This window comes from Trachinotus anak, unplaced genomic scaffold (assembly GCF_046630095.1).
Source record: "Trachinotus anak isolate AG129_WGS33_773 ecotype Australia unplaced genomic scaffold, CSIRO_AGI_Tana_v1 ptg000023l, whole genome shotgun sequence".
In the NCBI taxonomy this organism is placed as follows: Eukaryota; Metazoa; Chordata; class Actinopteri; order Carangiformes; family Carangidae; genus Trachinotus; species Trachinotus anak.
The window spans coordinates 1,902,130-1,974,218 of record NW_027273874.1 but is presented as its reverse complement, the minus strand read 5'-3'; the positions used below and the strand labels follow the sequence as shown (position 1 = coordinate 1,974,218).

At 40.5% G+C, this 72,089-nt stretch overlaps 1 pseudogene; it reads left to right on the top strand.

Annotated features, from left to right (window-relative positions):
* The first annotated feature begins 63,052 nt into the window (after positions 1 to 63,052).
* Positions 63,053 to 66,536, top strand: LOC139607262 (elongin-B pseudogene; annotated as a pseudogene).
* Positions 66,537 to 72,089: the final 5,553 nt, after the last annotated feature.

The following is a 72,089-nucleotide window of genomic DNA, read 5'->3' as shown; positions in this document are numbered from 1 at the left end:
GTAAGCTCAGAGATAAAACGGACGAAGTGCTGACGGAAGGCCTAATTTGCAGAGTGACAAGAAATCCTGGCTCACTCGCACTCTTCCTATTTCCATCGATCAGTGTCGGTTGAAGCCTAGCGAAAACTCCGCCGCTGCATACAAATACATGGATACAGCCTGTTGCGACTGAAAGATCTACTTGAGCTGGGAGCAGGAGAAGAACCACAAAGGAAATCTAGCAGCATCTGAAGTTTGAAACTTGCTTTTGAACTTTATCTTGCTTGTGTAATCTATGGGAGAATTCATAAAGTCAATGCCATGCTTTTATTTTGTAGGGATTGGGGGGTGGGGGGGTGAGGGGGGGGGTGGGGGTGCATTGATTGGCTGAACGTGAGAGTTCAGTCGGTGTGTTTCTGCCACATGAAGAGGATGCAGTTAAGAGGATTATGTTTGAAGATTCCACCATATTCTTGGTGCAAATGGGATAACTGAAACTACAGTTCACACACATTTGTGGAAGCCGACGTTATGTGGCAGCGTAATAGGATCATGTTAAAGGTATTAGATGTCATTTAAGTTCACCTCCTCAGCCGATGTGCAAAAAAAAAAAAAAAAAATAGTACAAGCCAGTTTTCGTGTGGCAGGTGGCGGGAGAGCTTTTTCCCTTAACCAAAAGGTCACACGATCGATCGGCACAAAGTGAGAGTCCATCCGTGACTGAGTGTCCTTGAGTAAGACACCTAGCTGCTGCAGGAAGGATGCAGAAAATGAGCCACTGGCATGCATCAAAAAGTCCAAATGCATTTATTTATCACAAAACATTTTTAGAGATTTACATCCTTTCATCAGTATGCTGTTCACTCAGGAATTTTAATTAACATTTCTTTTTTTCTTTTTTTTTTTTTTTGACTAAATAACAAATCAGAGGAGAAAACAATATGCAGAAAATGCCACCTAAGGGCCTCAGGGAAGGCAGAGCATTAGGTTCTGGTGAGACGGCTCGCCTTCTAACGCTATTTTCAAATGACAGAATAATATGTTATGGATCATTTGACTCCTCTCTCATCTTTTCCCTCTCCCTCCATCCCTCGCTCCCACACCACTCGCATCTCCCCGAGACGAAGGCGCGCGTTGTTAGCAGGAGCGAACAACGGTGCCTCTTCTAATGTGGCATCTGGCAATGTTGAAATATCAGAGCTTGGAAGGCGGCCTGGAGAGTTTCGGAGGGGTGGGGGGTGTCTGGGAGATGGGATCCCACTGCCATTAAAAGTGGCTGTCCACGGGGTTTATGCCATTCAGACCTTCCTCTCCCTGCAGCTGGACGGTCTTTAAAGAGTCATCTCCCCCTCCTTTTGCCGTGGCTGGGAGCTAAAGAAGTGGTATTACAGAAGCTCAAGAGGCCCTGTCACATGATTCAGTGGGCCATTGTAGGGAAAGGTGCTCAGGGAGTGGAACACACTATCACATGAGAAAATTGCAGCTGGGTAGAGTGAGCCCAGAAATGTGTGTGTGTGTTGTATATGTGAGTGAAAGAGTGGGCGGGAGGTCATCTATGAGAGCGGGAACAGGTTAGCAGGCAGAAATCATTGTATGAATGTGTGCTGTAAGTAAGCAGTAGGGGAAAAAGGGAGCATGTGAGACTGTGGCTTGCCGCTGTTTACCCTGACATTTGCCTGAGGTACTGCTTCACTGACCTTTCCATCTCGATTTTTAATTAGTGTTTCAGCTTAGATGAAAATAGTAGCAGATTTACAGTTGAATAAAAGAGAAAAACGAAAGCGCGCGTTTGATGTTCTTTCACTTCATTTATCCTCCCTGTGTTGTAACATTTGGTTTTGACAGGATTGTGACTGTCTGTCTACACATTTGAGGTGCCACAGGAAGGGAGTGAAGCGTAAAAACTTCAGACAGACTGCGAGGGGAAAAAAAAAAAAAAAAGGAGAGAAAGTGAGAGACAGAACTGATAGCGGTGGAAATGAAAGAAATGGGGGGAAAAAAGAGGGTTATTTGCATTTGTAATGCAAGCAATGATTAATATCAAAAGCGAGGAGAAAATTCACTGTGGCATGAATGACACCCTGGCACTTGTCTGGGATCTACTGTACTGTAGATGCCCAGGGCCGTGATTACTCATCTCTTCTCTGCATTTGAACTACGTCTGTTAGTTTCGATAAATAATATACAAGCTTGGCATCTTTCAAACGAGATACCATGCTCGCACATAATTGACAGATCTCCCCCCACCCCATTTTTTATCCCCACTTATTTGCTGGCTGGCATTTCATCAAAATCGTGGTAAATACATAAAACACTCAAACTAATTAATGATTATGGAACACTGTGGGGTAATGAAAAGTATATAGATGGTGTAGGAGTGCTAAAACCCATTTAATTTCATTTAGAGACAGGAATTAATTAGGGGATGGAATCGCAGCCAAAAAGGAGCAGATTTATAAAAGCAGGGAGTTCAGCCATTCATCCTTCACTCATTAGGGTGTGACAGTGGCTGGTCTGTACAGGAAGTCCTCCAAAGGTACATATATTTTTCAGGTGTGCTGCTTTCAAGTGACTTCTGTGACATCCAATTACAGTCTGTTAGAGGCTGTGAGTCAAACTGAAATTAAAATTAATTTTTGCTAAGAAATCAATATATACTTTATACCCCTAGTGTTTGTTTTGACTTGTGTACTTATTTGGACAAATTGTGTTTCCAAAAAAGAACAAATTTTACTTTTATTCTGCTTGGGTCCAATCTGAAAAAAAATCACTACTGTTCATTTCTGCTTGTGCACAATAAAGAGAGTTTGAATATCAGTTCCTTTTCCAGTGGATACAGTAAACCAGCTGGGCGCTGAAACTGCCAGTTGTTTTTTCCCATTTCTGATTTAAGCACTCCCATGTTAGTCCGTGGCTGCGTCCACACTGATGCGTCATCAGTTTTAAAATGCACTTTTGGTACATTTAAGTTTTTAAGCCGCAAAAATGTTTGGTTTAAAAACTCCAGGGTTGCATTTTCTGCATGGGGAGAAAGAGATTTTTGGAGACACCCATGTTTCCTCCATGATTTCATCCTGCTCCCGATCCACCAGCATGACAGCCTTATCTCCGTGTGTTACTTTCAGTGGTAGTTCCACCCTGCCACCCTGGTCTGGGATCTACTGTACTGTAGGTCTTACTTTTCGCCATTGCTGTCACTTGTTTGTCATATTTTCTTTGACTAGGCAACCAACTGCAGAGTCGACAATCTACTTCCTGTTCACACAGACATGCCCAATGTATGTAAATGGTCATGTGACCATGACCAGATATGGAGCTAAAACAGTTGCCTGGATTGAGACGGTTTTGGTTTTAAAGCTTAAGCGCTATTTTACTTTACTGGTCAGATTTAGTCAAAATAAATATGCAAAAACAAAAAAAAAGTGCATCACAAGATGTAACAGAAAAATTTTGGCTATTGCTGCCATAGAGATGCACAGTCTCATTTTACAGTTTGACTTTTTGGACCTTGGACAGTGAAAATTCTGCAGAAGCCCCATTAGTGGTAGTTTTTAGACTTTCTGAGGCTGCTATGTACCGGATATGTACCACTTAGAGCTGACAAGTGTAGGGTTACTTCCAGAGACTTTCTGAAATTTCTCAGCACTTTGAGACAAGCGCTGACAGCACTTTTCCATGAGAGTAGTGAAAGTGACACCGTTCTTGAGATGGGAGGGCGGCGAGAGAAAATAGTGGAGGCGATAGATATAGAGAGTGAGGGAGGACAGATTTTTATTTGGGGGGGGGGTTTAGCTTTTGCATTTCATCTCTTGAGAGTGCTGACTTCAGCACGGATTAGGCAACGTGTTTGTTGTCACTGCTCTGTTCTCCTGTTCGGTGGAGGAGACCAGAGAAGCTGTACTTCATGTACTGTCAAGGTCAGCAAATGCCTTCAGATAATGATATTCCACAATAATTTTACCTGTGTGCTGAAGCCCGCCGTCAGCGTGAATAGATGCGGACCCAAAGTACACTGTAGATGCTTGGAACAAACAGTCTGGGTGTGTTTTTCAGTGTAGGTGTTTGTAGTTATCTGTGCTAATACCCACCTTGGTGTATTTCTGTGTATACATTCGCCTGCAGTGCATTCTACTGGAGGCTACATACCAATTTAAAACAGGGTGTCTATTGTGCTTACTTCCAGTGGTAACTTACCCTCTAAGATAATGACAAAGTGCCTTGAGAATCTCCCCTGCCATTTATTAAATGAGCCTAAGGAAGGCAAGCCAAGGCAAGGAAATCCCTTTTGAGTGAAAGATACAGGCAGTTGAATCATTGCCATGATAACTTTCCTCTGGTTCACAATGTGCTGGCTACTGGAGCTCGCGTCTCTATAATGAACCTCATGGGCTTTGCAGAAGACACTGTGAGCAGCCTGAACTGTGTGTGGTAGCCCTTTCCCATAGCCTCTGGCAACCTAGCACGCTAATGATGCTGTACTGGTTCAAAGTGTTCCACTGAGCACACTCCTGTGTGAGCAGGATACCCAGTCTACTGTTATATGTATGTGTGTGTGTGTGTGTGTATGTGTGAGTGCCAATGCATGTATTGGTGCGCTCGAGTGTTTTCACTCTCCTGTATATGTGGCGGAGGGAATGTTTTCCAACCAGCAGCATCACAGAAGTAGATTGTATTTTTAAAGCACACAGTGGATTAGGTTCTCATTAATGAAATTTTGCTTTGAAGGCTACTGAAATAGCTGACCGGCATTCAGAGGAGGAGCTGACCAAGGTACAAATGAGGAAGTCCAGATGCTGTGCGTTCCCATGGCACTAAGTTATGAATGCAGTATCAACTATTGCTGGAGTCATTACAGCTTGGAATAATTGCATGTAAATACCAAGAGGGGCCGATCCTAGCAAGTATACCCACTGTGTGTCAGTGAAATGCTGGAACATATGGTGGTAACCTGTTTGCTAAAATGTTTTGTTGGCATTTCTAGAGTTCTGTATCTGTTACCCAGAATTGCTTTACCAGCTAATTTTAGCTGGAACAAAAAAAAAAAAAAAAAATTTGTTAGCATTTATTGTGCACTTCTATAACTGCTCTCAGAGAGTGGATCAGAAAGGAACAAATTATTCAGTGGAAACAAAATAACTCATCTTGTAGTTTCTAGTAGTCATGAGAATGAAAATACTTGTGATGAGGCCCCTTGCGGGACGTTCTACTGATGGATAGCTTAATTTACAACAATAATACACATTTTCTTTGCAGATCATCAGCTGTCAGAAATATGTAAGAGAGCAGAAAGGGCCACATTTCCCTCTGAAATATAGTGGAGGAAACAAATAACAATTAGCATGTAAATTTGAGTTAGTGATGCTTTACTGATTTTAACAGCTATAATTATCAGGCACTGACTGGTAATGACGATCACAATCAATAAAAACATTTTGAAACTGAATCCCCTAGTTTTTTAATTTTTTTTTTTATGAGGAGCTATTTGTAAGTTTTGATATTGCTACATAGCCAACGTTAGCATTAACAGCTGTTTATTTACCATTTTTTACCATTTATTTTCGTTTTGTTTCTATTTCTGTCACTTCTTTTCTTCTTCTGACATTAGCATGCTAACAAGCTAGCCCCGGCCCAGTCAGACTGTCTCATCCTGTTCCAACACTGAGACACTGTAGCATCCAGGCCTTCCTGAAGAAGAAACATCATCTTAACAATCACCTTAATTGTCATGAGAGCTACAGTGACTGAGGCTCTTACCGTGGCTGGTAAGTAAACAGCTCTTAATGCTAACGATAGCTGTGTAGCAATAGCAAAACTTACAAATAGCTCCTTTAACTTAAATTCTGTTTATAAATTAATGGATTTTGATATACAGGTGTTAAGGTATTTTTAATGGATTACATGCATGTTAAACCCACTCCTTAATTTATACCTTAAAAGGCCCTTATTTTTGAAATATGGTGACTATTTATAGGTTGTAATGTTTGTTATGCTGACTTTGGCTTGTTTACTCTCTCCTCTGCAGTGGAAATTTCTTCAACCATATGCATCTAGGTTTCTAATCACTTTGGTCTATCTCTTAGCAACAAGTGCAAACTTTTGAGGAAAACAAAAAAACTGCTTCACAAGCAGCACTCTGAAGGGCGGGAGTTGCCATGGAGACACGATCTGGCCACGTTATAGCTGAGCTGAGAATGAATGACCAATGAGAGAAGGAAACTAAAGCCCCGGAGTGTGATTGGTGTCTTTAATTATTGGATTTACCAGTTACTAAATGAGCTGGCGTTGCTATGCAGATCCGGTGTGTGATAAAGAGTCAGAATAGAGAATAGATATAGCATTAGTCTAATTAGGCTGTAAATTCAGGGGAAAATCGTGCACTCCTGAAAATCTATTTAAATTGTTCATGAAGGGCTTTTCAACATCAGGTGTTTTTGTCTTTTCAAACTAATGGACAAATTAAGGGCTCTCTGATGACCATATTAATCTAATATTCAGGGGTTTGTTATGTTTTCATGACTAAATTGATGAGTAATTCCTGGTACTTTAAAGAGCAGGTCACACAGTTCACCACTTTCAGCAGTGAGGGCGCTTGATGTTTGTGTCAACAAAAAAGTATTAAGGTTTTGTGAAGTTCATTATTACTTTTGATGTTGACAATAATGCTTCTCTTCTCTGATATTACAGCAAGGACAGTCGACTGAGGCTAGCAAGGCTTTGCTGAAATTAGATTTCCTACCCAATTACAAAGCCATTGCATACTGGACAAAAACAAAATTTGGCACACTGAATAAAATGTTTCCTTTGGATTAGTCACTGGCATTGAGAAACTGTTGGGGCCTCCTACCTAAAGTACATAGACTGTCCATCATCCGTCACTTCCACTGTCCAAGAAAATTCAGAGTTGATAAATAAGATCCAGATTTTAATGTTCTTTTTGTGTCCATTTCATTCAGTTTTTTAAGGGCTAAACTCAGTCCCTATGATTAAAACTTCAACCTACGACTTTTAAGTGCTTTGCAAAAAAAAAAGAAAAGAAAATTGTGAAACATTGTTCAGCTTTGGCTGAACATAAGCCCTGGTTTAAAAATGTAAAGCACAGCATGAGGAAAGACTTGTTTGCCCTTTTCTTTCAATGCAGGTAAAGTCTGAGTCTGAGTTTAATTGAGGAAGCAAATGATTCATGTTGTAAAGGATTGTTTACAGTATCAATATGATTTCCCTACATGATGCCTCTCATCCAAGATACTCTGAAGTCATGCTCATCTGTATCATGACCAAATCCATTCTTATTTACAGTATGTTCTATTGAACAGCAACCATGTATTCTGATAAATAGAGCTGGGTTCTGCTCTCAGCCACCTGCACTCTCACAGTTGGTATCTAACCTTTTTATCTGGTGTGAAAAAAAGACAGTGTTGGAGCAGTGGAATTATCCCGACCTCTAAGGTCCGGGCTATACACTTAAGAACTTCTGCTGACGCTCTCCCCGGCTAAAGGTCTCCATACCACGTCACCTAGCCCCCCTCTGATGCCAGCAGTTTCAGTTTCCTTAATGTCAAGCCACTTTTGTGCATTCAGCAGCAGCCTGTTCCTCAGAGGAAAAGGTTAAGATGCTGCGTTTGAGGGTTTTTGGGCAGGATGCCTCCCATGCTTCCACCACAATAAAGTCCCAGGGGAGAGGCCACAGCTGAAAGTAGCTGACAAGGCCACTCTGCCAGTAGGTCATTGTGTAAATGTGAACCAATTAATTTTAGATGTAAGCAAACAAACTCTACTGATCTAGATTTTAGACAGCACAAACTGCCACATTGTGTTTGTGTGTCAGGGCAAAAATGAGCTGTGCCAAATGTTGCTGAGTGTCCTGCCCTCAGGGCTGTGGATTCCCAAAGGCAGATCCCCAGGGTGACAGTTTGTGACTAACAAGTGAAGCTGCTTCTTTGTGCTGTTTGATCAATGTGAAATCTAAGGACTGTTAACCAATGATAGCACCTGATAATGATGTGAATTTGTCTCATATGACCGGCTAGAGACAAACTTAGTGCCCATTTATCAAAGTAACGGCTGGTCTGTTGTGAGTTTTAAAAAGTTTTATTTCCAGAGGGTGGTGAGAAATTTCCTGCCCGGCCACTTGGCTACATTCATAACAGCCTTGCTGCTTCTTTTCTGATCTTTCCAGCAAAAATCACAAAGACAAAAACATAAAGAGAGGAGGAGAATGTCTTCTAATCAGGGAGCATGACTGAAGATTTACAGGAACAGAGTCACAAAAGATCTACGCACCACAAACAAACAAAACCATAAACAGTAAATTTGTTTCAATTTACCAAAGGGAAAGATGCATGAATAATTCATAGCTTCTTTAGTTATATTTTAACAGTAGATAATCCCCCATTTTCCTCCTGTGTGGTGAATTGTGGCTAGAGACATGAAAACACAAACTATCATCTGTCCAAATCAGAACTCTTTTTATCCCTGTATTGGTCTGACTCTTAACATCCTGGAAATAACATGATTTGGGATTTTATGTTTTTTGCTTGTGTGAAATTGAAAAAAGCAAAAATATAATATAAGAGCAGGTTTGCCATATGGGCATCCTACTATACACAGAAACTGTGAACCCGGTGTTGGTAAAGCTGTTTTGTTTTCTTAACAGGTTCTTCTGCCAACATTTTATTATTTAACAAACATGTTTCTTCTGTGTAGCCTTGATAGATATATATAGATATATATATTTATATATATATGCATATTAGCTGCTAAGAAGCATGCAGATAATGCAGCCAATTAAAAATACATCATTACAATGTAAAAATAAAATCCACAGTGTCTCTGTTTCCCAATTATGAGGTGGTTCTGACTTGGTTGACTCAAGATCAATGGTATAGCCAGAAGAGGGCACAGCTTTCCCTTTGTATGCTCTACATTTCCAGTCATTTAATTGCCTCAGGAATCCTTTTGAAAACTGAAACCAAGTACAGCCTATGTAGGTAAAGGAGAATGAGGCTAGGATTTGGGTAGACCAAGGTGGTCCACCAAAGAAAAGTCTGCATATGCTGTATCTCTTTTATCTCTTTGCCCCTGAGAGCAATTTACAGTTTTGTTCAAACTAAAGCTTCAAGGTGGGAAGCAGAGATCAGAAGTCTCCCACGAGCCCCTGAAGGACAGGCGCCGCTGACTGCTTCTGGACCAGCGATGCTAGCGGCAGGCCCTTGGCACCCGTTTTCCATACTCCTCCGGCTGCTAGGATCTATACCGCACACCTTGCTGAGGTAAATTCCCTGGACTCCTGCTGGCAAGCCGTACAGTACATTCTGACCTGAAACTATCTCTTTCATAACTAATTAATGCTGCATTTATAGTCCTAATCTCCCAGTACAGTCTCTTTTATGTTTTTTTCATCCCTGTACTTTATCATCACCATGACAGCAGGGATGCGCTTCATCGAATGCAGCGAGACACTGGCAACACAGCGGGGAGGAATTTACGAGGTTACGACAATTAATGGATATATGAACTGCAAATGCAAAAACAAAAACAAAAAAAACAAAAACCAAAAAAAAAAAACCAAACAAACAAAAAAAAAAGCAACATGCGCCATCGCAGTTTCAACAACTGATTGGCATGTGAGGTCTACGTGGTCAAGGGTCGGCTGCTATTACAAGCCCAGCGTGGAGTGCAGTAACACACTGAGCAGATCAAGACAGGAAATCAGAGGCTGAGCTGACACGTTGCCAAGGCAGGGTTGCATCACTGTTCAGGTTAAAAGATGAATAATCACATTATTCCCACAACCATCAATAACATTTTCCTTGACTTTTGCCACAGTATAGCCCTTCTTAATAATAAGCAACATTATTTGCTTCTTCTGTGTGAGTGGTGGCTAATATAAGTCGGATTCAGCCCTCCCCCATGTTCACTCTGCTACAAGTATTTGTAGACATCATTTTATGTTGTGTTTTTTGAACTGCTCGTCTACAGATTTGACAGCGAATCAGAGAGGGGAGCTGTGCATGTCTGAAGTCTTATGAAGTCATCTTTAAGCTGCATTTATGCAGAATGGGACGGCTAGATATAGCAGGTCTCCACATGTTGAAGTTGATGTGAAAGAACTTAGAAAACAGGGTGTTTCTCATGTGTTTCAGCAAAGTTCACGCGATGATTTCATAGGTCACATTTGCAACATTTTGTCTGCGTAAATGGGTGTTTTGTTGCTACTTAACAGCAGTTTGAGTGCATGTTGAATCAAAAAGAGCAGATTGTGACATCTGTGGAAGAGCATGCCGGATCCTGACTAAGCTAGATGACATCCACTTGTCTTTGTGAACCTCTGCTATTCAACCCTGCCCTGCACCAAGTACTGTATAATATGTGCAGTGTGTGAGGAGTAGCGAGGAGGAAACCGGGATGGTTTTGTACATTAGTTTGGGCCCGGCCAAAGGTATCAGAGCCAAAGAAGTGGAACAGAGCCAGCGGAGATAGGATCAGTGTAGCTTGTCTTCCTGGTGGCTCTACTTTATGTCTCAGAGTCAGAGTGAGTCACAGCATTCATGACTCATCCTCATGATCATGATTGCTGATCAGCTGCAAATCTGCGTCAGAGGCTGTAGTGCAAAGATGATAATGATGCTGTCTTTGGTTGTATCCAAAATATTTCTCATTCGTTCACTTTAATAGACTCTCAGCGGTGTCTGAAATCATAGCTCAGTCAATGGCAAATACACAGACATGACAGGCATATTTTTATATTCAGTGACTCATACTTTCCAAGGATGTGATTATCTCTGATGTCCATCACAAATGAAATCTGATAGAAATCAGACAAAATGAGCTGTTAATAACTCCAGAATTTGCCTGAAAATGATCACATCTTTATGTTTGATTCAGGGTCAAAGTAATGCAGTGATAGTTATCTGTACATCCATGAATACACTGCAAAAAGGAAATGCTAATAGCCAATTCAGCATAGTTTTAATGGTGACAAATTGCCAAAATGTAAACAAATATAGGCTAAAAAGCATATAGCCTACAGCATGGTTCCCAGTGCAACATTAAACACTCTGTTTACGCTGCACAATGGCCACAAATTATGAGAACTGAGGCTCCAAAACTAAGAACATGACTATCTCCTAGATATAAGTGAGACAAAAAAATACTAATTAATATGAACTTGCTTTAATTTTGCACTATTTATATTTTTATTGACATTAATAGGGATAAGAATGCCCCATCAAGATGGTTCTGATATTCCTGCAGCATATTGCATTTTGGAGGTCTAGCTGACCAGCAGCTGTCACTGTCCATGGTGCTGATTCAGCATCAGAAGAGCTCTCAGATTCAGTGGATTGGGGGCTTTCTATTTAGGGAATAAAAGTCACATATATTTAAGCCAATACTTAATAATGTAAATGCCGCACCTGCACTGGCGAAGAATTCACAGCATGACCAGAATGTGTTTGTGCAAAGTTGTTCAGGGGGGAAATGCCATTTGTTTTTCAAAACTGTGACAAGATCAACTTTTATGAGGGGAGTGTAGGTTGGCTAGGTGGGAGGTCCATCTGGCGCTATGGGATGCCCTTGTCATTGAGGGGGGACACAGCATGGACAGGCTTAAGGAGCAAGGCGACAGATGCCAAAGAAAAAAAAAAAAAAAGAGAGAATAACAATAAAAACAAAAGAAAAGTACGCACATCGACAGGAGCTACAGCTGGCACCCGAGGGTGGCATATCCTTGACATGCACACCCGTCTTTCCTTGATGAGGAAGTGAAAGACAAGAGTATGAAAGCAAAGGGGGGGCGGGAGGATGTGTGAATGTGTGTTTTTCCTGTTTGTGTGTGGTAGACTTTTCCGCTGCCTCAGCTCCTTGGCGGTGTCTGTCTGTCGCCAAGGGGCCCCAGCCCTGGCCCCGAATCAGCCGACGAGCTGTGTCCACTCAGCACTTCCCCTAGCCGCTGGTAAATTAGTCCCAGCAATATGCCACACCGCTTCTCACACCACTCTCTCCTGTGTGCTATTGTTCATGCCCTTGAGGAAAGTAAACGCTTGTGTGCGTGTGTGCACCCTGTGCAAACCAAAGCTACAAAACTATGGCTGCCAAACAGATGAGGGTTGGCCCATTGCATTCATTGTGGACATTTAATTAATTCACCACTTGAATCCATTTCCAAATTTGTGAAATGGCAGAAAATCACAAGCTTCACTGCCACAGTGTTGGTAGTGGAGCTTTTCAAAACACTACAGTACAGAAATACGAATGTTCACATTTACCACTCCATAATAATGCATTCATTTTTAAACACAAGATAAGCTGTTCAGCTGTGTAAAGTGTGGATCATAAGTCGGAATGTACAAATAAAGATATGAGATTTAAAAGGGGCTGACATTCCTGGTTTAATGGTACAAGCTCACCCAGTGGGTGGTGGAATTAATGAGGCTCCTGGCTCCCAAAGCACATAGGGGGAGGCAACCCCTCATGCCTACTGTGCCACTGCCAGAGCTGGGCCGGCCATACCATCTTAACTGCCAGCGGGCCAGAAAGTAAACACGGATTCTGTGATCTGCGACCCCCCATTGGTGCATCAGATCACTGAAGTGGACCCCTAGCCTGGAGCTACAGTAGGTACACAGGTGACTGTTCTTTACCCCAGTTCAAGGCGAAATCAGCTGGGGTTCATTTGCCACAGCTGGGGCCCTTCTGCTTTGTAATGCTCATGGATAACAACACTGCATTTACAGATACAGTAGGTGTGCAGGAGAGGACATTCACCACAGCATGGCAACCAAATGGAAAACATCTCATCTATTTTTTCGTGAACTCCACATTGACCACTTCTAAATAAGCTTGTGTTATAAAGTCCTTGGTTTTCCATATTCTCATTACACATGACAGAAAGGCTAGCAGATGTCTCGGTGCAACTTCCTCCATTGTTCTGATCAATGCTGCCTGGCCACTGACTGCATGCATGTGGTACTAACACTTGGCCCTACATGGATTGCATTGCAAAGGACAGTATATCAATGTGTGGCCTTGAATCTCCCTTTCACCAACCACCTTGATCAGCAGGAGGGCCGAGACAAATCAAAATGTCCAGCTATTGCACAGGCAGCAAAGTGCATTGTGTCTTAAGACATGGATATAAAACTGATACATGTTTCCATGCATGATTAAACAGTGGTGGGGGAATCTGAACAGATGCTGGAATCTAAAATGTCCCCTCTCAGCTTTCAAGCCCACACACTTAAACGGAAATGCAGCCTCCTTCCGAAAACTGCTGAGTATCTCGACGTTGTGCTATTGATACATGCCCTGGATCAATCGCCCCGGCTGTCCAACCTCCGCTTAAATCAGACAAAAGAAGCAAGTGTTAGATGGTAATTTTCTATTGACAGGGAGGGCGTGGACCAGTGGGGCCATGGAGGCATGAACCATTTGAGATCAAAAAGGTCACCTAATTTCTGGTGAGAACAAAAGGTGACGAAATGGCACTCTAAGCTGAACGGCAATGTAATTTAACTCATGGCAAACCTTTTTGAGGTATATTAGGTTGCGTACAAGAAACAAGGAGTGTTTCTTAGAGCCAGTCTTCATTTCATTAACTCCCCCAGCACGTGGTTAGGGCATAAATATTAGAATCCAAAGGGCATTTGTAGAAATTTGTAAGTGCGGCAAGAACATGCACTGCTGCCTCTGTTTTCCATAGTCTGGGGAAATGTAATGTTACATTTGTATGCAGACTGTGGTGTAGCCGCTCCTGACTCTAGAAACCTAAAAGATGAAATGCTGATATCATGGGTTTTGTGGATTTTTCCTCATAGTTGCATTTGGCTTTAGACAATTCCCATGTGGGTCTCAGCTCTTCTAACCTTTTTTTCCCCAGTTACTGAATATTGTTGTTTTCTCAAATCCCTTTTATTCATATGCTGGAAAGCACCTGGCCAAGTTAATACCATTTATCAGGAACCTTTAGCATTTAAAATGCCTTCTGTCAAGGGTCGTTTGCATATCCTCTTGTCTTTCCGAGGAGAGCGGTCTCCACTGATGAATGCAGAAATATTAAAAGCGTGTGCTGCTTGCTAAAGGAATGCCGAGAGTGTGCAGCCGTTACAAACTTGGGCCGATCACTCCAGTCTCTATGTCCTTGCTTCGTTTGGGTTCTATACTTGAGCCATTAACCTGTTTCATGAAGAGTGAGAGAAATCAGAGTGCATGCTCAGGCGTCTGTCTCACTATTGTACCCAAAGTTGTCTCCACAGTGGCTTGTATGGCGTTGACACCTCATTAGTGCTGCTGTGTGAATTCAGCTTAAATTTTCTTATTGTCAGTAATTGTCATGGAATGTGAAATGCACTACTATTTAGGGAGACAATCATTTTGCCGCACACTGTGCTGACATCTTAAAAAAAAAAAAAAATGCTGCTGTGTTTTACAGATTTCTATTTGAATGTGTGGGAATGGTGAAGACAGTGGATTGAAGACAGTGAAGCACTGCAGGAGAAGCTGCTATTTTTATTAGACTCTGCTTTTTCATGCAGCAAGACCCTTCTGCCAAGAGAATGGGTGGTTTTCTCCTCTGTCCTATTTTCAGTCTTCATTTCCTTCATCCACAAGTGGCCACTTTGTGCCATAATCCTGTCACTTAGACCTCTCAGTTTCAGTTTGATATTTTAATTTAGTTGTTGCGTGGCTTTGTGGGGATTGAAGCCTTTCCTGTGCAGCCCACCACAAAGAAACCCGCAGATGAATTGTGGGGACGGGGAGTAGTGAAGAAGAATTACACAGGGTTTGGTGCAAGTGCTGAAAATACCCAAACAAAGCAGATGCTGTATGAGACAGAATGGAGCACAGGTGACACACGACTGCAGTGCAGTATTCAGGCGGCCTGCCGGGCGTACAGCTGCTTCTGGTGTGATAGCAGGGCAGATCTCCCCTTGCGACATCAACTGAACCTCTTGGATGTGATTGATAGGTATGTAGCAGCGGGCACATGAACAACAACGCTGCTGCTGATGCCGCCCCAACTTTCTCTTAGGCCTTCAAAGCTACAACAAACACTGTTGACTTAACAAATATAAAATATTCATATGCAGCTTCACCAATGGGATGATAAAAGTGCCATGTGACTGCGATCTAGGGATGGAGGCATAATGTCTGAAATATACATTTGTAGGGTTTGATGAGAGCAATAACGACACAGGCAGAACTGCTGGTTCGGCAGGCACAACAGACGCCCCAGACTGCACCGTGCCATATATTTTATTTTTAATCATACAACGCCCTGAGTCTAACGACCAAAACAAAATGCTACATCAACGATAATGATAATGGTGCTCATGATTAAGAAAGCAAAGCGCTAGTAAAGTGTAAAAGAGTTTTGCGGTGACAGAAACCACATTTACTGTCCATATGGTAGTCCGTTGAACCCCATAACTCATGTAGCAAAGCATGGCAGGGAGAAACCTAGGAGGAACACTAAACGAGAAAACAGAATCAGAAAAAAAAAGAAAAGAAAACAAGCAAGTCTTACAATTACCCTCATATAAACCAAAGAAACTATGTTCATTTCTAAACATATATAAATCTTAGAAGAATAGAAAAGAGAAAAAAAGAAAAGAAGTGCAGTCACCGAGTGATTAGTTCACTTGCAATTTCAACACTGATACTACGCACAGATACTAAAATAGTATGTCACAAATTAGAGGTGATGATAATCTTCCTTGAAATGTGCTGAAGAGTGGAAAAGCAGGGCAGATGGCAGAGTCTTCATCATTGGCCTGTTCAGCGACACACCAAGTGGCTCTGTCAGAGCAATATCAACCCCCATCCCATACGACCAATTATCAGGGTTTCACCTTGGGCTGGTGGTGGTAATGGTGCTGATGGGGGTGGAAGGGCAAGGGAGGGGCCAAAAACAGGGGCACCTGTTACTGTATTAAGCTACAGTCTTCCTAGTGTTGGTGGAAATGTTTCTATTCTCTTGCTACCTGTTAGGTGTTGACAGAAGTGATGATAAAGGAGTACTCAGCCAGCAGAAAAATGCACTATTAATGTGGGAAGATGGTAAGAGGTTGTTTGTAAGGGGTGTGATCAGGAGATACTCGGCCTTTGATGCTGATGGCTTCAACCATCCTCTAAATTTGTCAATTACACTTCCATTGTGTTTGCCCATTGTTAGGTCCTTGCATGCCACACAAAGCCAATTTCTGGCTGTGCTCGACAGGGAATCCCATCTTCAAAAGGCAATGGGGAGCTGTTTATTGGATTTGAGAACCTGGCCGGAGATAAGGTGAATTACCCCGTTGTGTCATCTCCCAGATGAGAAAGCAAGTGTGAAATGCAAGTGGTTCGATTGAGGGAAAGGAAAGCAAATCATGGCTACAGATTAGTGTGTAAAATTGCTGGGATGTGTAAATGCCTCCAGGCCCCCTGAAATATTTATCTCATTACATCACTCAACATACCCACTGAGTGCATCTGATAATCAAGAACAGTCATCCAAGATTATACTGATATGTAGAAAACAACTAGTGGCAGCTAGTATCACATGGAGCAGTGTGGTTCTAACCGTTTTAGCCCAACATACCTGTGGGATGAAGTGCCCCTTCACCAATGTGTTCATTTCAATTGGTTTTTATACTAGATGTTATTCCGCACTTAATTAGAAATAATGTTCATACGCAGTTAAACAACTGTTTAGGTTGGTTTGGTCCAGTTTGTGTCTGTACTGTACCACTGGACACCAGCTGGACATTTTTACCTTTTTGTCCTTTTTATTTACTTAAACCATTAATTTATTACTTTTAATTATATATTTGAACTGTTTAACACTTTTGGCTAACTACTCCAACCATTCATCCATTAATTGTAACTATTTCAACAGTTGATTCATTACTTTTAGCTAGCTCACTATTAGCTCAAATATTTCAACTGCATGTTTATCTGTTACTTTTGGCTAACTTTTCCAATCATTTAGCCATGACTAATCAGCTAACCATTTCAACCATGTATCCATTAGTTTTAGCTAACAAGTTCTCTGTTCATCTCTTAGTTCGCAAAATGGAACTTCTGGCCCAACATAAGCCTGAGTCTTCAGCCCGAGTCTGGCCCACATGCTTCCACATCTTTGCAGATTCCAGCTGATATCCTCTGGCATTGGCTGAAAGCTGAAACATTTTCTGTGTGTGCGCCAGGATTGGTCCAGATGTGGAAATAGCATCTGAGAATTGATGCTGGATATGGGCCAGATTTGGGCCATGCACTGGGCGTGTGCCGGACCAATAAAAAACAAGCACTCGGCCCAAGTATGGGCCAGCTTTATTTTATTTTTTTGCTGACCTATTTCAACCAGTTCCTTTAAGCTATTTAACCTTCTCTGCTTACTTGCTAACATACACCAAATGATTTTTTTGCCTAAACATTTTTATTATTATCATTTAATCTGTATGATCTCACCTTGTACCACATGGTAAGTGCCGAAGTACCTGGTTGGAAACAACAGCTCTACTAAATGAGACCTTGAAATATTTTTATTTACAAGAAAATACAAAACTCTACAAAAATGTAGGACTCGCACCAAACCAAAATAACAAAGTCCAGATATTAGTCACTGAGAAAATCAACAGTGTGTCAGCCAGTGAAAGGATGACATACAGAATTTCCCTCCTAACTTGTTTTCCAAGTGGGATGTCTGACACCAATGTCACTGCTCCACCTGGCTTGAGCGTCTGCTGTCACCTTTGGGAAGCGAGTTGAGCTTTTGCCAGTGTGTCGATCAGCCAAACTGTCGTTAGGCCAGAGAACAGTTACGCGCTGCCAACTTTTATATCACTGCCAGTTTTTTTTTTTTTTTTTTAATGCAAGCATCTCCGTCACTTCAGCCGCTCCTGCTCCTCTTGCCTCTTTCTTCCTCCTTTCTCTTCTCACCTCCCTCCATCATCCTCACCACCTGTCTTGCAGCCGCTGAGATCAAGTGTGAGGTTTCTCACTTTTGTCACAAGACAAGGGATTGTGGAGTGTGTGTGTGAGTGTGTGTGTGTGAGAGAGAGAGAGAGAGAGAGAGAGAGAGAGAGTTTTGTGCGTGCAATGGCAACCAATGCCAGAGACTTGTGGGGTCTTCGAGCCTGTTGGATGTCCTATCCCCCCCCACTAGTCACCCTGTCGCTGTGCTGAAGTGGGGTCCATCTGCTGAATGTCTGTGCGTCTGCCTTCCCAACCCACACAAGGACCCCTCACTATGCCGCAAGTTCATCTAGAGTACAAACCAAATGGAACACATCTTGCGTTAGACAGATGGACTTCCTTAGTTTAAAAAAAAAAAGGTTACGACTTATTGGAGTTACTACGTGATTTGGCTTAAGAGAATCTGTTAATGAATGTTCTGCATTTTTTGTCTTCTTTTAATACGCATGTATGCTTGTTTATGCAGTTCTGACCTTTGTACTGAGGATGTAGAACAAATTGCAAACTAACAAGTGATTTTGAAATGACAGACAGCCTTAGTCACCTTTTGCAGTTTAGTCATCTGTTCCAGCTAAACGTGATGAATCGTTCACATATCGTGACCTGGAAACTGCCGGGCAGCATCCGTCCAAGTGTTAGGTGAGAGGTGGAGAGAGATGAGGGAGGGTCAGCATCCGAACAGCGTTAACTCTTTGTGTATTGCTATTCAGCACAAATGTTAATTCGCTTGCGTTCGGTAGAGGAGCCCAGGGGGAGGTAACCAAAAGTTATGTGACTGGGCTTTTGATGAGGCTCAACAGCAGCTACAAGTGGAGTATTTGGCATTAGTTTACTGTGGCCTGCAAAAAAAGAAAAAGAATATAAAGGCTGTGTTATGTATATTACTGTACAATGAGGTATTAAAGACTCTGGGGATAGAGATTCTGGGGATAATAACTACTAATTCCAAATGGTGAATATTGCTGTTGCGGTGATTTTGCTAATTAAATATCTGTCCAATTTAAAGGATATTAAGAGGTATGCTTGGTTACTTAACTGATGTCTCAATATGTAAAACTGAGCCGTGATGGTTGCTGCTTGCACCCTCTCTACTCCTGTTACGTCGGCCCCACCGTGTTGATCAGATTTGTATTTCCAGGATCAAAAAGATCTGCCAGGAAACAGCAAACTTAGCAACAGGCTGCAAAACCTCCTTTTCAAAAATCTGTTTCGCTCACAGTCATGAAGAGTGTTGATTATTTTTCCACTGCGTACGGTTTGCAAATAAACTAAAACAGAAACATCAAATAAAAATCAAGGCATTCATGCATGGAGAAAATAGCTGCTGAATCAAAGGGCTCCCCTTTGCTATAAATAATGAGTAAAGTGTTAACAAGGAGAAAATGTATAAAGCACACAAATGCAAAATAACTCAAAATCCTTAAAATCCTGGCACTGCCTTGCAAAAAAGGATTATCTTGTCTTTCAATCAAAAAAGAAGGAAATAAAAAAGCTTTGTTCGCTTTCTCTTCTGTAGCTTTTGTTTCCTTTTAAATCACAAGTCTAAGTTTCAACTTGGAACTGAACAAAGACGACGACAATTAATTGAAGGCCTTTTATTAATCATGTTCAATTTCATATCAGTCTCCGGGGAGAGAGATGCTACAATCTCAATGTTTTGTCTCACTACGCTTCCCTCCCGTATCTATTCAACGCAGTAGTTAATGTTTATTTATTTGACTTGATATGGTCTACAATGGAGGTAATGTGAAGATGGGAATGCATGCTTGAATGGAGGGATTTGCAAAGCAGGACCTGTCAATTTTGATTAGCGCTACAGCGGTGCAGGCGCGGGCAGACAAAGAGAGAGAAAACTCAGGGGACTCTATATTTCTTTAACTCCCTGAACCCCTTTGGAAGAAGTCTTTTGAAACATGGTTATGCAGTATTTATTTCTTTATTTTGGTGTGTGTGCGCGTGCGTGTGTGCCAGATCCAATTCAGCGTCAGATCCAATTCATCATGGTTTATACATTTTACAAAATAGTCTAAAAAAGCAACAAATACTCACAGAAGACCAGTATTGAGCCAGTGAAGGTGTCCTTTTGTGATTACTGTGTATAGAACCAACAAAAAAAAGCCTTCCAGTGACAAAGAAATGCTCCATTTCTTCTGTGTTACATTTACATTACAGTTTCTAATAACCTTGAAGTATTATTTTGGGACAAAGATGCAATTATGTGGGATATATATTGTGTATTTCTACTGCAAGCAAGGTAACATAGAAGAAGTAGTAGCCAGAGCTAATGCAGCTGGATCTCCAGGCCCTTCAAGTGCACCTATTAAGCTTGATGAATTGAAACTGAAATGACTGGAATCCCTGCAGTGAACATATAAATAAGCTTCTCGCCAAGGGACAACAACAGAATGGGTTGGAGATTTATTGACAAGTTCAGGAATGGGGGGGGGGGGGGGGGGGGGGGGGGGTCATTTTTGGGAAGACACATTTTCAACCTTTAGTTTTACAGTACACTCTACAATAAAGTGTACATTGTGCTGGTATATAAGTGGGATGGAGTCAGGTAATGGTTGTGTATTCTGGGCACAGTCTCTGTTAATGGTTACATATGTGCAGTAAAATATTCCATTAAGAGTAGCAGTCCTACATTCAAAGTGTTACTTGAGTGAGAGCACAGAGGCATTATCAGCAAAAAAAAAAAAAAATGCATGCAAGGCATCACAAGTAAGAACAAGCATAATGCAGAATGTCTCCCATCAGTGTCATTATCTCATGCAGTATATTATATTAATGGATTATTAATACAGTACTGTTTAAGCAGTATTTTAATGTCAAGGGCAAGCTGACACTTACTACCTTGTAACCTGTTTACAAGGATGACCAAAGAGCAAACCAGTGGCCCCATATTGTCCCACATTAATTGTGCAAGTACTTAAAAGTGTAGTAATTTGATTAGCTGCACAATCCAAACTAAAATAAGGGTCTTAAAGTGGCATTTATGTAATCCTGTCAAGAAGAGGGGCCCAAAGCAAAGTAGCAAAGCATTGGTTCGAGTTCTTGTTTGGGGCCCATAGCTCACTTTTATGTGTGGTCTATGGGTCAATCAGGCCCTGACAGTTGGGGTGGTTATAGCTCAAAATAACAAAGTATAGCTGTCATGTAAATGTAGTGGAGTAAAAAGTACAATAATTCCCCTTCAACTATAGTGGAGTAGAACGATAAAGTACGGTGGCATAAAACTGAAGCACTCAAGTACCTCCAAAGTTGTACCTGAGAGCAGCACTTGAGTAAATATACTGCAAATAAGCCAGAAACGTATCAGATTAAGTCATGGTTGTAGAAAGCATCACTGATGTTTTTCAGCATGGTGTAAGAGAGGCTGACATCACATCGTTTTTTTTATTATTGATCAAGGTATACCACCATACCAGTGTGTTATCATTAAGTTTTTCTTCAGCACATTCTTAAATAAATAAATAAATAATCAATAGAACTTGGCAGAGAGTCAAAGCCCATTTTTCTCAAATGAAGCCGCTGAAGACAGTGTTATGACTGGCAGCTTGTTGGATCGTGTCTCTTACTTGTGGTTAATGAACTGTGAGATGGTGATCAGTGCCCAGCTGCATAAAATATATCATATCACCTACCTTGAGCCTCACTCCAGTGTTTTGTTTTCCTCTCCTTAGGGATTCTTTTATGGGTGTCGCATAGAGTTTCACAAATATAATCCTTAGCTAGGAGTGTTTTTTTCATTTTTTATTTTTTTATTTTTTCATACATATTATTTCATGATAATTTTGGCCATAACACTTCAGCTGAGTTACTATGGAAACTGCTTGCACTTCCAAAAGACTGTCGACCACCTAGTAAATATCACAATTGTGCTGGAACGGCTCACTAACTCACATTTGATATGTGCATAACATGTTTGACTGATCAGCAGGAGAAGTTTTTAATTAATTAACTTCATATAAGAACAATTAATGGAAGATATTACGTTCTTTTCTAAAGGCAGTTCTTCTTTTAAATGAGGTAATGAGTTTGTGGACCTCTGCCACCAGCTGTTGCTCTCTGGTCTACAAAAGGGTTTCTTGAGACTTCCCAAGGTAATCCGACTTAGTTAAAATGCTGGAGACTTTGATTATGAAGAACAAAAAGGGAAAGGGACAGGTGGAGGGGGGGCAGCATTGTTGCATGGTTCCCCTTCAATTAGATTTAGCTGTAATTGAACCCCTGGGGAAGCACTGATCGTCACAATAAAGTGTGGCATTACCTCAAACCGGATTTAGTGGCAACATGATCCTCCACCGCTCTAGGTGAGACATTTAATTAAGTCCCATTGCTTTTGCAGAGCAGCCATATAACTGAATTAACAGTGGAGAGACCCACCAGGCATCGCGTTCACCCACTTCATTCAGTGTCCTCCTATACAGTACTACCTTACTCTACCGGGCAATAACAACAAGAGGATTTGCAAGCATCTGTGTCTGAGAGAAGGGCAAATGCACAAAGGCACTGAAACTTTTAATACAAGAGAACCTATCTCTCACAGTACATGTGAGCTACTTTATACGTCTGAATCTCTGACTGTGTTCATGACATCTCACACCCAGCGGAGTGTGTCTGCACATTCCCCCCAATGTCTAGCCTTGTTGAGGTTTAGTGAGATTTACTCTTGCAGTAATGAAGGGCAACTTTGGTTGGGTTGGTGCCACTGGTTGCTGTGTGTGTTTACGCGAATGTTAGCGGGGTGCAAATCAGGGCACACCTGACAACTCCCCCAGAGCCTCCCTCTCCTCATTACTGCCAGACAAATGAATGCTGCATATCTCCTTGAAACGTTGGCCATGGTGAAGGACCCCAGGACTTCAGCCTGCAGGGGTTTGACTCAGAGCTGGGCATTTGCAGCTAGATTCACCATACACACACACACACGCACATACTTGACGAAGGAAAGCAGAGAGAGAAACTGGCAAATGTGAGAGCAAGAGATGGACAGCACCAGCATCACTTTATATATATTCTGACAGAGAGAGAGTTGAAAGGAACATCACTTTCCGCAGTCTATTTCTTTTCTAGGTGTAGAATCTAGTCTGTCTGAGGGTCTGTCCATTGCATCAAAGTTATGGTCAAGGGAGGTGTTATTTGTCCAACAGGAAATTATTTTTGCATTCAGATTGATTAAAAAAAAAAAAAAGGTCTACTGTCTGATGAAAATGTCAAATTATGAATTAAACATTGTGAAAAGATTTTTATGGGCTATTTGGTGTCTCACCTTTGCACCCCTTACACCTTTACATACAGCTGTTCCTTTATTCTCCCCTTTGTATCTGATTCATTTGATAGAACAAGATTGACACTTTTCACTGGAAGCATCTCTACAAAATAGAAAAAGTGCATCATTATCATGCAAACGCTACAAGGTTTAACTTATGTAGCCCATTGGCATGTGACAGGTATTCCCTCATATTCTCCAGCCAGGGATATTTCAGATATTTTTTAAGACCTGATCACACTAGGAGGTGGTAACAGCAAAATTAACAAGTGCATCTTTGAGAAATGCATGGCCTAGAAGCTTGTCAACCATTCCACACCATTTACTAAGTGTAAAAGTTGCAGAAGATGTAGCAAATACATTAGCTTGCTAGCTTAGCACAGTTGCTAATGGGATGACGAGTTCACAAAGTTTATTCAAAAGACATATTTGTACCATCCACATCTGTTTCATAACTGTCGGCAAACCATTGGTCTTTTGCAGAGCTGTAAATACTGTTACTCTAAATCAAAGTGAATGGCGCAACACAGTTAACAAGACAGCTTCCTCCACTTTGGACGCTCCTGCTTTCGGTTCTCAAACGCTGGCACTGACAAGACAGCCTGCTATTGGTTAACGCATTGATTTGTGCGTCAAAGTTCAACAAAGTTTAACTTGATGCGAAAAATTTGCATGGATTTACTTCATCCTTATCAACAAATCCACTAATAGCAATTATTATTTCACTGGAATGAATCAGAACGGCTCAGAAATCTTGACGTTTTAAATCCTGCTGTGACCAGCCCTTGTTAGTTGATGCATCAGCATTTCAACATGTAGATTCACATTTTACCGAAGTCAAAGTAAAGAGAGTAATTCCCGTGATCTATTTTCTGACAAGCTTTCCTCTCTGTCTATCTATCCTCTTCTTTTGTTTTTGACTGGCTAAAAAAAAAAAAAACATTCATTTCAGGGTTCCACTAGACAACATCTGTCATAGTAGCCCTCAGGCTTACTCTGAGCGTGTAGGGTCAATAGATCTAAACTGACCCAAATCTCACAGGGCTGCCCAGGCTCACTGCAGCAAGGGGAAGATCGAGGCAAGTCAGAAATGAGATTATTTTCTTCTATTTCAGGCAGGGACGCAGCCTCTTGCTCACTCACCTGTCACATACTGATGGACAGATGAGACATGAGAAGTTAATGTCAGCGAAGGCAGGCATGCAATTAGGAGGCGTGGAGGTAATGCATACGTGCGCATTCAGACACAAACAAGCAAACAAGCCCACTATAGACTCTCCTACATGTGGCACTGACCAACCACCTTTTCCCACTGTTTTCATTTAGCCTCACAAACAGCTATTTTCCATTAAGACACTTTTACTGGCCCAGTAATCTCCAGAAAGAGGCCGTGCAAGGCCAGCTGGGGAGAGGTTTTGTGGCCACTGAGTCTCCCTTTCAATCCCCTCTTAGGGAAGCCAAAGCTCCAGAGATCCCCTTACCAGTGGGGAGATCTGGCCAGTTCCATCCAAGCAGGGCCTTTTGTGCCCCACACTGGATTACCTGCTGAGTCCCCTAAGCACCAAATGTTTCCTCTCTAAAGATTTAACAAGACCCTGGGGGAAAACATCTAATTTGTTGGCTGTGTATTCAATGGAGTTTCTCCTGGCTAATCCCTGGTCAGCACTATTGGGTCCAGCTAATCTAGATTTCCACTGAGTTTGGACAGGGTTCTGGTCTGGAGCCAGTCCTTGAGGTGTACACATGCACCAGATGTCCACACATGTTGAAAAAAAAAAAAAAGAAAAAAGAAAAAAAAGAGAAGCGATGGAGGTTGATATTGGTATTCTGTGTTGTTTATGTTATGTGAATGGCGTATAGATTACCTATCAGGCTGGCATTTAGCTTTAGGGTATACAGGATATGTAGGAAAAACAAGAGAACATGGGTTACTCTTACTCAGCTCTCTCCTGACATGTTTCCTGCAGCCAAAACAAAAATTAGACAGAGGATTAATTTTTTATAAAGCTACACAATTATTGGTTTTTGGCCAATAGAGGGCAGAAGAAATCCTAACCTAGCTGCCCAACGTCGTTAGAGCTAACAGGCAAGCAAACCATTGTTACATACACTTCCAGCTTCCACAAAGCAACATATCATCCCTCTGGAGTTCTGTTTTTAGCCACCTGACAATTAAAGTCCAATATTCACTCTAACAGAATATGTGACTTTTCTTTCTTTAGCAACTATCTGCTATGTTTCTGCATGTCTTTTGGTGGCAGGCAGGTACCATACATTTGGTTTATTAGACTCTGTTTGCTATAAATGGCTTCCTGCTGCTAGAGACAAGGAAAATCCTTCAACATCTTACATATCTAATAATCCTTCAAAGGTGAGATGATAAATGATTTATGGGGATTTATACATTTTGATTAAAACAACCCAACCACAAGCACAGTTGCAGTGTTTTTAAGAAACTTTCCTCTACACATCAGGTTCTATCACCTTATTAAGTATTCCCTTACAGATAGTGTCACTCCAAGCAGACTTTATAATGACAATCAAATGCTTTCCTGTCAACCTGACTCCAAGCATTTGAAGTAGGAACTAGACGTTATTATCCTTATTGACATTCACAGCATTCATTCGACAGTTTAAAGAAAGACTGGGGTCAACTGCCCTTGAGTATAACACTTGAATAAAATTTATAGAACCTCCTGCTATTAAGATATCTTCCCATTGGATATATGAGATGTTATCTATCTGTAATAGATGCATAATTTATGACCAGCCACGCTTTAAAGTCAGTCATAAACAAGTGACTACAAGAAACAAAAGCCAAAGGGAGACAAATGGCCGTGACTGTGTTGCATCAAGGCATCCCTTGATGCCCTCTGTATTACTGAGGAGTCTATAAAGGCCTGATTAATCACATAATAACACCCCATAGAATTATATCACCTTCATTATTACGGACAGTTAAAGCTAGACAGATTTTTGAAGAAAATGACAAGACTACACCTCAGCTTTCACCTCGAACAATGTTGCATTTGACTGGGAGGTTTTCACAAAACATTAAATCTGGGTAATTGACTGGTGGCGTCATATCTGCCCTGTACAGTGTGGTCATGTGTGACACAGAAATGTGCAAACACTAATCACAAGGTACACTGATTGTTATGTTTAATGTGCCATTTTCATTTCCTCAGAAGTAAGAAATAATTGGAATTTCTTTTCAGTTGCCGTGCTAATAGCTCGCCTGGAGGTTAAAATTTCAAAAAGGGAGCGGAGAAAGGCAGGAAAGCGTGATCAAGATCCGTAATTAATTGGAAGTATTGTTATGAGGTTTTTGATGGAAATCCTGTGTATGTGTGCATGCACTCACAAGCCACCACACTTGCACTGGGCATATCTACAGAGGCAGGTGTCACAGAGGAGAATATATTTTATGCACGCAAATGATCTTGAATGGTTTCATTTATTGTGTTTTCCTCCCTTAATGACAGTAGTAGCCATAACTACCAATTAATTCACTTCCTACTACAGCAGTAACATGACATTGACAGTTTACTGCAGGCTAGCAGCTGTGTCTTTGTCCCGAGGTTCCTGCAAATACTGAATTAATTCCTTTCAATTATATTAAACAGGGCGACATGTTAAGAGTTACTGTTATGGGTATCACTAAGGATGTTAGTTTTGTTAGAGCTACTGGTATAAAGGACTTTTTAAGTGTCATTACTGAGATTTTTAGGGTGTAAATAAAAACATTGTTAGCTGTTTAGATGCTGTGAAGCTTGGCAGATATGTTAACTAGCCATGAAATTGGTTTAGCATACCTCTGACCACCCTGATTAAAAGAAATGTTTATAGTTTTTTCTGTTAGTTTGTTCAGTGCGAGTTATATACGAGTCTAAGCAAGTTCAGAGCTAGCTCAGCACAGCTAGCTATTTGTTGTGGTATTAGCTACAGCCCATGGTAGCCTGCAAACTGCTCACAGAAACTGTCAGTGAAAATGGGTAACATCCCTTTGTCTTATGATGGAGATTTGCACATGTACCATAAATGTAGTGCAAAATAAACAGAAAAAGTTGTCTGGGCATGGACAATTTAACCTATACGGGTGACCTGGGGTTTCAGGTAAGTTTTGATTTTATTTTGAATGGAGAAATTTTGCCTGTTAAACAATTCTCCTTCACTCCCCGTGAATAGATCATGAAATTTTAACATTTTCTGATAATTAGTGCACAAAAATGACTGATTTTAGAGCGTAAATTGGTTCTTTTTCTTCTCCTCCTTGACACCTGTAAGCTTTGGTGCATATCCATATATTCACACTTTTTTGATATAGCTATTCAAGTCACTGGAGGCTGATAACTGGTGATGATTAGATCCCTCCCCAGCCCTCCCAGCTTTGTCAGGCCAAAAGGGTTCACCTAATTCCTCTTGGCATTCATTCCACTTAGTCTCCACTCTTTGCTTCCAACTCTCGCTCTCCTTCTCTCACTCATAGGGGAGTTGTCAGACAAGTATAACACCTCTCTGTGAAGAGAGGGAGAGAATGAGTGGGAGTGAGAGAGGAAGGCGGTTGCTAGGATAAAGAGAAAGCACACTGAAGCGTCAATTTACTTAATAACAGATTTTTCAGAGTTTTTTCTAATGCCTTTAGAAAAAGTGCTGCCAGTTTTAACTTTTAAGATGACTGCTGTTCTCAAATCTCATTATCAAAGGTCTGTAAATTGAAGGGTAAGTGCTCCATCTGGAGATGGTAGATGCTGTGTACTGCTGGGTGATGTAGCATATTCAGAGTCCAAATGATGTGGGTTGATTGTTGGCGGTTCAAAATATTAATTAGTTAGGAATTAATTTACAAATCTAACATATGCAAACTATTCGCAGAAACACTGAAATGCTGTGAAACAACAGAAGCAAGCCCGTGACTGATCATTACTTAATATAACATCTGGATGTGGAAATCAATTAAACACACATCTCATCTGTTAAAACACTGTGTGATTGTACTTGAGCAAGGTATTACATGCTACTATCCAGTAAAAAAAAATAGGTGTAATGAAAACTGTGTTCTGTTGGATATTCCCTACAGTGGAATTATAGAGTTAAAGCATTTAGATGTGTTTTTCAGCCTTTTCATTTTGTATATTGTCCAATACTATTCTTTGAACTGTGTATGTTGATTTGTAGGTGAGGGAAGTTTTGGACTGCATTTAGACGGTTTCTGTGCACCTCCAGCATGAACACCAGCAACAGGCTTGCCCTTCAGGATGACACATATATTGTAAAAATGGATGCAGACATATACACACACAGTTCTGTTTATGCAACATTGGGGGCCTGCATGCATTGACATGTTTACATGGTTTGTCAGTAATACATTTTGGGATGCAGGTGAATGCTCCCCATGGTTTGATGACAAAATTTACATCAAATGGACGACACAGATGCAGAAAGTAACTTGGGCTCCTGAAGATAAACAATGCCTCGGACATCTGCTGGCCTAATGGTTAAGATGGGGACCTTAGATACATGTCTTACCCCTCTTTTTTTGTTGCAGCAAACACAATTTTAAATGTACAATAGTACAACTGTAATTTTAATCTTTAAAATGGGTCAGAATGTGGTCATGATATGACAGTGGACAAACAAACTTTAAATATCAAGATTTAAACATCAATAGATTTAGTCTTCAATTAATGTTTTCTCTTATTTGTTCAACAGTAGGCTTTTATTTTGGAATTCAATGCCATTTCAACCTTGCCCCGAAAATAAATCTTCACCTCTGTTGATACTGTAAACAAAAGTTGCCAGGGATGCACCAAAGCATAAGATAATACAAGCACAAGATAAATGTTATAGTGTGATCAAATGAGATGCTACATCCACTTATCGTAACACTTACCCCTTGGCTGCCCACTCATACAGCCCCTATGGACACAGTCAGTGTCTCTGTCACCAGTTGTATGCCCCTAAATGCATGTGCCTCCATTCACTCATTCACTCATGCACGCGCACACTCACACACACACACACACCCACCCACGCACACACCCGCACCCACGCACACACATTATGGATGGCAGGGAAAATGTGGAGAGAGTCATCCTCTCCGCCATCACTGCAGGGCTTCTGGAAGAGTGGACACCAATTACAGCCAACCAGACCGAGCCAAACACTGCTTCAGTCCACCAGCCGTCCGTCCATCCGGCTGCCACAACCCCCGACACCCCTTTCTCTCTGCCTGGCTCTGTTGCGTTCCCTTTGGTCATAGCTGTACGATGGCCAGTCATGTGTTACAAATGGGATAAACTGCAGCGGTTGGGTGATGTGCATGTGGGTGGATGTGAGTGGGTAGCCATGGCAGCCAGCAGCCAGGGCACGAGAGGGGGAGGACGGAAGGTTGGGGTTGTGGGTGTGAGAGGAAAATGGGTACAAGTTAATGTATGTGTGTGTGTAAGATAGAGAGAGCCAGTCTGTGTGCATTTGCCTGCATATGCATTTTGGTTTAACATGGGAAAGTAGATGTTTGACATTTTAGAATATATTACTGCAAAGTAAACATCAGTTAAACTAATGATTGCAACACAGGGAAAGACAGGACAGCGCTGGTCTCAGATGTATCTCAAGTGATCATCAGCTGTGTTTGTTTATCCACGAGGTTTCATTTATTCCCGTGGTCCTGACACACTTGGCAGGTGGAGGGGGCAAAAATGAGTCGTGCTGCGCAGCGCTGCGAGTCCCTGCCTTGGAAGCACATGGCGGATCCGCAGGCGCACCGGGCCACCATATTGACCTGGCACTGAATGACACATGTCGGGAGAGGGAGGTGTGAGGAAGAGGAGAGGAGAGGTCACCATTTGCTTGTCTCTGTCATCAAACCCCCCCCCCCCACCCCCCCCTTGCACCACCACCACCCCATCGGATGGACAGAAAACATCTGCTCCAGTGCCCCGTCCCAACCCCCCTCGCTCCTACCCCCTGAGGGCACGGCCAGCTTGAATGCCTGCCACCGCCGCACACAGTACCGCCTGTCCAAACCTGGAGAACAAAATGAAAACAAACAGTACTGACCCCAGCACTGCTGCTCCCCCCTGGGCAACTCATTCTGTGACAAACAAGCTTAAGTCCCATTAACCACACCTGACCATTCAAATGATTGATGTGCAAACAATAAGAGCCATGTTTGATGTGTGTATCTGTTAAAAACATCATTCGTGACACATGACAGAGGCTGTGCACTAGCATAAACTTTAAAGGCCAACTGGAGTCAGTCAAGCACAGGAGCTGCTTGATGAGATCTTGATCTGAATCCATTTGGATCTTTCATCATTTTGTTGTGATTAAAAATCCCTCCCCAAACACCGTACCAGATTCATGCGGTGACTCCATCAAACAATTGGACTGGAATAGAGTGCCTGATGTTGGAATGGGGTCGACTGGGAGGATTGATCTGCTTCACAGTGATGACAGCTTGCTCATTTCTGGAAAGTGATTCAACTATGGATGTAGGGCTCTAATTAAGCCATCCATCACGCAGCAGCCAATATTCTGCAGGGGAGTTGAGGCTAAAAAGGACGGATTGAAGGAAAAATCCTCATCTCCATACATGCTGTTTATGTCTGGCTGCAGTGCTCGGAGATTAAACCACAACAGAAAATCTCATGTTTTGCATTCACAGCAGTAAAGGTCCTGCACTAGTTTTCTGTTACCATATGAAATTTGTATTTATATGCACCCCTTTGCCTAATTGAGTCCGTATATCAGCCGTATACACATTTACATTTACACTTGGCATTTAGCTGACACTGTTGTCTTGCTATGAGAGAGCAGGTAGTGGTTTAACAGCTCACTAACCATTCAACAAGCCAAATAGGCCCTTGTTGGCTACACATTTTAGGTTGTGAGGATCAAGCCTGGATTACAGGTTAAGATGAGAGCTTGAAAGCTGTAGAGAGTACACAGGCATGAGAACTGGGAATGCATGAGGAGAAGGTTTATTAAGCATCGATTTAATTACTTCCTACGAGCAGCTTGTCCGTCTTTTGTTTGTCTTTTCACTCTTGGCTCGAGGGATGATAGTGTTGGTCTGTCAGTCAGTCCACCACTTTGGTCCAGACTGAAATATCTCAACTACTTGATGGATTGGCACATAACTTTGTAGACAGACAATGGATCCTAATGACTTTAATGATCCTATGAAATTTCCTCTCCACAATGTAGCTTATATTTGTGTCTTCAAGCTAAATTAATAGTTGGGTTACTATGGCATTTGGTACAAACATCCATGTCGCCCTTAGAATTACAATACCTCCTCTGAGCTGGTACTTCTACAGGGCAGGCTGGATGCTGGCTTGGAGAATTAGCACTGCGCTCAATTTCAGAAGGTGACAAGACTGTCTGTACTGAGGCTAGCTAGTTAGCATGCTAACTTTGGTAGAGGAAAATAAGTGATGGAAAGAGAAGCAAAACAAGAGGGTTGCTTTCCAATGCCGGGGACAGCTTCGGGCCAGTAAGAATCTAGTTGAATGCTGAGCTAGCAATGTTCCCTCTATACTGGTAACTAACAGTTATTGATGCTACTGTTGACTATGTAGCTATAGCAAAACTTACAAATAGCTCCTTTAAATTTTCATCCTGTGACGTCATAGGGTCAATATTTCAGTTTGTCAGGTATGCTAATTTATGATTTGATACCTGCAAAAGTAATGACATTCCCTATCCTCCACAACTTTACTTTGAGTTTAGTGCTCATAGGCAAATGTTAGCATGCTGCCCTACTAAATTAAAATGGTGACCATTGTAAACATTATAACAACTTAGCATTGAAATGTTGGTATTGTCATTGTGAGCATGTTGGCATGCGGATATACAGCCTCACAGTGCCAGTAGCACGCTACTGTATACTCTTAGTCTTACGTTAAGCCATGCACATATAGAAACACTAGACACAAACACAAGAATGAGATGAGTAATTCCACGAGCCTGCTGTATGAATATTCTGTATGTGTCAACATTTTCTCTCTGTTTCAAAATTCATTGAGATTCATAGTGCATGGGAATCCACATAAGGCAATACCCACCTTTATTAACATGAGAGCTTTCCTTACACAACATCTATTACCATTTAGGTCCTCCTCCGCCTCCTTCTTGCCTCCTCTCTCCTCATCTAAACCTGTTTTATATTTATGATGCTGATGATGACTTTTAGTGGTAATCTGTTATACTTCCCACAGTTTATGACTATGTATTTTGCTGATGTAGGTGTCTGACAATTTATGATGGGGCACAAACGACTCTTGAAAAAGGCGGCCCCACACTGAGTTGATGCTCCAAAAATCTTTATTAAGCACAGCTATGACATTACGTCTTCACCAAGTAGGATGAAAAGATATTAACGCACATAGTTGTGGTGTTGCATGGCTGTGGATAGTAAATGGGAATAGATAGAGATACTGAGTTACTTAATTGAAAATGTACTAACTCGTACAAGTTACTGAGATTTTCTACTAATCAAATAGTTAAAGAGTTAAAGAACACATACTTTCAGTGAATGTATTATTTAAACTGCCTCTGCCTGACATAAAATACAACTTAAGCTACAGGGGATCTGCTTGACTGATCGGTGTGATGGCTCTTGTTCTACCTCCAACCTCTTGATCAGACCGCAACCCAGATGCTAGCCTTAGGCACAGCTCCAATGTTTTATTGAGATGGCTGCCAATGTGCAGACCTATAATCGAAAGGTTTGAGATTGAAGTTAGCAGAAGAGCATTGTGTTTACAAAGTACACACAAAAACTCAAGGTGTATGAAAAGCCATGTACAGCTACTCGATTTTCCTCTCCCTTCATCTGGAAAGACTAAAATTTTAAAAACTAGAGGAAATGAAAACAGGGATCATGATTTGCATCTTAACTCGGTTCTCATCTAGCTGTGAAATAGTGAGCCAAATCAGCCTTTATCCTAATTGGTAAATGACAAATTAGACTTTGCCAATACTTAATTGAAATGCTAGGATAAATGCACCCACGCTGTTGCTGCTGCACTGTTGTGAGAGTAATTACCAAACTAGTCCACAAATGTACAGAGGGGGTAAGAATTATCATTTGTCTTCATTGGTGGAGTTGTGGGGATATTGCTCTAGGGGTCAAATTAATTCATACTGGCTATCCATGTGGTTAGAGTGGATTGTTACACTTGAATACTGATTGTTGTTGTTATCCTCGAAGACTGGAAGTGTTTTTATTCAAAATTTTCAGCCAATATTCGAAGAATTAATTTTTTTAACCCATTATGTAACTAGGACACTCAGCAGTGGCTAAGAGGAAAGAGGGGGATTTTATAGAAAGGGAATTGAAGCTGAAAAACACAAAACCATATCCATTTTGTGGCAGAGCGTGGAAAAAGTGCTTCATCGTTAAGTTCCATCTATCTTGTTGACAATGCCAGTGTGGTCTAATTTCATCATTTCAGTAAATAATGTATTTTCGTATTGCACAGGCCTGAAATTTCTACCTGAACCTGACCTGGGTCTGACAGCTAACAAAACAAATCTATCCCAAAGCCAATACTTTAACATCAAAACTCTCTTTCTGTCTTATACACACATGCAGGCTACACATATAAACCGGGACACTGTTCATAGTCCTGCTCTATTGCCGTAATATCTACTCTCTAACATCATATCCACTCTATTTCCAAAGTCCCCAACTCAACAAGTACATCCACACACACGATTTCTTCTATTCCCAATGTCTGAATATATCTTTAAGGTCTATGACATTATTCTAAAGTTCCAAATGAAACTGAAATAGTCCCAGGCCCTCATAGATTATAGACGGTTTGAACTTTAAAATAATAATAAAAAAAAAACACATTTGTCTTTTATTTCTCTGTCTACTTGCTACAACATATAATAAATCTCTCGATGATAAAACTTGGCATACTAATCTTGGTCTATTTCCATCTTCCACTTGAGAACTAAAAGGATTTTGAGCCACAGATAATGTTCCTTTCTATCTCCCCTGTTCATCCCTAACCTTTTGTGTAACTCGGGGGTAGCTATTGTCTGGAATATGCACAGGCCATTTCAGGACAAAAGAAGCAGCCTCTAAGTGCAGCCCCTGCAGTACTTAAACTCAAAAACTACTGCAAAGTAGAAATCAGTTTTCCACAGTCTTGTGAACATATAATAATTATTTCATGTCTTCCTTGTCATGGTTCAAGGTGGGTACAAGGATTTTCTTTGAGGCATTTTTGTCCAATTCAGGATTAATGTGTACATCCTTTTACTGCTGATTCTCATTTAGATATATTCTGTGATGAACTCCCACAATTGATCCATCTCATGTGGGAAGGAGACCTTGATGTGAAACCATGAACACTTTGCTTCAGGATTCTTGAAATATTTCAGGTCAAGCTCTCTTTCACTGAGAGCCTCTGTATAATGTACATGATTACAGTTTGTCTTTAACAGTGTCATAGGGTGTTCCACAGGATTTTTTTTAAGCCTTTTTCTATGTAGAACTTGGTTGTAAATCAATATCCCAACTGCATCTATTATTTTGTATATATACAGACAAATTTGAGAATGCTTATGGTGGTGATCATTACAGCTCAACCTACAATAGGCTATGAGACCATCTGAAGGTATACAACATTACTCCCATATTTAGATAATTAACACATCTTGCCCCTCTCTTGGACAGGGGGCTAGAGAACGAGAGGTCTTCACAGGTCCAACTGAACCCTAAGACCGAAGACGGAATCTGTAAAGGTTCGGATCCACGTTTCCTACAGTAAAACAGGTTTGGGTCAGGTCCTAGGTATGTTTAACATTATGTGTAATACCCAAGTGGATACGGGAAGACCTGGCCATGATCATACAGCACTGATCATTTTTCTTGGCAAGGAGGATGGATTATTTGCAAAACATGGCCAGGAACAAGAGAGAAGGCTCTTAACTTCATTAAGTAATACATACGATTTTGTTTTAACAACTTGTAAATTAACTTGTTAATAGCAATCAGTTGCAAAATCTGTGTCAATCGGGTCTGTGTCTTTCAGCTGGGTTTGGGTCAGACATTTCTCGGTCCTGCTGGGTCTGGAACCAGCTTTTAATTGGTCTGGTTCAGTACTGGATAGTGCATTTCCAGGTCATTTTCAATTTGGGCCCAAATTTTTGAACCCTTTCTGTTCCGGGCATATCACCAGGTTACTGCCTCTAATTTACTCCCTTGCAGCCCTTTTTTTTATTTCTCCTTCTACTTATGTATCTAGGTGTGAGTCAACAGCTGATCCCTCTCCCGTTGGTGCATTTTACTGGTGTGAAGATTTCATGCAAATTTGTTCTCTACGCGCACACACACAGCCAAAACATTAATTTACTTAAACACATGGCCAGACATCCTCAACCGCACATCCAACAGCTCCTGTTCACTTGTTTCATTTCAGTAACACAATCAAGGCAGGCCATCTAATGTTATCTCAGCCACCCATAGAGGATGTGCACACCAAAGCTTTTACCTCTTTCCGCCCAGCACGACTGCAGGTGTTTCTGTTTGCATGCCAACGACCCCGTTCACTTGGCTGTATAAAATGAGGAGGTGCAACAAATGGACATGGCGAAATTATCCTCTTTCATTAATGCCTCCATGTTATTTCAATTTCCTCCTGTAAAGAGGTTATATAGGAAAAATTATTGGGGCAAATAGTCCTGCCGATCTACAAGGAAATAATTGGCTTTTAGCTGCAGAGAGAGATTTCCTTGGCTGCCTGAACACAGAGACAGCTCTGGAGTTGCTTGGCGTGCTTACAGCATTAGCAGGGGACCGGCAGTGTGCAGAGGCCCCAATGACAGGGAGAAATAATTATGAACGGAAGCAATGTTCAAGCCAAGAAGCCAATTTGTAAATGTCTCTTGGTTGCTGCTGCTGTTGTGTGTGTCTCTGTGCTCTCATGAGCATGTCTGTCTATGTATAAATGCATTTTCCGTGGCTTTGCGTTGTGTGGGTGTGTTTGTTGGTGACCGCTGTTGAGGCAGATGTCGTGTTGACTCCCTAGTCGTCACCCGTTTCTATGACCTTCAAGCTGCCGATCCTGAGCCTTGTATACCGTAAGCCTTGAAGATGCGATGATGAGTTGGAGTAAATGAAGACACTATAATGAAATGGTGAAATTCTCTGTGGGTGGTGGCTTATTTTCTATAAGCTATACAATACCAGTGAGACTGAATTTCAAATCGAGTACAAACACACTTTGATCAAGAAACTAAGCATTTTAGAGAAAAATACCGCAGCAGTTATGGACATTTAACACCTGACAACCAAGTGAAGCATTAGGTATATATAAGAGATATATTTGAGCATGAATTGAGTTGTGAGGTGAAATGCCAGAAGAAAATGACTGGAGATAACTAAAATAGCATCTGCTAAGCCTTTCAAATTCTCTAAACAGCTCGAGTATGTCTAGTAAGAGAACAGTCAGGATCTGGGCCCTCTTTTAGACAAAGTCATCGCTCTCTCTCTCTCTCTCTCTCTCTCTCCCCCTCTCAGCCTTAGGGCTCGCCTTGACTTGGAGGTGTCACCTGGTATGGCAGACGGTGTCCCCCTGTCCCCACACCTGTCACTCCTGCCACAGTGTCCTCTAACTCTGCTCATCAGCACTATCTGGGGGGACTCTGCTATGACAAGAAGCCTACATGGAGGCTAGTAGCCCTCAAAACCTGCTTGACGAGTGATCAAACACATTGATACCACCTCCCTGGGTATGTTGAGTCTTTTTAAAAACAAAAACAAAAAAAAGAGGGTGTTTCTTTTCATCTAGTTGCACTTTGCACTGTGGTGGCTCAACAGAGTGGAGTTGCTGAAAGGATAGGCTAAAAATAAGGCAGATTTTATGGCGGAAGGGGGATAGGGTGTGGGGAGTGGGGGGTGTGGGCTGGGGAGAAAATGAATATGTATGTGCATATTTATCCGGAAAATGATTACTTGCTGGAGCATTCATTAATCGTTTTTCATAATTCATTCTGTGCATATTCTCCTTTTTATTGAATTTAAACAAACCCATTAACGGGGATTAACTTCCCTGAATGAGACTTTGGTTCTCTTCCCAATTGCTTCCAAAAAGGGCCCCTTGTTCCGTCAAGTGGAATTACTTGCGAGCGTCTGCAATCTCCTCGGAAAAGAATTATGGAACACAAGGGTGTGCTACACCGTCGCTCCCTCCCATTTTTGCCACTCTCCCTCAAGTCAATTTATAATCACTTTTCAAAGGATATATCCCCTCATTGTTCCTTTTTATAGCGGATGGTTGTGTGGAATTTATTTATTTATTTATTTTGCAGTAATGTGAGCATTATTGCTTGTTGTTTTTAATAACCAGAAATTTGTGTTTGACCATCATCACCATCTCTCCCATGGTTGTTGTCAAGTTATTTTCCTGGCCTTTGTTGCTGCTTATTACATGGCACTAATTATAGCCTGAGGAGAATTGCTTTTCTGGACCTTGACCTCTTCCATCTACTTAAGGCCATGGAGAGGATAAAAAAAAAAGAAGGAAAGGGGGCAAGAAATGAATGAAAGTGCTTAAGGAGGGTATAGGAAGCTTTTGTGGCTGATTAACCATAAGGCATACATTAATGATAATTGCATGAGAGGATGTGAGCGGAGCCGTAAGCAAGAAACGCATTCCGTCTTTTGTGCAGTACACTCAAGTCTCTGTTCATCACTGCTCTTTTCCTCTCTCTCTCTGAAGAATTAAGAAGAGCCACCAGAGTGCCATCAAGTCTGGGTGGAGGGATGCGCCTACCTTGGGGGGACAACACAATAAAACTGTATTGTATCCCACTGTGTAATGCTGCCCCAGATCTGTAATTACAGTGCACACTGCTTATTACACTGTATAGGTCAACTATTTGCATTCCAGCTCAATTCAAAATATATTCTGTTTTTAGATAATAATGTGCATTTATTATTGCTTTCTTTGTAATAATGTCTTCAGGATAAAATATGTGCACTTCTTTAAATGCTGAAGAGAACTGAATTTCCTCACATATATACTGTGCATACATTTCCCATGCATCAATGGAGGACCGTATGTGAAAATATATTTATATATAAATATATTAAAATATATTTTTCTAAACTTAAATACTTAAGATTTTTTCCAGTAGTTGTATATTGTTGTTCTGTTTCCGTCAGTAGGAAGTGGTTTACTTTAAAATTGTGCAACATTTCATCCCGGAGCACTGGACATCTAAATGGCAATTGCCACCCAAGTAGGGGATGTATTGCCCAAGGGTAAACATGGCCGCCCGCATTATTGTTCAGGGTGATGAGTCTCCTAAGCAGGTGCGCCTCTAACCACAAACCTCTAATGAGCACACCAATAAAGCAGCTCTGTGGCTGTACCAACGCAAAGACAATCCCACTCAGGTGCTTACTCGCACACGTGCAAATGCACGCTCATAGCAAATGTGCACACGCATGCATAAGCACACGCATCCAGAACATGCAGTCATGGCTTTAGCTTCAAAGTGTTTACCGATTGTGTACCAGATGAGATTTACTTGCCCTGTTGGCACAGCTTGAGAACAACATGTAAGCGATGCCAGCCAAGCCAATTAGCTTTGATTCAGACATGAGACAAGAGGCCAAATATCAGACAGGACTGATGGGCATTGCTGTGACGGTTTCAAACATGAGTGTATCAAATGCTGTCTCGACTGAAAACAAGACAGAGTAAAAGACTGCACTGGTTAGGTGGTTGGAGGAAGAATGTAAGACAGGTAAAAAAAACAAATAAAGAGGAGAACAAAAAAAGGAACTCTAGCATCAGTGCAGGAGGGTCTCTGTGCACCCATTCCTTCGTCACTTACTTCTCCACCTCTCTCCCCACTCTCTCCATTCCCCCCCGGAGCCCTTTGGTGAAAAAATGCCAAATGATCACGCTTCTGTGAGCACCATCTGGCAGCTCCTGCACTTATAGCACCCATCACATCTCTCACTTTCCTGCCGACTTACTACACTACAGTAGCACACTTAACTCTTTGTTCCACAGGATGGTCAATAGGAGCCACTGACAATGGATCATTTCTTCACTTGACCGTGAAATCTTAGGTCACAACCAAAGCCAATGTGCAATAGCAACGGGAGACAACGAAATGGAAATGGGAATGTAGTAATTGGGACATTTTCTCATTTTCTAGCCACGTTATTGACGAACAATTGAGTTTCTCACGAACTGTGGTGACAAGCACATCACGTTTCCTGCGTCTTGTTCACAATCACCCCACATTTACGACTTTTAATGTGAAACATCAGCAGTAGGACGATGTGTTTCGTTCTGCTGTGGTGTAAACAGTTACTGTAAACTGTTCACTGTAGTGAACAGTTAGCAACGGGGCTGTTATCTGTGTGATAAATTTTGCTGGGTTTGCATGCGTGCATGTGAAGGTGATTTGAATCCAGTGTGAAAATAGCAGAAATAAAAACAAATATTAAAAAGGAGGTAATTACTGAATGTAAATACAATGAATGGCCATTTAAAGTATCGAAAATCGGTCCTGATTTCATAAAAAGTTTAAGGTTTATACCCTTAAGCTTGAATGAATGGAAAGAGAATCGTCAGTCAGTGGTAACCGTGGAAGTGATGGCATGAAAACTAATATTCTGGAAACATGCAATGGATTGTACATTAAAGAAAAAAAACAAAAAAACAGAGAAATTCTAATTATTTGGGCAGTCAGCACAAACAAGCTATTGATTGCATGCAAACAGAGAACAGTCATTGTCGCTACAAAGCAAACACACTCATTTCTAACACTCTCTCATATTTTATATTATACACAGGGTGTCACAAAATATTTACATCACCCCATCAAGTGACCTACAAACTGCAAAAAGCGAGGCAAACTATCTCCATTTCCAGTCTGGAGATGGAGTTGATTTGCACTGCATATTGTATCAGGCAAAGTGTGTTGTGAACTTGATAATCTGGTTCTCCATGGCGCCCCATGCCAAAAGCAACTGGAACATGGCCGAAATGGATTGTGTTAGCAGACGCAGATAAGATGAATAATTCTGTGGCAATATGGCATCCAAATATTTATGTAACATTATGTATTAAACAGTTCAACATTGCCCTGAAAGCATTTGTGGATACTGGACAACAAAAGGGCCAATAGAATGCATTTGGCAAAGATTACCACGAGGGTTTGGTTTATATTCAGGTGACAGGACGACAGTATTGTATAGGTCATATTTTATCGGGGCTGTTACATTTTTTTTTTATGCATACTGGGTTTAATGGAAGTCAAGGGTACAACGTCTCTTATCTCATCACTTCTAAATCCACCTTGAAATTAAAATTTTATTTCTGTCAAACTCTTTGGCGCAATGGCCTTTGACCAGTTTAGACTTTTTTCTCCGAATCTTATTTCCCATCTTCTTCGGATGTATCAACACATCAGTTGATACGGTTGCTCCAGGCAATAAAACAGATTTAAAAAAAAAAAAAAAAAAAATGGATACAAAATTGAACATAATTTCTCATTGTACAAAAAAACAGTTCCTAATTATCCACTTCCATGAAATCTGTGTCCCATCAAAGTCACCCAACCCTTTCTCGCTTGCTGATTGCACATTGTTGTGAATAAAAGCATCAGTTTAAATGCCTAAAATGTAACTGCTAAGGTTCAGCTCATATTATGATGAGTCTATTCCATCCAGCACACTTGCCATTTAAACTGCTCGTAGAAAAGCAGTAGAGGAAATATATAAATAACGAAAGTGCTTTCTGACACAATTTTGGCAGTTGCAGAGGAATTTGCTCCGCTGACAGGTGGAAGGTGAGTAAGCAAAATCTGGAAAAATGAGAGATGGAAGTGGTGGGTATGAATGTAGAAATGAAGTGAGGCAGAGCGAGAGGCAGAAACAGATGACAAGCGAGTGAGCAAGTGAGAAAAATGAAGAGAGGAACTAAGAAGGAGTGCAGAGACAAAAGACAACACTTTTTCTTTTCTTTTTTTTTTTTTTTTTTTTTGCACATGTACCAGGACTACATGAAACTTTTCCCCTGACAGAAGAGATACCATTTACAGGCCTAGGACCTCTTTCTCTCTAATGGTTGAAATAAATGAGAAATGACTTCCATCGCAGATAATTTCTGCCCATCATAGGTCAACTCTTAAATCTCCATGACTCATGCTCGGTATGACTATTTCTAAAATTACTGGCTGAACCATATGGGTTTTTGTATCTATCTCAGGTGGCACTTTTTGTTTGTGAATGTCATCATCCAGGAACCATAATGAATGTCAAAAGTATTGTTAAAATTAGCACTAGCTGGTTAGCATGCTAATTTCAGTGGAGGAAATGACATGGTCGAGACAAGAGTTAACATCGGCGTTGCTTTCCACCACTTTATTCTTGGTGAGTTAACATCTGAAGTTTGATGCTGAACTCACAGCATTGCTTGTGAAGTAAACATCTGTTACTGCCAATGCTGGCTATAGCAAAACTCATAAATAAGTATCACCAAAGTCATGACAGTTCATCTTGGGGGAGACATGAATGTTTGTACCAAATTTAATGACACTCAAGCTTATAATTGTTGAGAACTTTTACCCCACACAACAAATGTCAACCCCCTGGTGGCATTGGAGGAAAGGTCAGGGTATTACCAAAGTCATGGGAATCATTAATGTCTGCAACCAATTTTGTGAGATACCATCTTGCAAATACGAAACTGGATAATTTAAAACTTGGAATGGACCAACAGACCAACACTGCCATCCGTGGAGCCACATCACTAAGTGGATAAATACCTCATCAGATGGTAGTTACTGAATCTGGTCATAGCCAACTGAAGGTTAAAAAAATTTTCATCTCATATTTTTAGTAATGGTTGTAAGGTTTCAGGGACGGGCAATAAGTTTGGTTTTCTTTATTTACCTTCAGCTTAGCTTTAAGGACTTAAGCAGATACACCCTCTTGCAACAATAAGGACATGGTCTCCATGAAGATGTGCCACTCGTTTTTTTGAGGAGTTTCCATTAAAGCTAGAAGCACAACATACGAGGGACTGGCTGGTGGGTACCTTTGTGCCCTCTGGGTGCTCCATCTATGGACTACTGATACAAGCTCACATCACAACCTGCATCAAAAGTGACCAAATACCATCTGTTTGAAGAAGAACTTTAAGTTCCCGTGAAGATACGTACTGAATGGTAAAAAGCATACGGTGAAGCACTTTTTGAACAAAGGTAATGAGCCATTGCCAACACATCTGACATTACAGCTAGAACAGCAACAACATTAGCTCATGGCTGTTGCTTAAATTAGCTACAAAAAAGACTGACCTGTCGGTATGTTTTCAAGAGCCTTGTGAATTTGAAGATACCAGATCAGTTGATTGTTTCTGCCCAAAACCTGTCCTGTGTGTGTTTTTCTGTTTTGTTTTTTTTTTAATGCAAAAAGCTTTGAAGTCGCTGACTCTGGATGAAGCCATTCCGTGAGCAAGACGTGTTATTTTAAAGGTTCAGCTGTCTTATGAACCTTATCTGCTCATAAGACATTATCATCAAACTCAAGTCAAACCAAAGAAAAATTCAATTCAAAGAAAGACCTGTTGTGGAGTGTAAAAGAGCAAATTTTGCAGCTTAATTACAAATCAACATTTATCGTCATCTCTGCAGCATTTACCATGTCTGCTGTTTCGTAACCACCACACACCACACTCACCTAGCTGCATCTGCTTCAGGCACACAGGACATTTACAGCACATCTCCAAGTCTGTACATTAAGAAAACCTAATATTGTCCCATTCATGGAACAAAATAAACTACTGAAAAACCCAAATGGACTCATCTGAAAAAATGTATTGCGACAAAGAAAAAAACACAGACTTTTGTTCCATATAGCTCATCAAAGGTTGACAGATGAAGATAAGTGGCTTTCATAGGTAAGCAACAATATATAGAATATATTTATAGGATATTGTTGTAGTTATTTTCATGGGTGTAAAAGACATGAATGCATCTGCCTCAATCAATCATTTCAAATTAACTGAATTCCGTGAAGGTGTTTATTTTGTTTAAACACTACGGCTCCTATACTCATTGTTAAATTACATTAAAAAAAAAAACATTTTGGGGCTCAACTTTACCTTATTGAATGTACTCATACACTGAACATTCCAGATAAATGCCTCCCATCCTACGGACAAGTTACAGTCAATTCACACTGCAGAATTATCAGTCCAGACCAAGTACCCTTTTCCTCCGCAATCTCTATTCTGTGTAATTGATGGGAGCCCAGCTATTGAGTATTTTACTGGAGCTGTCTTCCCTGTAATTTCAATCAGGACTTTAGTGGGACAAATCAATAGGACAGGATCTAAATGAGAAACTATAATGCTGACTCCGTTCCATATCTGTCATGTGGCCAATGTATTACAACCATCTGTTGGAAGCTTTCTAATCACCCAGGCATTTATGCTCAAGAATGCGCACACACACACACACACACACACACACACACACACACAGCTATCAATAAAATCATATCTAGTGAATAAATGTGATGTTGGATATGTTAGAAATGGCGATTTTCAAAAACCATGTTCACGTGTGCACTGACAAACATATTAAATCACTGTTATATTTTAACGCTGTTCACATAGAAATAAGGCACAGACCAAGCCATACCTATACAAAAATGAACACCAAACACAGGCCAGTTCATTTCAGCAGTGCATTTTCATCATTTTATCTGCACCCTGATCTCCTTTTGGCATTTCAGTTCATAGTTTCACCATTGTGGTCGACTCTTAGCGATGCCTCGTTAACGAGAATTCCCTTGTCGTCGCCTGTGTTTGCAGTTTGTCTTTGCAGTTTGTGGACGGACGACACCAACAAGCCTGCATGAGTCAGACCCAAGATTTTCTGGTGGTTGAAGCCAAGTGGAATGTTGTTTGTCTGGGCCCGCAGCCAAGACTTCCATTAGGCCTTTGGCCCAGGTGAACAGTAATTAAACAAGGCTGCGCTGAGTCGGCACTCTACATCTCCAGTGCCTCTGCATTCACATTATTTTTGTTTATGCTGCTTTCCAGCATTTTTTTTATTTTTTTCCCCTCATTGGAGATCTCAGCCATATGTCTGTTTTTGTATCTGTTTCTCACTGTGTATGGAAATGTTGTTTTTCGAGCAAATATTTTCAAACTGCAAGACGTGTCTCTCCCACGGGGGAACAGGAGATTTGAAGAGGGATGTGTAGGAAGAGACATTAGACAAGGAAACTGAGGAAGGTGAAAGGGACAGGTGCATGCCGGTGGTATGAAAACAATGGAGTTCGTTGTAGCAATCACACTCACCTACACAGCCAGCGCTTAGAGCTGCAGCGCTGGCTCCGACACACGGCTCATGCAAGAAATTGAAGTACTTTTACCGTTTGCCAAAAAAATCAAAAAATGCATCAAAAATCACACTCATTCTGGGATTCTTAATTCAGTCAAAACTGAACACACAGAAATGACACACACATTTTTAGAGTCGGTTCATAAATCCATTTAGAAATTACAGAAAAATAAAAGATGTCTAACTCCAAAATTTGCCAGGGAATCATTTTAAGTCTCCTTATATGTAAATGCAATCCAGTGATGGCTGCCTGTACAGTCATGGGTACACTGCAAACAAGAACTGCTAACACCTGATTCAGCAATTGCCTTTATTCAAACTTTACATTTTGGCAAATTAAAATTTTAAACAACTACAGGCTAAAGAAAATCTGTAAAAGTGAAAGTTGAAGCCCACAGCGAACTCTAACTTAATGGACACATTACACTTCCTTTTTACATCCCCTAAAAGAACCATGGGAGCTGTACTTCTAAAACTGAAGAGCACGGGGGGCTGCAATGATGTCGCTGAAGGTGGACGCAGATGTTCAACAGTCGTACTTTGCGAACCTGTGTTTTAGAGGGATTCATCATGAAAACTGCTAGAAATAGCCATTGACAATGTATCAAGGACAGCACTGAGGAACAGCAGCATCATCCATCAAGTCATCTATGTTTAATAACCACAAATATTTCCACCAAGGGCCGAAAAAAAAAAAAAAGGAAGAAGAAAAAGCCCAAACAGGCGTGGATGGAGAGATAAGGGGCTGAGTGCAGGCCTTTTTGTTCTCGGTTGATTCTACCTCACTCTCTCCCTGTATGCCAGGAATCTGCAATCAGTGATGGGAGAGGAGAGGAAGGGGGGGGCGGGGGTAAGGTCTGAAGATGAGACAGGGAGAGGTATATGACGGAGTGCGGAGTATTTCAACAGGAGAAGGAGCGATAACAACCAGGAAAGCACATAAACAAACAATAAAGTGATGACAGACGGACACTGCAAAGGGAGGGGGAGGGAGGGGGAGATCGTGGTGGTGGGAGTGATGGCAGAAGATACTTCCTCACCCCCAATCCCCACCCCCCCCCCCTTCCACCAGAGAGACAGAGAGCGACTTAGAGAGAAGGATAGTGCTGAGGCTGCATTCACAGAAGATTGCAACGCAGGCTCGCTGATCAGGCTCTCCACCATTTTCTCTGGTCACACACACACACACACTCTATTGTAACCAAGCTGGGGAAATCAGATTGTATGGGTGCGGTAGAAGAGCTGTTGGGAGACAATATTCATATCTCATCTAGGTTTGCATGCGAGCGAGGGTGAAAGGAGAAGGAGGGAGGACGGGGCGTGCGATTAAACCCAAGTGTGTGCGCGTGTCAGTGTGTGTGTGTGGCTCCGGAGGAAACAGAGCGACATTCAAATCTCCTGATTCTTCCCCAGCAGGGATGAGGATCGATAGCTCTTTATGAAGGGACTTAGCAAACTAATTAGGTAACTGAACGCCTGAGCCTTGCAAATGAGCTGACCGTGGACACAATACGAATGAAGATGCAGATGTGCAACAGCAAACTAAAGGTGACTTAATTCATTAAAAGCCCCTGAATGCAGTGCTCGCGAGCATGCACGAACACCACCCAGAGCTCAGGTGTGTGTGTGTGTGTGTGTGTGTGTGTGTGTGTGTGTGTTTGTGCACTAAACCATGTAGATTTCTCTCTCATCAACAAAGCAAAGTTATTGTTACGTGCAGATGTCGTGCTTGTTAGTGTGTTGATTTCTATCAGACTAGATTATTTAGGTTTGGTGACGTGAGTAACAAGTTAAGCATGAAACATCAAAAACTAAAGGCTGGAAAATGGAAACTAGGATGTTATGAGACAGGAATTACAATGAAGGCTAATCTCGGCATTACTTTCTCCACTCCAGGCAAAACGGTTCCAGAGCATCTGTATTGTGTGTTTCTGATGAATCTCTATAGAGAGCTGTGAGTAATATTTGCTTTCTAGCATTTAATTTGTAAGCAATACTGCACATTAGCTTTCTTCTTCTTGAGTTTGATGTTATATTATAACAGTATATTCCTTGAGGTTTAGCCATTTTCATTTGATAAAGATTCTGTTCTCGGGTGCAGAATCACTCCTCTACTTTGTCCATTACCAGAATTCTATAGTTTAACGTCTCATTTCTGTGGAACCACACACTGAATATTTGCATAATGCACACTGCCTGCAAGTGGGTTGAGTCCGTGATTATGGGCCTCATAAAAACGAGGTGTGCATATGTCTGCAAATAAAAATGATGTCCATGATACCTCTAGGGAATTTTTTGTCATTTGGGTGAACTTAGCCTTTATGTTTCTAGCATAAAGTGGCCTAATTGTGTAAGACAAAGCCGGTGGCTCCCAAGCTTTTTTTTCTCTGACATACTCCCAAGCCTCATAGATAAATGGTTATACTAAATATCTAATATCATATATTAAGATCAATGTGATACTAATTTGTAATATGCTGTATATGTATTATTATTTTCCTTCTGAACATGCATACATGGATGAGTTTTTTTCTGCAGAAGTACCCGTGGTTGGGAATCACTGGTAGAAGCCCTTGTGCATACAATCTTTTGAAAACCATATCATCATAGGTGGAAATGCACACTATTGTTGCTTGGTGTGCAAAACATCCACATCCATAACAAAACCGAAAGACAATGCAATTGACCTTCATCAGTGTTCTGTTTCCAAGCCTTTATAATGGTGTCCGGACAGGAATTAGTGACAGTGTTGGTATAAGAGGAACAGTGAGACCATTTTATAACTAAGGTACAAGGTTTCCTGTGGTTTCTGCAGCATAAGGAAGTGTGGTCCTGCCAAAACAGTGCACATAATGGTCAATTTGTTGCCAGTTAAGCCATGCGATTTGGCCCATTGACCGCACGGACACCCTCAACTCGCAAGTCATAAGAATCACTCCAGAACTTTTGCTGAAAAATGCGACAAACACAAGCTGATTTGCATTTAAGGTAGAAAATTGCTAAACTGGATGGGGTGTAGCCAGGAATAAATCTGATAATTTGTCAGTGAAAATGACCACTCTGTGCTGGAACTGTCATTTTTATATAAGAAGGTACAGCTGGGTATTCATCAGTGTCAGTTAGGGCTGTTCATGGTAATACTCATAAACTCTCTAAATGCACCATTCACAGTAATTCCATCTGCCTGCCTGCTGCATTACATTTCCACGATGAGCTCTCCACCAAAGGGAGGCTGCAATTAGCCCTATACCTTGTGGCAGGCACACTTTCAACATACTTTTCCCTCTCCTCTACAGCTCAAGAAATGGCCAGTAATTATTGTCGGGGAGGATATTAGAGGGACTTTAGATGGGGCCCATTTCCTCACAACAGTGTGGGCCTTATGGATCATGTATGCACAATTAAACAAGAAATGGTCATCATATTGCTTGCGGTCTCTTAGCATCAGCCTAAGCTTGCACCAGTGAAGTGCTGCAGCATTTGACTAATTGTCAGATGAGGACAGCTTCATTTCTTTCCACTAATGTAAAGAAGAGCTGCTGAGTTAAAAAAAAAAAAAAAAAAACCCTGAGAAAAAGAAAATCAAATCAAACATGCTTTCTAGCCATGTACAGATAGCTATGCAGCTTGGTCCACCATTTTAGTCCAGACTAAAATACATGTTAACTATCACAATTAATGAAATGAAATATCTGGCATTCCCATCAGGCTCAGCTGTACTTTAGGTTTAAAACTAATAAGCAAATAACAGCATGCTAACACGCTAAAGCAAGGTGCATGCCATGCATGTTATAGCATGTTGTTCAAAGCTTAGCTGTGCCTCACAGACCCACTACCATGAATGTAGCCTGCAAGTCACATTATTCTGGTGGGTGTGCACGATAAATGTGCAGTGCTATGGTGCTATACGCTTATTTATCATAGGAATTAGCAATTCTGCTGCCCCATTTCAAAATAAGGATTGAAATGAAAATCTCTGCAGCTCAACACAAATAGAAAGCTTCCTGAAAAAACAGAAATCTCTCCGAGCCAACTCCTATCATCAGGCTGTTGCAGAGAGATCGTGCAGATATTGAGTGATTGAAGGGTTCCAGTTGCTTGGCAGGATTACTGGTTTTGAGATGATAGCAAAATTTAATAGACCTCTGAGGCAGAAGGCAATTCACCCACTGAGAGAGAGAGACCCCTTTGCCCCTCCCATTGACCTGCTCCTGCCCTCCTCCAGACCTTTTCACCTTCATCTTGAATTGACCACGTTCATGTCTCTCTGAGCAAAAGCCTTCCTATCCATTTTTCAACCTATTGCCTTTTCATATTACATCTGAATCTTCAGAATCTATCAAACTCCTCAACCCTAGTGACCCCAAAAACCTTTGCCCTGTCAAGATTGAATATCCTCCTCATTTTTGGAATCACCCTCTCAACCTCTTTGAACCCCTTCTTCTTTGAAAACGAAAAAACAAACACACACCACAAAAGTTGTTTTTTTTCTGTTAATTTTACATAAAAACACTGTAATAATCATATGGTATGTTCATAAATTACACGATCTCTCAGCCCTCAGCTAATTCCTGTCAGTTTACTCCCTTAAATCATTTCCACCTTAACCCTTTAACTCAAGCCATCAATTTGAGCTTAATCTTCCCCTCTGACCTTAATCCTTTTAACCCCACCTCACTTCTCTTCTATCTTACCATCCATCCATCCTCTCTTCTTTAGCTTCTGTGTGTTGTGTATCCAGTGCCACAGAGCCCAATAAAAAGGACAGAAGTCATTCTCTCTCTTGACTGAATTGACTGCTGCTGTCCTGAAGTTACACTGAAACAAAACAATCATACACCTGTTGTCAACCCTACATTACACAAATTCCCAAATTTGGCTCATTATAAACATCCAGTTACGAAGCTTAAAGTAATGTGTGCTGTTCGCATCTGTTCTTTTCAGATTCCCTATCAATGTTAGATGTATTTAGCAACAACAAAATGTTCAGAATTTTCTACTGCTTTGATTAGCGCTGCTGACTAGCATCGTCTTCTTGGCAATGGCAGCTAAGCAGTGTTTAGAGCCTGCTTCAATCCGACCAAACCGAAAAGTAGTTATTTCTATGAGATATCAATCTCACCCAAACCTGTCAACATTTTTTGTGGCCATTTTTCAGTGGCTATTTTTCATGGATGTTGGTTGTAGCTAGTTAGTTAAGAAGATGACGTTAGCATAACGGCTCTCATGCTACATTCTCTTAAACACCCAAAGTGTATTTTTATATTCCAAGTCTATTTATCTGTGATGTATAACTATATTTTTTGAACATTTATTTTGTCATCTAAACATGGGTGACCTACAATTCAATACACCTCCTAGGAACACAAGGAGCACTGGAGCTTTAGCTCTGCTCATATGCTGCTCACACCAAACCTACTATGTTTTAACCAGCCCTTCAAAACTCTCTTTGGTCGACCGTTTCTCCAAATGGTGAAAATAGCCGTGGATTGGCACAACACCAGATCCATCTGAATCAAATTGAAGATGTGAGCAGTGATTCAGAGGTGTAGAACAGGGCTAATGGACTTTTTTTTTTTTTTACCCAGCTACATTAGCCTCTACAGACATACTACAATGCCAACACACCAGCGTGCTTGAAGCTAACTGTTACACACATACGCTGACCAGAAATGAGAAGAGCAAATAGGCAGAAAGAAATGAACTAAAAAAAGCTGTGCTCCCTTTTGTATTCTTGTGGTCCATTTCCCCTTCCTTACTCCGTCTCCTGCAGGCTCCCTTCACTGTCTGCAGGGTAACGACCTGCAGTTTCTTCCTCGACCGTCACACGTGGCAAATTGTTAAAACAGAGGCAGCAGGGCCCCCTGCCTCCATCTCCTGTGCATATCATATCATATCATATCATATCATATATCATACCTTTCCTTTGCTCTGCCTCTTTATCTCCCGTTGTCTCTTTCTTTCTGTCTCTCTAAGAATTTCAAGACATCTCATCCAAGCTCCTTTTAAGTCCACATCTTCGTTTACAAGGCCAAGTTCATCCATTATTCTGAGCGACAACAGTCAATTCGAGTAGAAAACACTCAGCGCTGGAGCTAGTCAGCCACAGGATCTCAGCAAACATGAAACCACTCCTCAGCATTCATTACTGAAGCTTTATGATGCTGTAGTAAATGTGTTGGATGACATTTCATGTATGGAAATGTAATGACATCTAACCTCTGTGGTGTCTTATAACAGTGATTGGATAAAAATGAGGTGTGCTGTGTGCTAAGGCAGCCATTTGAAACTGAAGGGAAACATGAATGACCTTGGGTCCAGTGCAACTGCTTCAATCTTAGTTTTTTTGTATACTTTTTATGATATACTTTATATGTACTGTATTTTTTATACATAAGAAACCAAGTTGAAGCAGGTTATTTATTAATAAATATATGAATTATTTTAATAAATACCTATATTCATTAATTTTATATATATATATATATATATATATATATATATATATATATATATATATATATATATATATATATATATATAAACATATATTACTATTAATTAATATAAATATTTATAATATAAGATGTTCAGTTCAGGAATTGATTTAATCATAATATTTAAAGATATGTTTGTTTAAAAACAAATCTACATGGACACGAACAAGGTTTTTATATTGAAAAAATGTCTTTTATTTATTTATTTACTTTTATTATTTACTATGTGCATGTGTATGTATTTTTGATATTTATTTTCTAGTCTAAAAAGCACTCTCAGTGACTGCAACTTTAACATCAGCATTTTTTGGCATCTTATACATTCGATTTTTGCTGGTGTTGTTTATGTTTTGCCTAGATAAGAGAGATCCACACAAATCCACAAAATAATAAAACAAAATTATCTAACTTCTTCTTCCTCTAATTACTAATCCATATTAGCAGTGCATACCTGTAATTAGAGTGAAACTATGACAGCCAATTTCCGATGGTGTGAAAAAAAAAAAAAAAAACACTGCCTGAAATTCATTTTCTTAATCAGATAAAACTTCAAAACATTAGAAGCCTGCCATATCCTCTGGGAAAGAGGCAGAGATAGGGATCCAGCAAAGGTTTCACATCTCTCTCCTGGGAGAAAATATGTGCACAGCTAAATAAATAAATAAGAACGGAAACAAATAAGTTTGCACTGCTGGGCAAAACATAGTGCAGCCACAATGTGGTGTATGCTATCATCTCAGTTAATTAGCAGACTCATTAAATATATGAACATGGTAATGTTGGACTCATAGCAGATAGAACCTTTCTTGTAAATTGTCTAAAATGGCAAGGGTGTGATATCTTATTAATTAATCTTGTGCTCAGCATTACCAAATACCCTCAAGCCAAAGGCATCTGAATCAAAGTGAATAAGCTGTGTAGTTGATGAATTAGTGAAATTGTAAGATAAATATATTTTTGATGAATGGTTTGATGTCATTCCTCACACGTTCATGCAGACCGATAGAACAAAGGTGCGAGTCCACGTTCACACACTCTACTTTGAATTAAGAGATGTCTGGCGTGAATCCACCCTGAAAGAAAATCCTGACTTGAAGCAGCTAAACTGCTGTGTCCCTTTTGTTCATTTTCCATTTAAACCATTTCAGCATCTCTCACAAGCACCCAAAAAAAAAAAAGCATCTCCCAGTGAGGCCAGGGCAAAGCTGTAATTAGTCAAATCTTTTGCCTGAAGCTGTTGTAAACAAATCATTTCAAATCTGGTGGTGACCTCGTGGAATTTCAATTAATGACATAAAAAGCATGTAGCTTCTGAAGAAATGCACTGTAGCACTAATGGAGTTTTCACAAGGACATATTTAGAGGAATATGCAATGTTCTGTGTAAAATCAAAGATCTTTGTACATATTTCCTGTGACAGTGTAACCTGTGAAAGCAGATGGAAGCTAGCTGTCTATCCTGTAAATGGACTGTCTGATAATTGTCATGACACAACCTGAATATTATAAACCATTTGTGTTTGGATGGTGATCAAAGTCAAAATATTTCCATTACATGTCAAGTGAACAAGCTTAATGTAAAAAGAAAAAGAAAAAAAAAGAAGCGGAAAAGAAGTGGAGCTGCTTGAAAACATATTTTAATAAGAATTTCTTATGAAGGGGTTGGTAGAGCTTCAGCAGGCAAATGAGTAGCTAATGAGTGACAGGAGGTATGGATGATTAATGATCCATCAACTGTGACACAGAGGAGCGTCAGAAGAGGCAACTCTTGTCCAAGAAACAGCTTTTCTAAATAAAGTGTCCTTCAACTCAAAAAAAGAAAGAAAAAACAAAGCAGGAGAGAAAGAGACATTTTTATTAATAAGGCCCTGACTGGTCTCTTTTGTAACATTGTCACTGTGTTTGAAATTCAAACTCGTGTTCAAACATGGGGGAAAAAAAAAAATTCAATATTTGATCTGGTACCATCTGTTTGAGTTCTCAGTGTAAAAGCACAACACTTCAGTGGAGGGCATTCCTAAAGTTCACCATCCATCTGAACCTGTTCATGTCCCATCAGTCAACAAGGCTGTTGTTGTTTTCTTTGATAACACAAAATGGAGAAAACTAATGAGCTGTGTGGAATGATGATATCAAACCACTGCAATCAAAGTATGGTGGATTTGACAAGTTAAAGCTTTCTTCACTCTGTAGTGGATGGTTAGAAAAGAGCATCGATGCTGCTCTCATATCAGCAGTGAGTTTAGCTGAGCACAAAGACTGGAAGCAGGTGGATGGAGCTAGTCTGGCTCTTAATGGATGGATACGACAGTGGTATCAATCTCATATGACTCTCCACCAAAACAGTGAATATCTAACCAAATGTCTAACTATTCCTTTAAAGGTAGGGTTGTTTCATGTAACTGCCTGAACGGAACATTAGCTTGTCACACAGCAAGACAGCAGAGGCCATAAATGAAGGGAAAACCATTAATTCTACAACATGGTTTAGCCATGGTTAAGTGACAAAATGACTACAATCCATAACTTGTATATATATTAGATCTTAAGTTCTATTAGTTTCTTTTTTTGACTGTTACAAGCAACCTTAAAAGGCAACCTTAAAAGGTTTAAAAGGCTATTAGTCACAAGCTGCAAACTGCCCTAACACGAGTGTATACACTGCCACTCAGTGACATCCTCTTGCTTAAGTGATGGTAATAAAAACAAAATTTACTTAGTGATTCTCTGTCACACTTCAACCCTTCTTCTTCAAAAGTACTTCTGTATTCAATTCCCTCTTTTTTTGCTATAACAGAGAGCCCAAGCTTTTAATCCTTTATTGGCAAACTGTCTTACTGGCACTGTTTTATTACTCAGCCAGTCCTGCAGAGAAGCTCAGTGGAGGGTTAGTAGATTCCCATCACTGTCAGTTTAGTCTACAAGAATTATTATTTTATTTTTATTTTTTTTGTAGATCAGTATAAACATGATTTTTCACAGTATCACTGTTGGTATGAATGGTGGTATGAATGCATTATATGGATAAGTTGGTTAGGTTAAGTATTTCAAAAAGTGTTTGATCATTAGAGATTTTTTTTTTTGGTTGTTTAAGTATTCTGTTTTGTTGGTATGCGTGTAGGAACCCCTCCAGGCCTGAATATGAAAACACAATGAGGTTGTGTATGGAGCTTTCAACCATTTTGCTGGTGTTGTTCGTTTATTTGTCGAACTTTATTTGATAAATAGAACAAAAAAGCATATTCAGAACATGGATGAAGTGCAGATGCCTGGCAATGATAAACCTAGCCAACAAATAAAGCACGATGTGGTTTCACATTGTTAGGAAAAATATGTAGGTGGGTAAGTAAATCACTCAGTAAATTTGTTCCTATACATTTGGAATTTAGCCAAAAACAATAATTAAACACATAATATGGTAGTGTTTGGACTTACTTGTAGACTAAATGGCACATTCAGTGGCATATTCAGACACAAAATGAACAAGGAAAGGATATAAAATGAGAGCACTAATATCAGACCAAAGACAATGTGCATGAAACAGTTCCAAAATAGGGAGATAAGCACAACTGCAATTGTAATCAATGGCACTTTTGAGGTTAGAGAGGTCATGGTTATGTAAAAGCTTGAGGTATCCTTAACACTAGAGGTGCTTTCGACTGTATCACGGTAAACGGAACTTCTCTAAGTTTTGTCTATGATCTAACTACGATAACATACACATGATGGCACAAGCCTTTAAAGAGAATTTTTGCAAATTTCACAGCATTTTATTTATTTTTTTATTTAGAGATATTTAAGAAAAAAATATATAAATATTTTCAAGCAGTTTGTTCATCGTGAAATTCATTTAAAAGTTGTCAAATCATCTGAGCACATCAGCACTTTAGATCTAATTTTAACAACTGAAGAAGAAAGACACAGAAGAAAGGTAAACTTTTCTTGTCAGCATGCCTTTGTTCATCATTATGTGTGTTAAATGCACCATGAATTATGACACTTTAATCACAAAGATAAATTATGACACTTTCATCAAAGATAAATGCGGGCCTGTGGTATATGGGGGCTGTTCCCGTTGTTGTGTTTCAGCACCAAGGACAGCTCCATTCATGCTCGCAGTGGGAGACAGTACAAAGAAATGGGGGGAGTGAGCTGCTGCATTTAGCTTTAGCATCACATACAGAATGCTGGTGCACATGTACACATCGAGAGATCTGTTTCCACATTGACATCAAAGGGTCTTTTTTCTGTTGATCACTGTCAACAAAGGCATTAAATCTCCTTTCAGACGTGGCTGCAACCTGCTGTCACGCTGACACGCCGTTTTTGAGGCTACAGTGCGTCTTCATAAACATTCAGTTGGTCATCAGGTTGACATGCAACTCTTGTAACACAATATATTGTTGGCATTTAATGGTCACAGGAAGAACAAACACATTTGTTCAACACCAATCTCAGACATCGTTTTAGTTTTTTTTTTTTTTATATCCCTTTCTCCATGTCCGAGAGTACCCGCAAGCTGATGGCGCGTCCATTTTGGTGACAAATAACCCACATGAAGTCAACGTCTGCAAAACACTGAGTTAGAGTGCCTGTGTCTGGAAATGTCAGGGATAGGTCAGAACTGAACCTGGATAGATTGTGCAGCATTTTTTGTTGACAGCTACCTGGTGAATTGAACTGTCAGTGGTTAAATGTTGCTCATTCCATTCCACAGCTTCACCATAAGAGCAGACTTTTGCTAGTTTACATGACCTATCATGGACAGATTTCCAATACACTGGCTATGAGTCAGCTCAGTATAATCCAAGGACTCAGAAAAATACATTCACCGTTAAAATTATAGTACTAGCACTGTAGAAGTGTGTATATTAAACTACTTTGTTTAAAAAAAAAAACAAAAAAAAAAAAAAACTACTGTAACCGTTTCTTCTGCCATTGGCAACATCAACCCATATCAAAATAGGCTGCTCCTCATTCAGACCATTTACTTTGCGCCCCATCCTTTGACTGATGAATGGGAGGGGCAGCAAGGTAATTATTCTTTTCATGAGACATATTAGGAACAAGCAAGCTGTATGATTTGATGTACTTGGCCTCCATCTCCTGACCCAATTCACCTTAGTAAAGTCAAATTGAAGCATTGTGTCAAATTAGCTTTTTTTGTGTGAAAGAAAGTTACTGCATCCAGGGCACCTTTGATTAATTTTAAACAAGGCCCTGGACCATGCAGTTTCAATTACCTACAAGAATCAAATTGCTGAAAAGGCCTCAAATTGATTTTCTTCATAGAGCATCAAATTGCTGAAAAGGCCTCAAATTGATTTTCTTCATAGAGCCCCCGACTTCAAAAATAAAAGTGTTTGAGACCATCAAAGATAAAGTATTGACTGTTTGAGCTTTACATTCAGATATTTGTTAGTTGTTCAGCTTAATTTATGGTTTTTAATGAGCTTTGTAAAGGCAGGCTAACTGTCCCTAAAATTGTTTCTGCAAAGTTTTAATCAAGAAAGGACTTAAGAACAAGTGGTGAATTCAATAACTGGACATGAGATCAAGCATTATCCTGGAATAATCAACAATTTATTTCTTAATAATAAATATTTAATTCTTTGGTTGAACTGGTCACCACCAGCAGACATAGATTCAGTGCTGACTTCATTAGGCTCACATCCAAATTCAACCGTTTTGCCATGAAGTCACTTATGATGGCTATAATTTTCAGTTTTTGCTGATCTGACATAGTCACAGAGCTGTTAATTAAACTATATGTTTCAACATTGAGGTCATAATTAGCAATGGTATTGTACTGGACTGCATTGTATTCAGAGGAGTGTCCAATATTCTGCTCTGCACAAAACATTAGAAACCCTGTTGATATAACGTAGTCCAGTACAACACCACCTTTAACTATGACCTCAGCAATAAACATACTGTAAGACTTTATACCAATGTTACCAAAAACTGAACATTATGAGCTTTATAAAGATAGATGTTCTTGCAGGGCATTGAATTGGACTGTGGTGCATCTAATAAAGTGACTGTACACAACCACTGGCAAGGGCAACACTGCTTTTTCTTGAGGGGCCACAAGCCAAAAAGGCTGGATACCCCCTGGTATAGATGATGTCCTAACTGTCTCCTCTAAGATGACAAACTGGGCATTTTACATGCAAGATTTATTTAGTTATTTATACTTGATTTCCAAAATGTGCACATAGTAGCTTTAGGCATGGTTAATCAACTGCACAGCCTGCCCAGCCTATCAAACTTCACTCAGAAACATTTCCAGAACCTCACGAGTTTCTCTCCTTATAAAACATGAAACAAAGACCAATGAAAGCTTAGCAAGTAGTGCATTCATGCATTCATGTGCAGAGAGACTTCATCTTGATGTCTCAGAGAAAAAGAGGGTTTGTCACTCATCACCGTACAACCTATGTGACATTATTGCAAGTAAATGGCTTGACTGACTCTTTTTTTGGATGAGGGAATGGTAGGTGTGGAGATTACTTATCATCTCTTGTATTAACTAGATAAGAAAAAATAAAACCTTTTCCTCTCACAATATCAGCTCTTCAGGAAGATAATATAGAAAAAAACCCAGATTTGTCTACCATCCATTTAGTGTGTCCAATTGGTTTTGAAAATATTTCACAAGCTCAAAGAGATGAGAAAGTTTTCCATCACAAGTTGAACATGAAAATGACCGAAACTGAAATGCAGGGGTTTTTATTCTCACAGTGATGCGTAAAATTTTGGAGCAGAACTCCAATATTAAATTAAAATTTACATGATCTGAAGGTTTTTCCCAGCCACTGTAAACCTGAATGATTCTGAATGAATGAACCCATGATGTTGGCGTGTTTAGAGCCTTTGTACTTTCTGGTAACACTGTTGGCTTACAAGTAAATTCGATTTATTCAGTAACTTGTGGAAAATCTTGGCTGAACACCCCTTTATTTTGTACTGCTAGCCCAAGATGTGCACGTTAACACTGGTGCATCGTGGCACCACACACGCATGCCCCATACACATTCACACTAAGAAACACACACACATTAGACACAGAGTCAGTGACTCGCCATAAGGTGGAGCGCAGATAATAGATTAAGGCAACTGTAAGCAGATTTGGGCGTGCGCCTTACTTAAAGGCAGATCATTCGGTGGCTGTAAACAGGCTTTGGAGAAATCAAACCGTTAAATGGAAAATACGTTTATTAATTCAATCCGCTTAGTTCAGGTTCAGCTCCTTTCCCTCAAATTAAGTTTGCTGGATTTCACAGGATATTAGCAGGCAAGAAGAAAAGAGGGGCATCGGGGTGGCTGCTGTGTCGTTGCAGACATGTAGGTGCCTTAATGTCACTTTAACCTCGAGTCAGATATCCCTCAGACTGAAAAACAGCAGTGAGGACATAAAGCAAATAAAGCAAACAGTGGTAGGAAGATTGAATTTCAACAGCTGAGTGAATAGCCTGTATATACGGAGGTAGCAGCTTATACTACAGAACTGCTAGAGGGTGTTTTCCATTACATTATTCAATGGTGGATCATGGTATAATTTGTGGTACGTAGGTTAAGAGGCAACATTTATCAACTTCATGAATGTTAAATGCTCCTATTTGCTAATGTTCCTATATGAAAATGAATAAAATCTCTATCACTATCTGCTGCTGAGGAGCATGTGATATATGGTCTAAAGCTCTGGAACAAGTGACTGAGTGGACCTTGAACTGAGATCGTTTCGGCAACAGGTTAAGAATTAACAAGCCTTCATTTCCATGTTGTCACTGCGGTTTATTAATTATTGCACATGGACAATATATTATCAGACCCAATGAAAAAAGACAAGCTCTTTCATGTTGTTTTGACCACCTGTGGAGGTTGTTTGACCCAGAATGCAACACTGTCTTACTTAATTAGAAGGCTGTAGCTACCACTGAGGACACTCACGTCTTGTCCTTGATACTTTTCTGGGGATTTTTTTGATTTAGGTGGGAGTTAAAAACTTAAACATGGTACAGTGATAATACACACTATAATAATGAGCATCTTTTCAGGCAGGTTTGTGTATTTTTAAAAATAATTATCTAAATCTGACCAACAAAGTGATTTATTAAGATTTAAGAGATTTTGGTAAACTTTCTGGGAAAACTGATGACCATTTATGTTTTGTTTTTTTATTTACTTCCTTTTTTTTGTAAAAACTTGCAGTTACTTAATAACTTTATGTGGAAAGTTTGCAGAAAAGTAGCTGGAAAAGAGGGCTGCACAAAATAAAGCCTTACAGAGTCTTATATTAGATGGTGAATAAAATGTTAATACTTTATTTTGCAGGTGTGTAATTTCCTTATTATTTTCAAATAAAGTTCTAAAAGTTATTTTAGTTGCAAAACCAGGAGTATCCACACTTGAATCACAGTTTTACAACAAGCCACCTGAGGAAATACCTGTAGTTAACATGTCGCTAATGAAAAAAAAAACAAAAAAACAAACACCTGTACCTGATTTTACAGATCATGAGGGGAATCAGTGAGGATGAATTCTCTTTGAAAGGAATCTGCTTCTGCACATTCACAGCTGCACACATTCAGCTGCAGAGAGAAGGGGCTGGAGGGTGTTTACCCTTCACTTTACGTCCCCCGACAGCTTTATTTGAACCAGCAACCTCTCAGCTTCAGTCCCACCTGCCGCTATGGTGTTATTAGTCTTCTCAGTATTGTTCTAGAGTTGCAAATGACTTTTATTCTTCCAGCAGCTGCAATCACGTTTCTCATCCTGAGGTATGAAAAAAAGAAAAGAAAGATGAAAGAGCCGTCTGGTGAATTCTGCCAGCTCGCACCTGGTCGGGATGATGGACATCGGTGAGACAGGATTGTCTACAAAGCCCAAAGAGCGTGTGAACTTTTCCAAGCTTCTACTGAAAGTTTTAACGTGGATCTTTGGAGCTTGCTGTCAGACTGTGTGGAGGTCAAGCCTCGAGGCTCAACTTGAAACGGCTGAGGGCCTCATGAAACATGGAGGACATCTCCCAGTGCCTCGCCATTTCTCTTTGGCCGTGTCGCTTTCACCCATGCTGCTCATTCCTGTTCTCTGACCTCACCCCGGAGCTATAGGTTTGATACAGTCCAGGCCATGAATACAATTTTTACAGCTAACTTGTCTGAACTGATGTGACACTGAGAAGAGTCTCCACACTATTTTGGTCTAGGGTACCCCTGCCACCACCACAACCACCTTCATTTTGTAATTGATAAAGCCTGCACTGCACAAGATGGAAATTGAACCCCCCCCCCCAAAAAAAAATAATTTATGTTGTCGAGTCTGCTAAATCACCCTCAAAAAATAATACATTACTTTAGCACTGGTACAGCTAATCGCTAGCCTAATGGAATGTGTGGCTGCCATATTGATCAGGAGTACAGCAATCACTCATAAACATTCCTTGAATGATCCAGTGTATAAACACATGATCAGCCCTCTGCACCTGCTCATGACTGGCAATCGATATTCTCAGAAAGAAAAAGCTATTTCCCGAATTAGATGCTGGAAATGTTCTGGTAAGGTCAGAGTTGTGTTTGCAGTATTTCTAACATTTCTTGTTTTTGAATTAATCTGTCTGTTTTCTGTGAAAAAAGAAAAAAAAATCCCTGACAGATTTTTAGATAACAGTGTTGTGTTTTGTTTTGTTTGGACCTTGTGTATTGTTACCATAAACAGACAGAATAGATTACAGATGCCCAGGGCTTGAAATATCTTTCAACTTCTAATAATAAATTATTCATTTGGAAGACCACACTTTTTGGTTACAATACAGTTTAGATACAGACCAGCAGCTCCTGATTCCTGGTAGGAATACAATGCCCTGATCAAACGCTGTTTGGAAATAAAGGGGCCTGAACCTTGAGGCCATCTCCCCCTAAAACACATCCTCCTGCAGATTCAATGCGTTTAAAATGTGCTGAGAGTTTGTAGTTTGAAAATATCTATCGTCACGTTAGAGAAAATTATGTAATTTGCATTCCGTTTGATCTATTTAAAAACCAATTAGATCTAAACAGCGATGGCAATTGGAAGAAAGGAAAAAAGGAAAATAAAAACATTATTCCTCACAGACTGAACCTTAAGTGCCCTCCTATTAGAAATAAAATGGTTTCATCTATGGCTCCTTAATTGAGACAGAAGCTTGCATTTGAGAATATCAATAGCTTTATTTCATTCCTGTACATCCCCTCAAAATATATCAACTCATTCCAATTAAGTTATCAAAGTCAAATGGAAAGACGTGGTTATCAAAAAATAAAAAAATGTGGAAGAGATGTAATAACGTGTGAGCCTTAAAATGATGAATAGGCTGACATATTCATTGTTTGGTTTATAAAATTGACATTGGCATAAGCCACAGACTCAGACAGGTCTAAGACTTCTTGATGAAAAAAAACAAAAATAAAAATAGCAGCACATCTTGATTGTAACTACAGTGTAAATGTAATGTGTAAATCTCTGTAGCAGTTTGGCAAAACCAATTTAACCTTTTCAAACTCGCTTATAGCAATTTGGAACTCAATTAGCAGCAAGCATGTGGTAGTTTATTACAGAAATTACCGGTTCGTTATCATTCACAATGGCTTTCCTTCCTTTCTGTCCGCCTGGGTCTTCACAAACCCCTCAAGAGTTGCTCGGTACCATAATGCTGCCATAACAACATGAATCAACAAGCACAACAAAACACATGCTTGTGGAGGCAGGTGTTGAGGGCTGACCTGCTAAACACACTCTGGTGGGTCATGTAAAACCCTGGAGAAGCAGATTAAAGCCCTTCTCAATGCACAAAACAGTACCAGGGGTACTAGTGTCTTCCCACAGCAACCCACCACTTCATTAGCACCAGCAGTCCTGTGCGGTATGTGCAGCTTCATTTGCATGTATTTAGATGACTACACACACAGAACATCTCTCTTCTGAATTGGTCGGCTGCTCAGGAGAAGTCCTCACTTTGCTTCTGTAGTTGGAGGGGACCTACAGCGGAGTGCCTATAGCTGTAGACTGCAACATTATGCAGCTGCTGGTGGATCCTCCTCTCAGGCTGGCATTTTAAAATACAGTTGGTAGTGGAGGGAGAAAAAAAAAAAGAGGTCTTTGGTGCTGAATACAAATGAACAACCTAACAAGGCTAGATGAATGAGTGCATGAGTAAGTGGAGAAATGCAGTGGATACATACTGCTAACACCTGATATACTGTATGTCAATATTATTGTTTTTAAATGCATAGTTTTTAGTCTTGTTTGGGTTGGCTATTTAATCTAATCGACTTTTTGTATATGTAGATATAGTTATATTATATATTATATTACATTATATAGACTGTCCTGTACAAAATGAGCCATCTGTGCAAGTGGCTTATTATTGACCCACCTCTACACTGACAGGATGAGCAGGAAAGCTAGGAGGATCACTGCAGACAGTTCATACCCTGTTTTCAGCCAGTTAGAGCTTCATAAGTCTAGGAGGTCCTATAGAGCCTCTCTAGCTAAACGTGTATTCAAAAAGTCCTTTATTCCAAATGCCATCAGCATTCTTAATTTAAAAAAGTGACCAACCCACAGACACAATCTGAATTGCTATTTATTTAATTACTTTAACTTATACATTTTGAACATACAGTAAAGATATAATAAAAACAAGTGTTTTTTGAAATGTTGTGTGTTTGTATGGAGCAGTCTGTATTTCTAGTGGCCTGTCTTGTGTATTGGTGAGCCAAAGACAATTTTCCACTCTGGTGGACATTAAAGATTTATTCTATTCTATTCTATGACCCATTATTGTTGGGCAACCTCCAGTGGATACAGTAGCCTAATTATAATAAAGCAAAGGAGGAAGTTGGGTGATCCAGGCAGTTTGGGGTGTCAACGGGCTAGCAAGCTGTCCTCTTGAAACGGACGTGTTCTAAATGATCCGACATCACAAGACTTAATTGTCCCAAATGCCAACGAGTCCAACGCTGTCTATGATCTCCACAAAGACGACCAGTTGCTACTGGACAGCAAAACCCTTGGGTATCTGGGGATTCAACCAACCACACTGCCAGACCTCATGCCCCAGCTACAGTAGATCTGGCCTTCCACATAAATGATGGGATGTTCGAGCATCTGCACATCAAGGGCCTTCTCCAGCCCGCCCAGAACTCCCTGACGTGATGAAGCCTCAAGTCTCTGGTAGCACTGCCAGCAAACAGGCGGTGCAGTGATAGCACAGAGAGGAAATGAGCAGTGGAGGGGAGGATGAAAATGGGTAGATTAACTACAGTGGAGAAGTAGAGGATGGGTGGAGGCAAATATATAATACGATTTCAGCTGATGGATATGAACATTCTAAGTAACAAAGCCAATCCATGTTACCTTCATGCTATCATTCCAGCATTCAGCTTTATTTTCAAAGAAACTTGGTCTGGACATTGTTGTTTAAGGTCAAAATTAGCACAAAAAAAATGGACATAAAATAGTGTAGTCACTATGCTGTGCCACTGGTAAAGCATGTCTTTCTTCTACTTTTTGTTTATCTTGTTTGTGTTCTTCTACTTCGACTCCGCAGTGAAACAAGAAATATATCAGGTTATCCCAACAAAGCACCGGTGCAGGTGAAGGAAGGCCAGCCTTCCAAATAGCGCACCTAATTAAAACTCATTCAACTTCTTCTATCATCTGCATCAGAGATGACAAGTGATCAGAGGATCTCGCCCGTAATTATCATCCAGCTTTGAGTTGTTTTTCTCGCTGCCTCATCTCGCTTCGTACCGCTCATCGCCATTCTGATGCTGCTCTTAATTGGCCTTTCTTGGTTTTTGACATCTCTCTGCTGAGTTCTCACTCACTCCTGTTTGACCCAGAGAAGTTCAGATTGTTGATCTTCTGTAAATCTGTCAGGTTTAACTCATGGCTCCACTTTTTTTTTTTTTTTTTTTTTTTTTCTTTCCTTTCTTCAGGTCTAGCTTCTGCTTTTGTTCAACTCAACTTTTCAGCTTCTCCCTTTCAGATATTTTTCTCTCTCCCATCTTTGTATTCTGTCTCCACCATTTCAGTTTCTCTAAACCTCATCCGTCTGCTTCTCTCACTTCTACAGATACTGCTGGAAGGCTCCACCAAAACAGCAATCTGTCAAGGCCATAGGTTACATTTTGCCATCTGCTGTAAAATTAAATTAGGGAGGTTGTGTATCCCTCATTGTTTGGGCTGCCTCTGCCCTCTACGATATTTCCTTTCACATCAGGCCTGACATGCTGAGAGAGTGCAAGAGATGGAGGGAGAAAGGACGGAGAGGGAGAGATGACCTGGATGGCAACCAAAGTTGAGATGAGCTTTTGTGCTCTGTATGTGTCTGGTAGAGAGATTAGTTGGCATCTTATTGTGCCACTTTTATTTTTTTTTCTTTTTACAGCATCAGTGGTGCACTGGCAAACACACACATCGTCATTGCCCTATTCCTTCCTCATCTTGTCCCCAGTATGAGTCCTCGGACAGTAGGTACAGCAGTCACTTTGAGAGGCAGGGGAATGTGAGGTATAGTGTGTTATTGGGTATCCTCAGCCACCTCAGAGACAGCCAAATAAAAGCTTCAGGGTGAATCTGTACTCTGCAGCTGAATGCTTCCCCAACATACTTCCCATCAGTCAGACACACACAGAGTGAGAGAGCAAGAATGAATGAGAGAGAGATACTTCAATGCCCCAGGGCTATGTCTGAGAGCAGGAGAGGCCTATGGCTCACGCCGACATACTTATTCCATGCAAACCTCCCTACATGAGTCACTTTTCTAAGTTGACACAAAAACACACACTGAAGATAATATGTGTTGTTAGCAAGCATTGCAAAACCGATAAACAAGCTACACAGGTCTGGAACCTTTATTCCAAAATAGACACTTCAAAATTACTAAACCAAAATCTGAACCGCTGACCTGCGAATCTGCATTGCACGATAAAAGTTATAACACTCGAGTTCGAAAACACGAGTCTCAAATTAAAATGCTACAGTACTGTTAAAAAGATGATGCCATATGCACAAAGCTGACCTTAAAGGTGCCCTGTGGAGTTTTCTTGTAAACAAACTTTCTGTTTCTTACCAAAATGCAAAAACACATTGTGTGTATACTTGATGCTAAACATAAATTTTGAATTCTTTAATTATTGTTTTTTTCACGTCTAATGTGTGTCCCACATATGCATAAAATGAGGACCCACTTGTGAAGACATCGCTTCGTACTGCAACTCTAAAAGAGTTTGTATCATAACGCTGGGGGAAAGACTAGTCATAACTGAGTCAAGATCCACAAACACGTCATCCTACACTTCCCATAATGCAGCTTCATGTTGTTAAACCCTCACTGCCTGGCTGGTAATTTCCTATGTCTTTCAAATTCCACTAGCCTAGTGTGTAATCCAGACTTCCTGTTATGAGTTTGTAGTCTCCAAACTGACACCAAAGTACTTTGGTGATGTCACCTGAGTAAATTTGTCACACTTGAAAAATGTCACCCAGATGCTTTGATATGTAAATCAGAGGACTGCCCCTTTAAGTAATCTGAAAATCATCAGTGGCAGGGCATGTTGAAAACTTATAAAGAAAGCTGTAGCTGAAGCACAATAAGAAGGAACTGAACTGAATGTGGATATATCCATGTAACTTTTAACCAATCCCCATACTTTCACTTTGACTTGTCAAAGTCACCGGGCAAATGACCCTCTGACCTTGTGAAGCTGGATGATCATTTTCCAGACAATGTCATCACACTGCTACTGGCAGGGGTCTTGTCTGATCTCACACCCTCCACTCATTTCAGCAGATGTGTAATGTGCTTCACCTGCTAAATGATGGGGAAACGGGCCTGTGTGAAATGGCCTGGCCAAATGGAGCTTGGACCTCTCCCTGTCTGTCCAGGCAATTAGGGAACAGATTAGCTCAACCACAGAGAACAATACAGTCTCTGCTAATAGACCAACATCTCAGCTGCATATAATGATGATGGTGAAGGCACATGAACAAGTAGATTAGATGCATCTACACAGAAAATGCATTACCTTTATAAGGTAATATATTTAAATACATCCGTACATAAGGACATGAATGTTTGTGAGACACAGTGAAAGTCTCCAAAGCCAGGATTTGCCTGAGCACACAATGAGGAGTAGAAAATACAGCAAAATAAATGGAAGCAGCAAAACGGTGTGAAATTAGCTAAAATTATAGGAAATGTCTAAGAATAGTTTTCACCGCACTGAATGAGGAACGTAAATGCTAGGCTTGGATGGTAGAGGTGGGCTGGGAGAGACAGAGTTAGAGGGTCTGAAAGAGAGAGTGAGGAAGTAAAAGGAAAAAAAAAACAGAAACACACACACGCGCACACACATGCACACGCGCACACACACACACACACACACACACACACACACACACACACACACACACACACACACACACAAATAGACCGGCCGACCCTTCCAGTGACATCTGGACAGCGGTAATAACATGGTGCAAAATGCCATCCCAGAGAAACTGCATATTAACACCCAACTAGTGGCATGCTAATGGCAGTTATCACAGGCACTCTCCTCAGCTGTCCCTCTAACGGGCCAACAGAGAGGGAGGGATAACGTGAGAGTGAGAGAGAGAACTAATTTATCAAATCATATATACAAAGGGATGCTCACCATCACAGTGAGGTGGTACGATGGTTCCGTCATTTTTCGAACATTTTACACTGACTTTATTTTGGTGAATTAACTTGTATATCAATGTTTGGAAAGTACTAATCTATAAATACTGTATATTTCGAAAGTAATTTCTAATACATTTAATATTCAACATATAAAACATCATGTAGGGTATATAATAAATGAAAGGTTGATATTTATACTGTCAAAACCCAGGTCAAACTACTGGTAAGTGCATCAAAAGAAAGTAAAGTATCTGTTTCCCTTAAGCATCCAGAATAATAGTAGGTTTCATTACAGTAAATAACCCAGAGCACTGTATGTAACCGTGTTGCACAGGCTCGTAATTATTGGGTGGAGCTCAGAATTGCCCGATGCATCCAGGCCCAAGCCAGGGCTGGAGCATGACAATTGAGTTGTCATTATGCACTGCATCAATGATCCTAGTTTTGGTCTAGCAGGTTGTGAATGTGTCAATACCCTTGCAGAGTTGCAGATCTCTTCTTGCTGCTGTCCTCTTGTGGGTCATTAATTGTAATTCATTGAATTCACCTTGGAACCCTGGTATAGAATGTACTCCATAGTATACATACTATATGGAAGGGAAATTAGAAGAGCAGGATTGGAATTGAAAACCAACACAATACTGTACAGTGACAGAGTAAAAAAATAAACTGGATAAACTGGATAAAAATTGCTATGTAAATTAAAGAGAGAGTGAAATAAAGAGACAATGGCGTCATTCAAAAGAAAAAAAACCCCCCATCCTCTCCAGGCTTTATCTGAACAAAACAGGGAAAGTTAACTGTGTCTTTTTTTAGTCTTTGAAATCATCTTTTGAAATCCACTTATTTGTATTTTGGGAAATTAGCCTTTGAACAGCGCAGGGTTTTTTGGGTTTTATTTATTTATTTATTTATTTATTTTTTACTTCAAAACCTCTCTGTTCTAGTTGAACATATCAGGAGAGGGAGCGGAAAAATCTCTCAATGCACAACAAAGTCCATGTGTTTGATTAGATACATTTGAGGTGCTTATATTGAAACAGATGCAAGCCTCATTTCCATTTTCACAGTATACAAATATGTGAGTACTTTTTTTTTTTTTTTTTTTTAACAAAAGTGGTCGTTAGTGCAAATGCTGTGTGTATCGGTGTGTGTATTGTAAAAGCAATTGTGGGGGAGTTTCCATTTCTCACGCACTACTGCATGCTTTAATCTTCGGTTGGTAACAGGCAAACAGCAGCAGGCCTCCCTATCCACATGAGGTAAATACATTCCAATCTAAACATGCACACACAGACAGACAGACACACACACACACACACACACACACACACACACACCGCAGCAGCAAACCGTACTGTACACACTCATAAGGTCTGCATTTGTTTATGATATGCTCATATTTCATTGACGTGCAAGACAGCAATGGGCCTGGCTGTGCAATTATGGGGACCCGGGTTTGCGTAAGTGATTGATCTCATCAAGCTGAAATGGACCCAAGCCCAAGAATAAAATGGAAAGGTCTTTTAAAATGGGACCAGGATATGATGCAACTGATTTGGTTACTGGATAAAGGAAAAATCCTACCTTCTAATGACACCACAAGGGGCTCAGAATTATATTCCAGTATCCTCCAAAACCGCTGTGAATAACCAATATACACAAGGATTCATGTGAAAGAAACGGAATCTCCTATGTCCAAGTCAAACACTTCTCTTTTGGCCATCCTTTTTTACCAGTCATGACAACAATGTAGGCTACTCAAAGTAACTGCAGAGATCGAGAAAAACTAGACAAGATGTAAACATACCAGCATGGTAGCCGGATTGTCTAAACCTATTTAATTTGGAGTAAAACCAATAGAGAGCACACCTAAAGAGCTGGTGATAAACCCTCATTGTCACTAAAGGCTGTGTGCGAGATTTGTTTAAAACCTGTGTTATTTTCTTACTGCTGGTCAGCGGTCTTTTCACTGTTTCCTTACCGCTCAACAAATAAATTTGGTGGGTAGAATACTATAATTATTATCTTTATCGCCAATAGGAATGATGGCCAAAGCTATGAAAATAAGACTCCTGTTACCTGCATACATATGTGTATATTACATACTCAGAAATATACCCCTTTAGGCCAGTTTCTTTCTACCCTTCTCCTTAAAATGAGTTTCATATTCATTCATATTCCCTGTCATCATAGACACTCCATCCCCCCAAAAGTCCACATGGAGATTACAATCAGAGGCTTGTCATGTTCAATTTTAGAGGCGATTTGTCCCAATTGCCATCTCTCCATTTCCTCCTCATTTCATTCACTTATGTCACTGTGATCAAAGGCGTTCACCTTAGTTTCCTTGTTGCAGAGGAAAAAGGACAGGTATTTACACTAGTGCTCTCCATAAGGCTCCCCCGACAGGTTCATAACATCATAAACAAACCTGGGGAAGAAACAAGGTGCAGGATGTAATATCGGACAATATTCTAGGTGTCGTTCTGAATCCTGATCGTAGTCGATGGTTCGAGTTTGTTTGTGCGATTGAGGCAAAGCGGGGAAAAGAACATATCATAATTTGAGGGCTTGGAGATGAGAGGAACAGTTCTAAGGCCGGGGAAGAAAGAAAAGAGTCATTGCTTGATATGTTGAGTGTGCAGCAATATAGTCAATGCAGACTAAAGGTCAGCACATACAAACAATTCAGTGGCCCAGAGGCCAAACCTTTGGCTCCATTCAAAACTGATGTCATGTGAAAGGGCATGAACTGTGATTAGAGTCTTCTAGCTGAAACATGTCTCTTAAGGCGCAGCTGAAAGGGCAGCAAGGCTGTGATCTCTTCTGGTCAACGGTTACGAGGGAAGTTTCTGGAACAAATGAAACGACTGCATAACTAAGAAAGTGTTCGGGTATTCTGTTGGAATAAAAAACATCTGAAGCAGTATCAGACTCTCAACTGCAAATTGGAAAACCAAGAGGTACAAGAAGGTCTCAGGCAGCACAAAGAAAGGAACAGAGACTGAGTGAAAAGCGAGCAGCAGATACAGGAAAGAGGCAACTGTCGAAATGAAAAAAAAAAGAGGAGATGTTGCTGTACAAATGTATAAAGTCATTTCAGTCACCACATGGCGACCTTGTTACTGACGTGTCTACCTATTCTCCAGGACATGCCCACGCTTTGCTAAATATCGAGCATGACAAGCGGAACTGCATCAACTGCAGTTCTCCTTTGCTGCTCGCTGTCTAAACATTAACAAAACTGACATGGTGGCAGTCCCAGCGGTGCCCTCTCTAACTGACCTTCCATAAAAAGATTCACTTCGAATTACATTTGTTGCTCTTTGATATGAATTTTTGTCATCACTGCACAACCGCAAATGATATTCCATTCTCATCTACCTACACTTGTCTGCTACAGTATTGACCTGCCTTTCATTCACCGATCCATTCATTCATGCACGATTGTATCAGACATCTACTGAGGCTATACTTATGAAGAGCAGGTTCATTTTGCTGACTTTCTACGCATTTATTTTGGTCTTTGTTTAGCACCTTTCAAACTGTCCTTACTCAGAATGCATGGTATCCCTGCTTTTAGCACAACTTCTCATTTTGTCAATTTCACAAAGTATAAAGTTACCAGGAAACTAAAATATGAGAAAATTTACACACAACGTGCCTGTAAATGCGCATAAAGACAGAAATCGAAATTGTCCTGCATTTCACACATGAGGCCATGATTCTTGTCCATGACACAGCATTCCACCTCACTTTCTTAGGGATGTACGTTGATACAGCTGGGCCCAGTACTTTATCCATAAAAAACAAAATCCCCAAAACATTTGTACCAAAAGACTGCCGTAACTGCTTTTACCTCTTCATGTCTTGACTAATTTAACTTTATGTAGGAATCAGTCAGTCACCCCTGTCCTGCGCCAACATACAGGTAGTTCAAAATGCAGCAATGAAACTCCTCAGTGGTATCATATCTCCTCTGTAACAGCCCCCCTCTATTGGTTACCAAAATATAGAATCACTGGTTTGTAAAGTACTGCAAGGACATCAAAAGCAACCTCTGCTTTCCAATCCATTTTGTGTCAATGCTCAGCTATATACTTCATATAAAGAGAGGGATTGATCTCAGAATAGGCAGATGCATTAATGGACAGTGGCCTCAGCAGGCCCTGATGCACTATAGCCATATGCTATGATTGAAGGGAACAAACTTGTACATTTTCCTGGCAGGAAACTTCTCACCCCACTGCTTGCATTATCCTTACTGCACTCTTCACCCACAGCTGAGCATAACAACTTCTCACCTCCTACACCAGCAGACAGCCGACAAACAAAAATGTAAGGTTATCTGATGTTGGTGTTTTTTTCTTTAAATCCTTTAATGAACTCAGTCCAGTATGTTTTCTTTGTTTACAGCCGAGTTTGACCGCAAAATGTCTCTTGGAGAAATGAGACAACACTGTGGGTGTAAGAACACTCCAAAGCCTTCCTGTCTCCCATTTAACTACTATTGACATAAATTCCAAAATAAAAGGACATGAGGGGCATCTTTTTATGTGTCTTTTGTTTGTTGAGTACGGAAAAATAAGCCTTTTATCCCTTGAAAACTAGCATTCTTAAATGCAAAAAGGCTTTTATTTTTGCTGGGCAAATATATGCATGTGTCTCAGAATATGCAGTTTAATATTCTGATAGTCACCTCATGAAAACAGTCTCAGTTTTTGCTACAACACCGAGGTGTGAAAAACATCCACCGAGCATCGATTGGGCTTGACTGCATGAGTGTTGGACCAGTCAGCAAACAATGATGACTATTTTGATGTTGACATGACTCTCTGCCTCTCGTAAAAGTGCCAAACCTCATCAACATCTGTTAAAACCAGGTGTTACAGATATGAAATGAAGCACGATTCTGTCACTGCGTGGCCTCTTTTACACCTCTGTTTATTCTGAAACTGATTCTGGCAGACAGCTGCAGAGACATTTGAACATTTCTAGAAGTGCCAAAGTTATTTTACAGTTAAAAAAAAATAAAAAATTATCAAAAGCAAAGACTAATCTCGTTCCAGCAAGCCCTGCATTTCTCCATTTTGGTGTAAGACGGGCTCATGTTGAGTGAAGTGAAAATATAGGCTCACGCTGAAAGTCTATTCTCTTGTGCTCACCTGAATATATCCAAGACAGGTTTCTGTAAAAGGCACCAACCCAATAAATCAATCCCCTGTCCGTGGGAAAATACACTTTTATTGCTGTAACAAAGAAAACTG